This window comes from Thermobia domestica, chromosome 15 (assembly GCF_964235325.1).
Source record: "Thermobia domestica chromosome 15, izTheDome1.hap1.1, whole genome shotgun sequence".
Lineage (NCBI taxonomy): Eukaryota > Metazoa > Arthropoda > Insecta > Zygentoma > Lepismatidae > Thermobia > Thermobia domestica.
This window is the reverse complement of record NC_137468.1, coordinates 135,744,897-135,816,985: the sequence shown is the minus strand read 5'-3', so window position 1 is coordinate 135,816,985 and position 72,089 is coordinate 135,744,897.

The following is a 72,089-nucleotide window of genomic DNA, read 5'->3' as shown; positions in this document are numbered from 1 at the left end:
TATAACAAAGAGTATGTCAAGATGTTCAGCATTACGAAGAGTTCTATATCTTTGTTAAGAACTATTTAATCATATACGAGTAATAGTCAAACTGAATTCATTTAGAACTAGTACGTAAATTATGTAGATTTGTTTATTGAAAACTGGCAACTCGTTTCCTTTTAGATTTTTATATTCATAAATGTGATACAATATTTTAATTCTTGGGCTTCTATTGAAATTTTGATGGAGACAAAAAATGGGTTGTAATTCTAGCCACGGATATTTGGATGGTTTTTAAGGAGGAATGCGTATCTATATATGACAAAAAATAAATAAATAAAAGAGAAATTTGAGAGATTATCTTGCTAAAGAGAAGCAAAAGGTTTTTTTTTTTTTTTTTTTTTTTTTTTTTTTTTTTTTTTTTTTTTACATTTCTTTGAAAAGTGAACGAAATTCATCACATTAGAAAAGAAAGGAACTAGTTCCTCAATTTTATTTCTGTAAAGTGAAAAAATTCTAAGGAACATATACTTGGTGACGATTGTTTCAGAAACCTTTTTGTGAAATGTCTATTTAGTCTTTGCTATCCTAGTTTACATTCTTCTATGTGACACTATTGTAGAAAACTCTTTCCTTCTAATAAAATAAACTAAAATTACAGAGCAAACTATTCAAGAAAAGAGAAATCAAAATCACGGTAAGCAAATTTATTAAATTATCCATGGCATGTACAACTTTTTGTAGTTCTTTCTCTCTCTCTCTCTCTCTCTCTCTCTCTTTTTTTTTTTTTTAATAAATACACATGAGATTAGCTAGATGCTGAGAATATTGAATTTTCAAGGCTAATTCTCATCTTAGTAGGCAATTAGAGGCAATTATGTCTAGTTTTACGCTTCGAAAAGATCACCGAATGTTAATTTCAGGCATCGTTTAATGTTTAAGCCAACACATTACATGAATTACTGTTCCACGGGAGCGAACTGCCTCCAGGTATTCCAAAACTTGACAGAAACATTCGAAAGATGCCACCAAGGATATGAGAAAGGATATTATTTGGACCCACTCAAAATCAGATAAAACTGATTCTCGTAGAAACAAGTAAACCAGTTCTAATGGAACAGAGTGTTATCATGTGACCGACAGTTCTCCGTCGTGAAGCACTCCATTCCTACCCATACAGGAAACAGATGACGATCGTGCGTTATTCGGTGCTCCGTGACTACTAACCACAAAGACAACAGATGAAAATCGTGTAACGTTCAGTGCTGCCAACTTACTAGAACAAAAATGGTGAGCATTTCAAAAGTTGTTTTCTTTATGGGACACCTTTTATTAGTGAAATTAAACTTAGCTGTCCAATTTTGAATTAAGATCATCAAAAGTAAAGAAACTTACCTAATAAGCTTTCCTTCTAAATTTTGATTTCATCAGGGTTTTTCTTTTTCTTTCTTTTTCTTGTGCAAGGAGGGGGATAAAGAAAGAATATAGAATGAAGTTAAAATAATACAAAGCGTACTACTCCATATGTCTGCCATCATTCTCTAACACATTTGTGAGACGTTCTACCGCGTATGTTTGAATTATTTTCAACGCGAGAATCCAGTGCAACCGCTGTAGTAGCAGCTACCTTTAGGAAATGATCCAGAGCACGAATTTTTATAGCATGCACCACAGATTTCAAAATTTCCCATATGACCAGGTCCATGAGGTTAAAGAATTCCCCATATGAACAAGTCCATAAGACTGAAGAATGCCTCATATGACCAAGTCCATGAGGCTCAGTGCAGATAAATATGGTATCCCCGTTTTTACCAAACCCCCTCTTCCATTTCTTATCCTCCATCTGAGAAACATGTCATTCAGCCAGGGGCATACCGCCAGTGGTGACAGACTTTAGTCATATAAACCAGTAGAAAATAGACGTATAGTAACCTGACAAATAACTACTATTTGGAGTTCAACTTTAAACAAATATTTAGTAAAGTCTCACGATCATGCCAAAGGAGACAGATGATAAATGCATGTGAAATATGACGGAAGAATTGATTGAACGGAGACATTGGGATATCATTACTTACTGAGCATACGCAGAACATTGTAATACTTCAAATTATAGTAATTTTCGACAATTCTTTCTCTGATATTTCAACTGAGCTCGGTCAGTCTTCTTTAGGGTGCACAATATTATTTTTCACAACAGATCTTTGCGTTGTTTCTGTGCCTCAACAGTAGCTATTTATGAATACTGCGTAAAATCTTATCTATACTTATGGTTACCACCTTTCCCAATACTTGTAAGTTGCTCTTATTATTTTTCTATACAATAATACCTACGTATTGTTATTACATTTCTATATGTATGTAACCCTAATGTTGATGCACTAACTAAATTGACTAATAACCTTTCCTATTGATGTTTCTGTTTTTTTTTTTTTTTTTTTCGATGGATTCTTCGTAATCACGATATCGTCGTGCACCCAACTAGCAATTAATTTAAATCTATATGTAAACATTGTAGCCGGGTCAAACTATTTTTTCATTGTTTTATAATCATATATAAACCTCAATATCGATGAGTGAATAATGTAGTTAGGTGAAATTATTGGATCAAAAGATCCAACATATTTCAATCAAAAATGTTCTTGTAGGCCTTATATCTGGAGAACTACATGTAGTGTAGCGAAACCCCCAAACTATTATTTAACTTAGTTTGATGTGCTTATTCCGTAGAAAATACGAAAACTCGATTAAGGACCGTTCAAAAATTTTGTAGTCCCTGATCCAAAAACTAATTATTGGCCAAGATTGCAATCATTTCATCCAGTGTTTTGAATCATTCCTAATATTCTTGTTTTTCTATTTTTCTAACCATACGCAAACCTCAAATTTCTATTTCAAGTAATGCATGTATTTTATTTCATTTATAATGGGAATAAATGAAAGAACTCTCGAGAAAATCCTTGATACACCATAATCTTAAGTGACTAGAATTAAACTTACGATCTTGTGCAATAGGATTAAGCGCTCTACTATCGAGTAGTCTAGAAACATTCAGAACATGGATCGTGCCACTGGCATTCCAATTGAGAGACCAATTAGGCAACCAGAAGATTATGTTTGTAGTCCCTTCTAGTTCACAAATCTAATTTTTGTGTTATTACAACCTATTGATATGTTATACATACTACTATTAAGTGCAAAGAAACATTTATTAAATATAGTTAAAACATTTATTTATTTATTTATTTATTTTTAACTTAACAATATGTATTATCAGGTAGACGGATCCGAAGTCCCGGACTATCGTTTCTTCGCTAGCTGTCTCTGTATTCTGAGAATATTTTCTAAAGTATCTAAATGTTCCGGCTTATAGAAATGAACACTTTGTTCGGAAAATTCAACTATTACAAAAATGCTAGGTCTCAACATCATTGTTGTCAACATCTGCAAAATCATGGACTTTGTTTTATGTGTTCCCGGAACAGATACTTACGTGGAGCATTCTTCAGTCTAATGAACACGTATTGGACTGAAGAGAAAAGCGTCCTTAATGTGGAACAACTAAAAGCAATGCTCATAGTGAAAATGTACTTTCACAACTCCTGCTTAAAATTTTATGATTACTTCATGCAAAACAAGGAGCTCTTACGGAAAATGCATTCTTCTAAGAAATATATTTAAATTGTAAGGTAAAATCTATACCCTTCATTTGACATTTATATTTCATTAAATTTATATTTTAAATAATGTTAGATGTTGTATTTTAATTCGTTTGTATGTTACACTAATTAAATTTCTCGATTCCTAGATGTACTGTTTTAAATAGATTATTTCCATACATATAACTATTGCTATAGTAATGTTTACAGGACATAACAAATAACACGTTACAATTGAAATCTGGCCACATGATATAAGTTGTTCCACCTTTATAGTTCGAGAATCTGGTCAAAGTATTATTAATATTTATTTATTTATTAAAAAATTAGTTTACAATTGAGTTGATAAATAAGTTCACAAACCAAAACGTCTCAAAAGTTTTGAATCAGTAAATTCCAGATTAGATCAATGATTATGCTTAAATCGAGGTCAATCTCACACCCGTTATTCATTAAATCAATTCTTTTAGCATAAACTGACACTATCGACTGCATTTACTTTTATTAAGAGCCATTTATAACATTTCTATCAATTCTAATTTTTTCTAAATTCTAAATTCTAAATGGTATAGAAATGCTAAAATGCCACAATATTTTAATTTGTGATTTTTTCCTTATTCACAGGTACTGTACTACAGTATTGATTTATGTAACCAAACTCACTGTAACTATTAAGCAAATAAAAAGATGCGGGATTGGGGTCTTCATATCTTAATTCTAAATAAAGAATTGATAAACGTGTAGCCTCACTTATTTCAATAGTTTTAAGGATGCTAACAAGAGGATCATGATATGCTGAGGTAAGTGAACAACATTATTCAATATCTTTCATTTATTATAAACCTTTATTGTATTGAATATCTTTTAATTGTTGAATTAGTAAGTTATTTTAGCATATTTTGAATTATTAATGTAAAACTGCAAGATTTAAGTAGTAGGTATCACTATTAATTTTTATACATTGTACATAGTTTGGCGATAAAATAATGAGGGCAGACATAATTGAATTAAATAGCTACAAACCAATTGGATATTACTTGTATTTTATCCAGATTGCATCCTTTCTGAATCAATATCATTTGTAGCAAGATGTAGTAATGGCTGGAATGACAATGTAAAATTGTTTTTGGTTTTACTTTAAGATTTTATTCCATTTTATTTGATATCTTCAACATCGACTAAATAGAAGTCCTCTCGACGGTAACTTTAATTTTAGAAAAATAATCAACAAGTGAGAAATCTGGAGAATAGGATGTTTCATTGACTACATATGCTTATGTCTAGCCGAAACATTGTCCAATGATTTGTGAAAAATGAACTATCTGATGCTAAGTGTTCGGACCAGATATGCTGAACTCTTTTTCCATGAACAATCCAGAACATTCAAATAATAATCTCCATTAACAGTAACAGTCGCATAACTACGATTTTTCCCCGTTCTCTTATCACAGCAACTACTTCCATTTTACGAACGAACACTTTTTCTAATTCTTGTGCTTTCTGATACATCAGATCATACCTGCCGCACCGTTGAAGTTACATCATTTCTTCACATATCTGTTCCATGTGCATTTCTTTGGCTTTGTCCGTCTCTCTTCTCTATTCATTATTCAGCCTTTTGTATTCATTGATGTTCATGTTTTTGCCCTTCTGCGTTCCTCCACCTCCTTAAGCATAGCTTCAGTTATCCATGTTTTTCTCGGTACTCTTTCCATCCTGCCAATGTTATTGTGGAGTGTGTCAAGTAGGATTTGTTTAACTTTTCCCCAACTATTTTCTATATTGCCAACCATATTGCCAATTGCACAGAAGTTTTCTTCAATCTCTTCTTTCACATGACTGCCAACATTTCTTAGTTGCTCTAAGTTTCATTTTCGATTTCTCCTTCCATTTTTCTTGATCGACTTTAACTAGGTTTGCACTTTCGCCACTAGGAGATTGTAATCCGAATCAATGTCCGCTCCCGGTAGTGTCTTCACGTCTCACACACTATTCCTGGAACGTTGCTTCACAAGAATGTAATCTATTTGGTAGCTTTTCTTATCTCCTGAACTTTTCCACGTGTAAGACTTGTTTTTTCTTTTCTTAAACCACGTGTTCATCACCACCAGATCATGATACCTGCAGAAATCGATAAACATATGACCCCGTTCGTTTCTGCTATCTAGTCCAAATGGTCCCACTGTTTTATTTGCAGCTCCTCCTTCTACTACGTTGTTGAAGTCTCCCATTACTATGGTGTTGACCTTACCTCTTCCTTCCTGATGCAAAATTTCACTAATGTCATCCTACATTATTTTTACTTCATTGTCATCATGGTCGGTTGTTGACATATACACTTGTATTATGATAGTATCCACTGGTTTTGCACTTAATTTCACAAACATCAATCGTTCACTGTAACATTCCACTTTGATTGAACTTCTCGCTACTTCGTTCTTCATTGCTATCGTGACACCATTTTCGGCCTTAACGCCACCCGAATAGAATATTTTGTAATTTCCCGATATTGTTTCACTTTTTCCTGGCCATCTCACTTCACTCAAGCCCACTATGTCCATTACCATTTTTAAATTTTCAAGCTGTCACAGTATACCATTTTAAAGATTACAAGTAACAATAACAATAAAATGAGATGAAGCTAAGATATGTTTTCTTACTCTAAAATCAATGAGAGCCTACAAGGACCAGCAAGATCAGTATTTGTGCTCTTATTATTAATTTGTGTTAGGGATTTCTTCGAATATGAAAATCTCCACCATTTAAGTCACAATCTGCTGATAAGAAATGGAAAGAAGATGGTAATTGCAATTAAGGTCGGGCATGGCGAAAGAGAACCATACAAGAGGGATCAAACCCGGGCCAATTCGGCAACTGTAACCTTAAATTAAAGATTAATATAATATGTCAATATTGACAACAAAGAAAAGCTGTAATCAGCGTTATTTGATACAGTCTGCATTATTTAATATAAAATAATGATCATAAAAGACATCAATTTTATCTACAGAGGTAAATACTGCATTTTACGGATGGTGATCGATTTAGTTTATCTTTATATAGTAAGGACTCTTTAGCAAAATCACACCAGTTAAAATTTTAACGCTACACCGTAAAGGAAGAATACTTATCTACTCTTTTAATTTTTGTGTGAATGCTTTATTATGTAAGTTTTCTTGTTATAGCTTTTAGTGATTAAATATTAATTTTAAAAGGTGTTCCTTCCCCCAAAACCCACCACTATTACTAGGGTAGTTGGTTCTCTTACCTTGATCTACTACTGCATCTTATTTAAGTTACAAGTTATGAGGAAAGAATGCTAACCATTTACCTATCCTTCTTAACCCCTGATGGAAGCACAGAGGTTGTTTCCGATCTATTGTGACGACTTTGCTCACCTGTGGTAGCACTACCAAGCAGGAAGAGAAAGAACCTGCCAGTCGTTTGGGTATCCCGCAACGTTTACTGTCCACGACAGGTATGATAATTGTGTATTATAAAAAAAATGCCACCGAAACTGAGAGCGTATTAGGAAGGTTACATAACAGCACTTTCTGACGTAAATTATAATTATAGTGCCATTAAAAAAGAAATATGCAAGAAGCATGGATTCACTGTATCACAAACTGTATCTCATGAATATTGAAAGAGCCAGGTAAGGCGCGGCGTCGAATGATTCCTATGGGGCAGAAACAAGCCAATCCCCGGTCTGCCTTGAGTCGCACACGAGCTACGATTTGGTAAGTAGGGACTCTTGTCACTGGCTAGAAGCCACCCACACAGAGGAGTATCGTGATCCAGCTATAAATATTACTGAAGACAGTGCATACTATATAATTCACTGTGATTTAGATCTGGAGAAGCAACGCAAAAGACATGTCCACAAGTTCTTAAAAAACATATTCAGGAACATTGAACTACCCATCAAGAATTTATGAGCGGCACGTGTCGGGTGAAATATGGAAGTTCACTATGAACGAGCCATGTGTTTATCTTGATGACTGTGCCACGAGCCACGAGCAATTTGTTATCTACCAAAAGGGGCGAGTGAGTTTCAAAGATGGTTTACCTAATGTAAGCAAAGTTTTGGCACAAGTTTCATTATCATTGCTAGATACTTGTATAGTGGTAAACTAACCATATATCTTGTTGCCAAAAGTACGAAAATTCATTCAAAAATATTATCATTCTAATGTCCTGACATCCGTTAATTACCATGACATTTACCATCTCTAAGAGGATGATAATTGTATTGAGTGCATGCAGACAAGACATCATGTCACACGTCTTGCTCAAAGCGCCTCTTCTTCCAACATATGACAGAAGAAATTGGCACTCGTTCCATTTAATTCACAGATATTCCAGTGAAGCCAACTGATGCGTTATCGTTGGATTATCGTACCGTCGGCCTGCTGAAACGAGCCTTGTCTCACAGGAGGCCTGCATCATTGGAGAGCTCTAGAAAGTCTCCCAAGAGTAGTTGTTACGAATACACTTATCTACCCTTAGTGCCAATCTCCTACAGTGGGAATTTCTCTGTCGGGCAACTACCAAGATGCAGGATTACCCAATAGAGCACCATCGATGGTTGTGACATCGCTTCCTGGTAGGTAGGATAGGTGCTGTTTGAAATCGTCACCATAGGTCGGAAACAACCTCCGTATAACTCTCAAGTTAGCTGTAACTGAAAATCAATGATTTTACTTGAATACGTACTGAATGTTTTCGAAGCGAAACTCTAGACTGGTATTATTATTATTATTATTATTATTATTATTATTATTATTATTATTATTATTATTATTATTATTATTATTATTATTATTATTATTATTTACTTGATAATGTCATAATGTCTTTGTCGAGATTTATAGTCTAGACACGGAAGTAGTTTTCTCTTCTTGTCTTGCGTCAATACATCGAACTGAGTCTGCTGCTGAACCTCCATAATAATAATAATAATAATAATAATAATAATAATAATAATAATAATAATAATAATAATAAAAGTAATAATGTCATTAATTAATGTACTTAAAAATGCCATTTCTCTTACAGAACGACGTCTTCGAGGATCGCCGATGGATTGCTAAAGGACGCCGGATGAGACCGGTGATCCTAATTGCGTGAGTACTTTAGATTAAGTCTTCTTTTTCAGATCCTCAACAGGTAAGTAGTATCTCTTTCAGGTGATGTCGCTGGATCAAGATACGAGGTTCCCAAACTGTAAGTACGTATTTTTTTTACATTTTGTCACTTTTGTTTATAAATTTATTTATGATAGTGTAGTTTTTTTTTTTATTTCTTGTTCAATTGTTTAATACTTGCCCTGGTGCAAGTACTAACCAACTGAACTCGGTACCATCCCAGCAGCGCGTTAAGTGTAGGTGTAGTTAGGGGTCAGATGTGTGGTGAATGTCATACGACGTACACTATGCATCTGCACCATCGTCGAACCAGTTTTCGTACTTTTTTTTCTTACATTGTTTTAATCAGGAGTACGCTATTTCGCTGTTGTGTGTATGTTTGTGTGTGTGTGTGTGTGTGTGTGTAAGAGTCCGTGTGTGCTTTCTCTTTCAGGCACTCATGCTACCACCTAAAGATTGAAATACAACATTCATGAAATAAAAACATAGTAATCATCTGCTAGAGTGATAAAGAAAAGGATTTATCTCATACCTGGATATGATTAAAACTCGAAACTAAATGCTGGAGGAATTCTTAAGGTAAATACATATAACTTATCTACTTCAACGTTGATAATTATATAAGATATTCATATAAAACTACAGAGTGGAGCAAATAAAAATGACCCGGACGAGTGGATACGATTGGACGTGAATGTATGCATGGAACCACACCATAGTGACGCGCACACCACCGGTTCAGATCTTAGTGCGGGCTGTGTCAGTGTGAGTTGAGTAGTGAACAGGTGAAGATGGTACTCACAGTAAAGGGTATTCGTTGAGGAAAGTTACGTGAAAACAAATTCGTGGAAAGAGTGTGATCAGTTGTTAGCTCACAAATTTCATGATGTCAAATAGCCAGCAAAGAGTGCAATGCATGATTAGTCAGAAAATGGTGTTAGACAATATGAGCCTTATGCAGAGTCGTTCTGACGCGTGATTAGTGCGATACTAAAGAGTTCGACTAACATACGTTTCCTGCAGTAATCAGGTCTTTAGTATGACGTTAATCATACTTCAAAACGACTCTGCATAAGGCCTTATATGTTTTGAACAAGGCAAAAAACATTCCGAAACATGTCCGAACATCTGAAATTGTGGTCATTTTCATTCATGTGGTCATTCAAGAGATGAATGGTGGTCATTTTCGACATCTGCTACAAGCTAGTTAGCGAAATATTTCCTTTCCTTTGCTGTGTTTCTTTGTACTCTGGAACTCTGTTCTCCGGGTCACTTTTACTTGCCCTACCCTGTATATTTTGCTAAAAATTACTTTTTTATATATTAATATGTATAAAAACTGGTTCGACTTCGACAAATTTTTATATCTTACTTTATGGATAGTTTTTAAGAAATAATATTTTTACACAAGTAGTGCAGCTGGGATTTAGTTTTGTGTATATTTCTTACAAGATAAAAATTATTACTGATTCAGTGTTTCAAAAAATGTATCTTCACCCCAGATTCATATGTTGTCGATAATTCCTTTGTTTTTCTTTGCTAGGGACAAAGGCAAAAGTAATCGAAATTAATTCTAATGTATTTCTGAGATGAAGATACCATACCAAACACAGTTCTTGCGCTGAGTTGAAGTGACCATTTTATCTTGTAGTAAGTCTATGTAGTTAGAAATAAAATTAACAAATTAACAACTTCTTTGTATTCTAAGGCTAACAACGAAAGTTATGCTGGAGGAAAGGAGATGAAAAAAAAACAAAAAAAAAAAAACTATTGAACGGTATTGAAATGGATATTGTTGACTAACTAACTAACTAACTAACTAACTCTATGGCCTATGGAACCCGGAGGTTCAATGCCGCGTTCACAAAAGCTCTCCACTGACTTCTATCCTTAGCTAATTGCATCCAGTTTCTACTTTGTATTCCTATCTCTGCGAGACCCATCTTAATATTGTCATCCCATCTGCGCCTAGGTCTTCCTAATGGTCGTTTTCCTATGGGTCTACTAGTCAGGACTTTGAAAGCTTTTCTACTTTCTTCCATTCTAGCTACATGACCTGCCCACCTAAGCCTCCTACACTTGACGACCCTAACAATGTTGGGTAAACCGTATAAACTATGTAGTTCCTCGTTATGAAGCTTCCGCCATTCCCCATTCTCGTTCCTCTTGGGTCCGAATATTCTTCTCAGGATCCTGTTCTCAAATACTTTCAGTCTATGTTCTTCCCTCAGAGTAAGCGACCATGTTTCACAACCATACAGAACAACAGGCATGATTATCGTTTTATATATTTTAAGCTTCAAATTCCTCGACAGAATTCGCGACGACAAGAGATTTTGAACCGAACAGTAACACGAATTCCCTGCTTTTAGTCGACATTTAATTTCTTCGTGAATATGATTTTCGTCTGTTAATATTGATCCTAAATATTTGAAAGTATCCACTTTATCAAAAGCATTCTTTAATATTTTAACGCCTCCACAATTTGCCGTATTACGGTCCCGACGCACTTCCATGTATTTAGTTTTCTCTGCATTTACTTCTAAACCCATGTCACTGCAAGCGTTTAATAAGATCTCTGCATTTATTTCTACTGTTCTCCTATCATCCCCTATTAAATTTACATCATCAGCATATGCCATAACCTGGTGAATGCCGTTCAACTCTAGGCCCTGGTTGCTATCTTGGATTTTCCTTATAGCGTATTCCAGCACAAAGTTAAATAATAATAGCGACAACGCATCTCCTTGTTTCAGGCCATTTTCGACGTGGAAGCTCGTGGACAAAAATTTTCCTACCCGGACTTTACTTTGGGATTCACTTAAACATATCTTAATTAATCTAATTAGCTTTCTCGGTATTCCAAGTTCTGTAAGAACGTTGTATAATGTTTCTCTCCTAACCGAGTCGTAAGCCTTTCTAAAATCAATAAATAGTTGATGTACCGGGGTATTGTATTCCCACTTCTTTTCGAGTATTTGGCGAATGGTAAATATTTGGTCGATAGTTGATCGATTTCGTCTAAATCCGCACTGATAATCTCCAATAATTTCATCTGCGTATGGGGTCAATCTTGCTAACAGAATATTTGAAAGTATTTTATAGGATGTTGATAGAAGAGAAATGCCTCGATAATTATTACAGTCAGTTTTGTCGCCTTTCTTGTGAATTGGAACAATGATTGATTCTTTCCACTCTTGTGGCAATTCTTCCTTGTTCCAGATAAGGAGAATGAGTTTGTGTATCTTGTTCCACAATTTTTCGCCTCCAGCTAAAATTAACTCAGCCGGAATTTCGTCTACACCCGGAGATTTATGTTTCTTCAATTTCTTTATAGCGGCTTCCACTTCTATTCGATTCGGTTCTGGAATATACGGTTCTGCGGTGTGTATCTCCTTTTCTCCACGCACATTAGTTTTTGGCTGCGTGTTCAGCAAATCGTCAAAGAAATCTTTCCATCTATTTAAGAGGCTATCCGTATCGGTGAGAACTGTTCCGTCAGATTTTTTTAATATATAAGCACGAGGTTGATAGCCTTTCTTAAATTCGCTGATCCCCTTATACATGTCCCGAATATTTTTATTTTTACTATTATCTTCAAGTTCCTTAATTTTAGCTTTCAAAAAATCCCGTTTCTTTGTTCTAAAAGTTTTGGAAGTGTCCCGCCTGATATCTGCGAAATTTTGTGTAGTTGTTTCATTCGGATTTTGTAGCCACCGTAATTTTGCCTGTTTTCTCTTCTCTGCTAGTTTAATGCATTCTTGGTCGAACCATGGTTTGTTCCTACGTATTTCCGCGTGTCCCAATTTTTCTATTGCTGAACTTTTAATGCTATCTCTAATTTCAATCCAAGTATCCTCAACACTAGCGCACTCCGAGTCTTCTAAAACCGCGAATCTATTCGAAACTTCAATCTGGTATTTCTCTCTTATCTGGCTCTCTTCTAATTTCTTTAAATTAAATCTCTCCGTTTTCGGACATTGAATATTACCTTTATTCAACGATAATCTCTGCCGTATTATCGCTACTACCAGGTAGTGATCAGTGTCACAATCAGCCCCTCTAAACGACCGGACGTCAATTATGCTAGATTGTCTTCTTCTATCTACTAAAACGTGATCAATTTGATTATGTGTTTTTCCGTCTGATGATGTCCAAGTGTATTTATGAACGTCGCGATGTGGGAATTTTGTACTCTTCACGATTAGGTTTTTGGATGTTGCAAAGTTCACGAGTCTAACACCGTTGTCATTACTTTCCTTATGCAAACTTTCGTTCCCTATAATCGGTTTGAAAATATCCTCTCGTCCTACCTTCGCATTGAAATCCCCTAATAGAATCTTCATATGGTATCGCGGGAGTTGGTCAAATATCCGTTCCACTTCTTCGTAAAAACTATCTTTTTTATCGTCACCCTTATCTTCAGTTGGAGCATGTACATTTAAAACAATAATATCACACCACCGTCCCTTAAGAGTAATAAAAGAAAGTCTGTCAGTAACAAATTCAACCCGTTTAATTGCTGGTAATATTCGTTTGTGAACGAAAAACCCTGTTCCTAACTGGTGATTTTTATTTCCTTCCCCGTAAAAGAACGTAAAATTTCCGGAATTCTCAGATCCATTTCCTTCCCACCTAACTTCCTGAACTCCTACTAAGTCCATCCTGTATTTCTCTAACTCACTCGTTACAGATTTTAACGCGCCTGCCCTATAAAGACTTCTAATATTCCATGTTCCAAATCTCATGTCCATTTTCTTTTGCTGATGTCGTGCCAAGTTATCAGTCCTTGTCCGAGGCTTTTGTGAATGTTTCTGAACAAGTACCTTTTTTACAGGATGAGGGTGTTAGCCTTACCCAAACCCCCAAGCTGGAGGACCACTCCTAGTCGTCTGTCCGCGACTGCTTATTCAGTATATTCGCAGCTAACCTCTATATCTAGAGGCCTTCTCCTCGATCCGCAACCTGAGGACGCGCCATGCCGTGGTGACAGGAACCCACGTTATACGGTATTGAAATGGATATTCTTGACACCAAAATAAACGTTTATTGGAAATCATTGTACATAAAAACTCTAAATTTATAGTAAGTGATCGCACAATACTTATTGGATTGAATTGGACAAATTTTTCCAGCCTCTCACTGAGAATCGAACCTGGGACCCCATATAGCAAAGGTGCGCGTGCTAGCCACTAGACCAGCGGAGAGGCTGCATAATACCAGAATACTTATGATGATGATGCTTTATAGAGATACAGAACCTTAGTAATGGAGGGCCTAACTGTTGCGTATGGGATAGCTTATTCGACCATACAACCTGCTGGCTCTGTTGATTTATTATAAAGCCGATAAAACTCGTTTTACTGGAAACAACAACAATGAAAAAAGAAGGCGATGTGTAACAAAGTCGGCCAGTGCATCTAAAAGCACTATGCAATATTTACTATGTAAAATTAAGAGGGTTCTGGTTTAAATAGGAATGGCCATTCGAGTACCATTCTAGTACCAATAACGAGGCAGAACGTTACCATTCACTCGGTAAATATATATGCGATAAACACCGTGTCCTTGATTTTCTTTAAGCAATTTCGTTTACTCTCATTTTGTTACCATTTTAATAATCTTTTGGTATTAATTTTCATTGATCACCATCTCCCTTACTGTAAAGGGCACAGCTTCAGAATGTTAAAGATTTCCGACACTTGTATCAATGAAACATTCCAGAATTTCAAGCTACCTTTATGGTCCACTTGGATGCCAATTCGCCTAAGTCCAAAATTGAAATTTTCCAGAGGAGAAATTTGAAATTAAACAATTCCTAAAAAAATGCATGTTTCTGTTACGTTTTCAACCAAAACCATAATTATGTAGATTATGTTGTAATAATTTACTGTTTACAAAAGTCTTTTAAAGAAGATACTCATCATAGAAGAGAATAATCTAATTATTTTTCCGTTTGCTAGATATAGGTTACTTAGCATCCAGGCGTTCCATGTACGGATTAACTGGTTTCAACTTTTGTTTGATTTCTTTCAACTAACAATATTATGAATGCTTAACATACAAATTAATATGTTATTTGTATGTTAATTTATGTAATGTATATGTTAATGAGTATTTTATATGATAGAAAATAACTTCTTATGTCTAACTATACATTTACTCCATTTTTTTAAAAATACACAAGTGTCCAAAACAGTATAATGACCGTTCGAGTAGATGGGATTCTCGGGCACGAAGAACGTAAAGAAGTCACAGAAAATGGAATCACCATACCAACATATCACACGTAAAGGCCATACTAACACGTAACAGGCTAAATTTGAAAGAAAACATGGTACTAGGGGTCACACAACACAAAATCAAAACTTGGTACCAAAATACTACACATACCACAAAAACACTGTGAGGGCATTGGCAGCATTGAAAACAGATTAATAGGGGATATGGTTGCCCCGAACAGCCATATGTTTAGGATTTAGGATTTAGATTTCTGGGCTTTCGGCATCTAAGGCCATTTAGCCCGTCACGTTTGAGGGATGACGTCCCTCGGCGAGCACACTATCCAGGGGGAGGGAAGGAAGAAAGGATTGGAGAAAGAAGGAAGCAGCCTGGGACCTATAACTTAGGTACCACCCGGCATTTGCCTGATGTGAATGAGGAAAATCCAGGAAAACATCATTGAGGGTAGCTGGCCTGAAAAAGAGCTTGACACTTTTTCGACCGAGTGCCTCCACCGTGAATCGAACCCGGCACCGCTCGCAGAAGAGTCATACATGTCTGGCAACGATGTTATATGCTCGTTGTTGATGAGCTCTTGGGGTAGCTGATTTCACTCCTCCTGAAGAGCAGTACAGAGCTCCTGATGTGTCCTGGGTGGCGGTTCGCGTGTTCCAACACGTATTCCTAATGCGTCCCAAGAATGTTCAATCGGGTTTAGGTCAGAAGATCGCGCTGGCCACTCGATACGTCGGATGCCTTCCGTCTCTAGGTATTCTTTCACAAGTTTGGCTTGATGGGGACGGGCATTCTTATACATGAGCAGAAACTGTAGGCCAACTGTGCCCCTGAAAAGCTGCACATGGGCATGCAGAACTTCATCTCTGTACCTCCGTCCATTGATGGACCCAGCATCGAAGATGTGCAGGTCAGTACGACCATTCATCGTAATGCCTGTTCAGACCAGTAGGTCACTCCTACCATACCGATTCATTTCCACAATGTAAGCGAGTTCCCTGTTGGCGCCAGATCAGAGCGCGATGGAATCGCTCTGGGAACTGCATCGGGACTCATCCGTAAACAGTACGCGGTCCCATTCGTTGGTGGTCCACTGGAGATGTTCTCGACACCACTGTAAACGGGCCCTTTTGTGTGCCTGAGTCAGTGGAACGCATGTTGTTGGTCGTCAGGCATACTGACCACTGGCTCTCAGTCTCCGGTATACAGTCTAGCGTGACACTCTTACTCCTGAGGCGGCAGCAAGCTCCGCTGACGATTGTTTTGCAGGCATGGTCCGGTTCCGAAGCGCAGTTACGGGTAAATTTCGGTCCTGTTGTGGAGTTATCACTCGTGTACGTCCTCCATCGGGCCTACGGTTGATGTCCCTGGTGTCAATAAATTGTTTCCACAACCTAGACACAACACTTTTTGGCACATTGATGGCTCGTGCTACTGCTGTCTGTGTGTCACCTTTATTCAAGCGCCCGATGATCCGACCTTTGGTAAACGCATTCAAATGACATCTTTGTGCCAAATTCTATTAATCTCTTGCCACATTCAACTTAACAGTACCTTCCGCTCACTACAACACCCACTCATTGCACACACGGAATGCGCTTTATTTCGAATCGAAGTACTATGTACTATGCACATTCGGCTTTTTCTTTCTTATTCACAGATTTAAAAAAAAGTTAAGGTTAATGTACCACTTTGTTCCCTGTGAAGTGAGTGATAGTGGAAGAATGTTAGTGAAATGAGTTGTGGGACGAAACGGGAAAAACCTGGAAAGAAAAAAAATATATATTCTGACGATTGTGTCTGTAAGAAAATTACATGGTTTGGGATCAAACCATGACACTTCGTAGTTGATGGAAACGCTTTATCATTGTGGCCACAGGGCTCCCATTGCCAGATTTGAGTACAAAGCTTTTAGGAAATCAACAAAATGAAACCTGGGGGAAGGAGAAGGGGTAGGGGCATAAAAATACACGAGAGTTCCCCAAAAGTAAAGTGTCTTACCTTTTGAAATCCAAAGAAAGGTTTATTCTCAATAATGTCCACATCATTTTAAAGCTTGTACATTTATCTATTCTACTACATAATCATCATTTCGGTCGATGCATTTTTGTAGGCGTTGTGCTAGTTTTTGTATGTCCATGTCATACCAATTCGCAGCCATGTGTTTGAGGAAGCGTTGAACCTCATCTTTCACCTTGTCGTCTTTCCTGAAACGCGTTCCAGCTAAATTTTTTTTTTTTTTCAACTTAGAAGACAGGTGCTTGTGACTGGTTTGCTCAACCTTCTCGACTATCTCTCGAAAATTGACGGTCTGTCGCTTTTTTTTTTTTTGGGAAGGGGGGGGGGGGCGTGAATTTCATACATCACTTGCAAACAATGCCTTTTTTTGACGGTCTATTTCTTTCCATTCTTTCTACGTGTCCGACCCATCTTAGCCTCTCCGATTTAACTAGTTTTACAATCTTGTCTCTCTAGTATGTTGCCTATTCCAACACTACTCTTCTCATCCATTGATTTCCTCTTCTTACTGGACCATATATTTTTCCTTTTATATTTCATTAGTACGTTCTCATCTTCCTTACCCACTTTTCTCTTCCATAAGTGACAGTTAGTCTAATAAGTGTTTTGTATACTGTTACACTAATCTTCGTTCTTTTATCTATCCATTTGCTTTTTAGTGACTATAAATTTGCATATTATACTTTATTTCCTGCTGGCATTCGTTTTTCAATTGTAATTTTCGTGTTATTTTGATCATTTGTCACACTACACAAATATTTAAAATGAAATTAAATCTTTGAGTTTTACGTCCCACAATTATGTCGGCTCTGTTAAAAGGGACGGGGATGATGAGAAACGAATGAAATGGTGAAATGAAGAAAGTGGGATGAAACGGGAGAACTCCAAGAAAACCCACGCACACGGTGTTTGTCCACCACAAAGTTCACTTCGCATGAGCGAGGATCGAACCAGAGACCTCACGCACCAGAGGTGAACGCTCTACCAGTGAGCCACCGCGGCCTTCAATTATTTGAAGTCTAACTGCTTCAAATTCTTTTCCTTTAATTATGAATTGTTTTAATTGTTTCTCTTTTCTTTTAATTAACATATATTTAGTTTTATGTATAATTAGTTACTAGTTCCATCTTATTTACTTAATTTTCTATTCTGCTGGAAACTTTCTCAAATTCTCTAATAGTTCTAACAATTATGATCCCGTCACCAGCATATGTAAGTATCTGATTCAATTTATGAAATATGGTTCTTCTTTTATCAATCTTCTTGGTGACCTTATATAGTGCAATATTAAAAAGCAAGTCTTACTACTTTATTATACACATATAAAATCTTCAATTATGTGGTAGATGAACGAAAACTTTTAGTCTAAAAAACATATATGACTTTTACTTCGAAATCCGTCATATTGAAATAAACTTCATTTTTAAAATTAGAAACTCTACACAATTTGTCATAATAATTGCATTTTCTTCGGTCAAATTTTACTTCAAATATGAACATTTCCACTAATTGTGAATCTTGCTCTTGGTGTTTAGGCTTATGAATAATGTTGAGTACATACTTCATCATTATTTTTCAGCCCATTGATTTATATGAGGAAGTATTTTTCTATTTCAAATGATTCACCTATAATGTTCCTCAGTCAATTTTTCTTCCAATATTTCCAGTGACACACATCCCCAGGGACACACAACGGCTTAAGACCTTTCACAACAAGATCTCCACATTGATTTTTCTGAGTTTCAGCAGTCAGAGTTTAATAATGCTACGTAAATGTTTTCGATACTTATGGTTATCTGTCTTTCCCAATATATATTACAAGTTGATATTATTATTTTACTACATACTATATATTGTATGTCCTAGCATAGTGCAATCCCTATTTACGTTACCTTTTTTATTTTTATATGTTATTATTATTTAGGTTTTCCATCCTATAGTTTCTTCTTAATCAGAACGTCTGATTAAGAGGAAACTATTAGATAAAAACCTTTAAAAAAAAAAAAAAAAAAAAAAAAAAAAAAAAAAAAAAAAAAAAAAACTAAAGACCTATTGATTACCCGATCACATAATAAATATATTACAAAAGTATACCGAAAACCTAATGCAGGCACCCTCATCCGCCAATGTACAAGGCCAATAAGTGGAAGAACTTCTTTCTTAGAGCATTATTAATTTGTGACCGTCAAAAAGATCTCAATGAAGAAATACAGTTTTTATATAAAATAGGACAAGAAAACGGTTATAAGCTGTGTATTTTACAAAAATGGTTCAATCAAACACGTAGATCGCTGCAAGTCCCCAAAATGGTAACTTCCAAAGAAGCAAAAACTTGGATTGGAATTCCTTATTTTCCTCAACTTTCAACAAAAGTTCAACGTATTCTTGCAAAGCATAACATATCTGCTTCAAGTATTCCCCCCAAAAGTTTACAAAAACATCTCACTGGATTTAAAAGCTATTTTGTCGATCCATTTAATAAGGCAGGTATTTACCGTCCATTGCGAATGTGATTTCTCATACATTGGCCAAACTAAACGTAATATTAACACGCATGTGAAGGAACATGTTAGACAATCAAAAAAGTCACAAGAAGAAGGCATGTCGGTTTTGGCGCTTCATCTAAAACAACATTCATATAATATAAAACAGGTTAGGATAATAGGTTCAGCAAAATAAAAAATAAAAATAAAAAAACAACGGGAAATTAAAGAATCGTTCTTTATTCATAAGTACAAACCTACATTGAACCTTGATACTGGCAACATTGATCGAACATGGGTACCTACCTTTTATGTATACTTTGAATCTGGCAACAGTGACGTAACATAGACATCGCATTCTCTTTGATTCAGTTCATTCCTTTTTCACTCTGCTCTGCTCATTTCAGGATCCATTTATTCCGGATCCGTTATTATATCATTTCAGGATCCGTTATTATATCATTCATTCAAAAATTATTAAATGTCAGAACATTTTGTAAGAGGAATGTTACTGCTGAATATAGCTATACAATCCAAAATATCAATTCTAATCCTCTACTAAATATTTTCACCTGCTAAGTATTTTTTTTTTTTTTTTTTTTTTTTTTAAGTCAAGTTATCAAGTCGGTAGAAAGAAAGGAAAATGAAAGAACACAGATTTCCTCAAATGAGGTACAAGGTCAAAAATCGTGCGTAGAGGAATCAGATGCACAAACTATAGATGCTGTGATCTTGCAACAACAAGATGTGGTGAAATGGAGAGAAATAATGTTAAAAGATCTGTGGAAAGAAGAGAAAGAGAGTGAATAACTACAGGAAATAGAAATGTGTGAGGGATTGCACTTTTCAACAGAGTAGGGGAATGAATCTTCCATGGATACCAAAGAATAAGATTACAAGTCTTCGATAAAGTTGGCTGGAGTCGAAGCATCATTGCTTTTGGAAGATGAAGCAGAGGAAACTTATGAATTACTAAAGGAAGACGAACTGCCTGAATTGCCACAGTTAACGAATTTTGAGGTGAGGACGCCAGATTTGATTGTAGATAATTCGCTGAAGAAGCGGAAGATATATGAAGGATAGAACGCAAAAATTTCACGAAAATGATTAGCAAAAGTAAGGATGAGCAATATTTGCTAAAAGGAATTAACTATTGGGTGAAGAAATTTCAAGAACTAGTGATTGTTTATGGAGAGAGATAGAAAAAGCTATAATTAATAGGTGTAGAAAAATCTTATATCGCTCTTGTTTTCAGGAGGGGTGATTGCAGGGTGTATATGAAAAGTGCTTTATAAGTTAGTACTGAACGGAGTGGAGACAGCCTGTTTGAATTCTATGTTCAGATGTTGTTTAGATAAACAAACAATGTTATCTAACTTTGTAATAAGACTCTAATATTATTTTGATTGAGGTTTAAGAGCCAATATATTGAAATATTGATGTACAGCTCATTTACAAGTATATTAATGAGGAGGTGTTAACTGTACCATCTTTGAAACATACATTAAAAAGAAAAAATGAAATGAAATTTTTAAGCTTTACGTCCCACTATTATGCTGGGTAGGCTAAAGGAGACGGTGATGATGAGAAATGAATGAAATGGTGGAATGAAGGAAGTATGAGGAAACGGGAGAATCCCGAGTAAACCCACGCACACGGTGTTTGTCCACCACAAAGCTAGTTTGGCGCGAGCTCGGATCGAACCGAGAACCCCAGGCACCAGAGATGAATGCTCTACCACTCTAATGGGATTTGCTAATTCTAGCTCATATAGTTAATTACACATAGGTCACAGACATTAGTAAGCTAATCTCAATCTTAATCTCCAACCAATTGCACAATTCTGTTGCCTTCGACGGATAATCAGTGTTTTTTTAAATTATCTTTTATTCAATTTATTCTTTTTTCCAATCAAAACAAATTTAGTTACAGTGCCTAAGAAATGGACGGTAAATTCAAGTGAATGATGATTAAAGAATAGTTAATTAGAGGACATGGTATCTGTGCTAAAGTTGGAATTAGTATATTACTATGAAACATCCTTCTGATACAGGGCCGCCAAACGCAGAAAATTATGCCACTCACTCCTCTGAATGTGTTTATTTACGATGCAATCACGTTCTTCTTCTTTTTCTTTTATTGCTACAATTATTATTTAAGAATTAAAATATTGCCATTGTGAAAAGTACGAGTGTTCTGCAACACATTATTATAAAGCAATTGATCCTATTACCTTTTCGAATGTCACCATAGCATATTTTTATCTTCGTGTCGCTTCTGAATTTCAGGGAAGAAATACAACTAATGCAATTGTCAAAAAATTTTAACTGCCCTCGAAATTTGCGGGTGCATGTACTAAATTCAGTACGGGAGCATTTCTTTTAGCTTCTGTTTCTTGAAGGAGTGCCTAATATAGACATTTCACCAACACTAAAATGTTTCTTTTGTAAAAACACTAATTATACGTCATATTAATTTGAATGTTGCAAGTTGCTGAGGAGCTGTTGCCATTCCTCCTTTTTCAGTGCGAAATAAATTATAAGAATACTTTGAAGAGTCTAGAATTTAAGACTGTTTTAGAGCTTTTAACGTTTTTGATGGTTAATCCTCATACATAAAATTGGCAGAAAAAAAAGTTCAAACGTCTTGTAGTTCCAGTCTCAAAAACTGACATTTATAGCTATCAAAAGTTTCAATGTAATATACAAATTCGTAAATGATCTTAGTTTCTAGGTTCTCTTTTTATTATTGTTATTTTTGAGAGTCATTTCAGTATAGTATAAATACTTACGTAAAGATGACAAAAATTAATCAATAACTAGGTTTTATTTATTTATATTTCTAGGAAATGATTAATCAAATGGATAAATAAATCGTGGATCTGTGGAACATTTTTAAATTAATACCTTGGTCTCTTGTTTATTACATGCAAAAGATGATGTTATCACTACATTGGTAAGCAAAATTGTAATAAATATAATGCTAGATTTGTTTTTTTTACACTGATATTATTCTTTATTTCAAAGAGTTTCAGTTCTCCTTTATTTTCCCTTCTTTTTACTGAGTACTGATATTGTAAGATAGTTCCGACTTTTTGACAATATTAAACTGATTGTGAAATAAATCCAACAATAAAGCCAGGACATCATAAACACAGTTCACATTGACCTTGAAACTCAGGAAAAATCAGAAAAAAAATCAGGTAAATTAAAGCCAGGGAAATGCTTCAATATATGCAGAAAGTCAGGGAAATTTGCAATATTCCACAGAAAATTCAAAAACTTTTTTGACAGCTCCCATAAAAGATATGAGAACATCTCAAATAATTAAGAAAGCTTTAAAAAGATGAAAGGAAAAGGATAACAGAATCTTTACAAATAAAGAAGCTTGAGAGCCGCCGTAAAATTTCAAGTTTTGGAAGGACAAATTGATTTAAAAAATCCAAACGCTACAGAAGGGAAAAAAAGAAAAGAAAGAAATAGGTTTGTTGCTCAAATAGTTAAAAAATAGCTCAAATTAATATGTATGTTCACTTGTTAATGTTTATGAGTTACTCACGATACCAAGATATTAAAGATGTCGTTAGTATATAATTAATGTCTAGTACTAGGGTTTTATTGTTTTTCAAATGCAGGAAATTTGACTCACAATAACCATTTATAGTAAGAAAGTAAGATTATACCGTATTTAAAAAAAATAAAAAGTAAAGCGTTGAACGGCTATGATAGTGACAAAGGTCGATTATTTTTTAAAAAACCTAACCATAAGTGATAGAGTTCGCTGTGTTGCGGGGGAAAATTTTACTTACTCAATCATGGAAGTTACGGGAATTTCAGTGTGAACTCTGTTAAAATAACGTGGCAGTATCTTTTCGATAGATGCTGATATTTTAATTTTTCACCACTTCTTACTGTTGAAAGTTCTAATAAAAGTTGGGTTGGAATTGAAAGATTGAAGATTTATAAGAAACTTATATATAAACCAACAAGTAAGTGTTAGAATAGGGGAGGAAATGATATAGGAGAATGCAATTGGAAGGGAAGTTAGACAGGGATGCTGTCTCTCTTCTATATTATTTAATATCTCTCTAGAAGAGATACTAAAAAAGAGCCCACAAAATGAAGACGACATTTCAGTAGGAGGTAGAATGATTAAGTTTATGCGGTTTGCAGATGATATGGCCATTGTTGCAGAATCTGAAAATAAAATCAATAATATGTTAGAAAACTTGAGGAAGGGCAGTGAAGAATATGAGATGAAAATAAATGTTACAAAGACAAAATCCATGTTGATTGTAACGAAGATGTCGATGTTAAATATAGAAGTAGGAGTGGAGAAAATAAAACAGGTGACTAGTTTTCGATACCTGGGTAGTATTATTAGTAATGATATAAAATGTGAACATAAAATAAAAGCAAGGATAGGAATGGCGAAAGAAGCCTTTAGAAGGGAGAAAACACTATTTTGAGGGACCTTGAATAAAGAGTCGAGAAAAAGACTCATAAAATGCTTCGTGTGGAGTATAGTATTGTATGGATCAGAAACAAGGACATTACGGACTGGAAGCTTTCGAAATGTGAGTATGGAGAAGAATGGAAAGAATTAGGTGGGTCGAGCGGATGAGAGGGTGATAGAAAGGGTAGACGAGAAAATAACAATTTTAGGTGATATTAAGAAGAGGCAGAGAAACTGGTTGCGACATTCGATAAGAAGGAACTGTATCATGAGGGACGTGTTAAATATTATGGTAGTAGGAAAGAGAAGGAGGATGAGAAGGAGATTTCAATTAATGGACAATATCAAAACAGAAAAATCGTACGTGAAGACGAAGAGATTAGCTGAAGAGCGTGGAGCATAGAAGCTTCTCAGTTGAAACAAGTGACCTGCCAATAATGGCAGAATACATATGGTGGTGATGATGATGATCTTACTAAATGGAAAATTTAGCTTACAACACTATTTTCTTGTTTCCGAGATATTCCGATATGTTGTCGTTAAACGACGACAGCTAAGCCAAGTTTTTAACCTATTACAATTTATTGAAATTTCTTCAAACTATTTCCATATATTACTTATATATTATTAGAAAAAATATCTGATGTTTCGAGTATGTATTTTGAACTAATATTTCGGTTCACCACAATACTATCACAAACTACTGACAGTAATAGTCAATCAATATTTTTACATGATGCGTTCAGAGAGTAAGGGAACCAAGTAGGTGCAATCACCAAAGTTGTGAGAAAAAGAGGACGATTGTGCGGAACGCTTAAATACATTAAAAAGTAAACATTGTTATTTTACATTAAAAGAGTTACAATATTTGAACATGAATCTTTTAAGCTCTACAAGGAGTTTTAGATAGAGATCTTAAACATGAAATATTCCAATATGAACAAGAGGGGACTTAAGTCTCTCGTATATTGAATGTGCCATATACAGAAAGTTGAAAAATCAGAGTACCCCTCCTAAAACCATTTTACATATAAAATTATCCCACTGTTGCTAGTAACTATTTACTTCAGTGTTGTGGTAAGTCACAATATTAGTTAAAATACAGCTTCAGATCACCAGTTAACATTCCATATTTATAATAATAATAATAATAATAATAATAATAATAATAATAATAATAATAATAATAATAATAATAATAATAATAATAATAATAATAATAAATGTATTGTAATTAAGCTATACATAGCAATAGACAACGTCAAAATGTGATATAACATTGGTACATAAGCATACATGATTAATAATCTATAACTAAATTAATAATGAAATGACATAAAATGAATGTCATTAATGATATTCATAGATTGAATACTATAGCTCAACACGAGATTAGGAAATACGTCACATTTCTATTGAACATTTAAAATACTCCTGTAAAGAATAAAAGTAAAGAATAAAAGGGCGTTGCAACTAACCAATTGTACAACTTACTTTTAAATCTATCTATATGTTCATTTGTTAGTGTTGCAGGCAACTTGTTATACAGTCTTGTTCCAAATGTCTTATAACTATTTAACGATTTGGACAGTCGTTGATATAGGACATTTATGAGTTTATTGCTTCTAGTATTGTACGAATGGATATCTTGTCTGAGTTGTAAGTAGCAAAAAAAGTTGATTTTATTATCGATTAACATGAATATTGCCGAACGACTGATATTGCGAGTTCAGATATTAGACATGCATGTAAAATATCACTCCCCACTAAGCCTTTCTTTCTCAAAATACTTTCGTATAGATGGTTCATTTTCAACGCTTTCCTTATAAATTAGAGAGGAAGAAACTTAAATATAGCAGAAAATACTGCACTTGATCAAATGAGTCAGAAATTGTAGATGCAACAAACTAACACAAAATATGTACTACTTGAGTCAGCTATCTATAAGTCGTCTTTAATAACAATTAAACATGAGACGCCTACTATCAAAACCCAGCACATCCATTTCGCTTAGTTTCAAGTAATCTCGCAAAACGTGCAGTGAAGTTCCATATACAAGCGTACAAAGTCCCGTATTTGGATTAGTTTTTCAGTATGAAATATTAGGCTTTTAAACATAATTCTCTTTCCATGGAATTACTTTAGATCAAATGTATAACAAGCGATATATAACTCAATTTTGGTATTTAAAAAAAAAGGCGGCTTTTGTTGCTAAGCGCCTCATATAATCTAAACTACCTTGCGCTACAGCTCACAAAGTACTATGATGATATTGCTCACGTATGAGTTCCCAACATCACACTTTCTCCGTCAGAATATGATACCTCTTAATTGAAGTACCGATAATGCTTGGTCAACATAAAAAATTTAGTGTCGTATTAGGAATCGAAGCTGGGACTACTGACGAAGAACAATCTAGTTTATGAAAGCACAAATGATAAATTCGGTTTAAAATAATTATCTATCTAATTCCTACGTAGTTAACGCACAATTCTCACATTTTAAGAAAAAAGTAGCAATTCATGTGTACACTATCTAAAGGAGTTTGGTTGAGACATATGTCTGTAATGTAATATTTGTTTCGCGTGATATTTTCTTAATTTATTGAAATCGGAAGTAGTAGTAGACTGCTATCACTTTCAGGTTTAGTAGAAGAATTAGAGTGGAAATGTATTCTTTTGTATAATTGGGACGCTTAATTGATTGCAGAAAATCGTTTCCCGCTATTACCGATTTTACTCTGTAGCGATCAAGTGTGTGCTAATTTCTGTCACTTTGGGTTTGAATTAAGGTTTAAGAAAGAAGATGGTAGCTATTCTTACAACACTAAATCGATTCCAAAAAACCGCTTCCCGCTATCTCTGATCGTTTTTCCCTATGCAGATCAATACTGAAACCGGAGGTTGCAGCGGATTTCTATTATTTCCGGTTTTAGAGAATTAAGAATGGCGATAAATGCTTAATCTATTGCAGGGAACTGCTTCTCGTTATCTATAATTGGTTTTGCTCTATAGCGATTTCCCTAGAACTGGGAATAATTGATATCTGCTTTGGTGGATGGATCAGCTCTATAAACGAACTCGATTTCTAACTAACTTGGAGCTCCTTCGTGGCTAAGCGGTTAGCGTACGCGCCTTTGGCGTGGGAGACCCGAGTTCGATTCCCGGCAGGAGCTCATGTGGTTCGGATTCCACGTTAATCAGTAGGTCCACGTCTCATATTGCCTCGCTGCTGAACGGGACGTTAAACTCAAAATCAACGCAACTCGAATCCTAACTTTTAACTCTTCATATCCTGTCCAAAATTGGTCCATCGAGTAGTTCTTGAGAATTTTGGTCTTTCAGACCGAAAGACAGCGTAAATAAAGGAATTTTGATAAACCAAATTTATTAAAAAGATCAAAATGAATCGCAAAACTCAAACATAGTACTGTGAAAAAAATAATGCGTTAATATTAGTTTCGTTTTCTTTAGGATAGTTAACTAGTTTCACTTCTTTGTAAGTTCCTAATTTAGGATGTAGTTCAATAATATTAAACCCTATTACGTGATTAGCGTTAACGACAGAGGCAACCAAATATTTATTTACTTGGACAGTACTTTATTATTCTTTCATAGGGAAACTTAAACATAATGGACAAATTGGAAGAATAGCAGATTAAAGGAGGATTGCTACACAATTAACATTTGAATTCATCATTGCACAAAAGAACAGGAGGAAAATGTTTCTACACAGTAAATGCTTGGACCCATCTTGTACAAAAGAACAGGAGAAAACAAATAAATAGTGAGTAATACGTGTGTATACGTGTGCATAGGATCATAAAAGTACACTACTATAAGTATGTTTTATATTAAAAATAAGTCTTTCAAAGTATTTCTATATGAAAAATTGTTTAATTTTGATTAGTAACGAATCGAAGAGCTTCTATTTTAGTATTTCAATTTATTTCAAGCAAAAACCATACAAAAGTATAAATCACGCAAGGGAGAGAGAAAACCACTTAGTTTGTAAGGCCTATTAGATGGCGCTAATATTTATACAATATCAATTTATGATGGACTATAATTGTTCGACTCCCGGGATCCTCAAATAATATCGTTATGTAATCATTACTCTTCAAATATTTAGTCGAGATGGTATCTGATAGTTTAAATATACTTTCCCTTAATTTTATCTATTTACTTTTTTTGTAATATCTAGAAATCTACAAATTAAGAAATTATCGTAGGAATTTTACCTAGGTATTTCCACGAGGAGCATCTTATGTTTCGATCTGTGGTATTGCTTTACAACCTTCTAAAACAAAGAGGTTATGAAATACAGAGAAACTATAAAGCTTGTTGAGTTCGTGTATAACACGCTCTACTCTGTAAGCTTTCAACTTAGAACCATGTGTACCAAAGGATACGCTGTATTAACAAGTCTTTTACGTATTTCGTAAGTTTCTACATGTTTTGGGGCAGAAAATAATATATTTATTTTAATCAAATTAGTACTTTTAAACTGATCTAGAAAATAAACTGAAATTTGTCTTTGAACCACGAATATTTTAACCTTGGAATTACAATAGAACTCATGGTGATTCAACGCATTACAGGATTCCGAAATAATTTAAACGTCCACTTAATAAATATTTTACATTCTATATCTATTAAAGAAAACACTAGGATGCTTGTACTGAGTGTACTATGTTATATTTGACATAGTCTTAGTTATAAAATTAGTTTTTAATAGCAACAGCTAGCAGCTTTCCTGTCATTTTCCCCTCTTCCCTTCTCAAACACCATTCCAACGAATTATATGAACTAGCTACAAGCCAAACTTATTTACTTCCTTTATCAATGAATATTTGTTAGTACAGACTCAAAAGTTTTTTTTTTTTTCTAATAATGAGGACCATTTTCTGAACTCTTGAAATACTCGGTGAGTCATCTCACTATGTTTGCTAACACCTTTGAAATGGAACTACTGCGTTAATATTGATCGTAATTATTTTAGAAAATTTTATTCACTTTCGTGGTTAGGTCCTTCAGCTAATCATTATTAAAAACTAAATACAATAATTATTAATTAATTGGTGCATTATTCAGTAAAAATTAAAGATAATTGAAGTATCTCAAAAAGATCCTATGCACAGTATTTCATCAATACAAATCCCGGATGGAGACTTTTTTGTTAAATGTTCTTCAGTTACGGTGTCAAAGAGATAGATATTAAATTCAAGTTAATGATGGTTGATGATTGACAGAATGGAGTTTAACTTCCCTTTTTAGCATTGATACTATAAGAGATATGGATCTATTGTTTTAACATCCAAACGACATTTTTTCATCATTAGGAATCGAGTCCCGTAGTCAAAGAGAGAAAAGTGAGGAAATATTTGGGAAAGATTTTTTCCTATTAAAGAAAAAGATAGAGAATAGAGGAACAGGAATGGATGGTCCTTAATAGGATACTGTGAGCAAACTTTTCATTGTATGTTTTTCTATGCATTGCCAATTATTTCTCTAATTCAGGAATTGGCTCTTATTATTTAACAGATTAAAAACAAGTACTGGCCCTGTATCCAGAAATATTATTTCTTATTATTACATAATTTCGATCTCCTGGAGCCTTCTTGGTAACTTCTCTATTGTAACTATTCCTTTTCTAAACTATTCATCCATGCAAAGAACCTTCTTGAAAAAACAAAACACAGAATCTACCGGAAACCAATATTTTGTTGAGCTTCCTTCACACACATCTTCACTTACGGACATCTGTACTTGAAAGTTGAATTTTAAGCACTTCTATGGTATAGGAAATAATATACACAGAAGTATGCCGCTAATAAAGATAAAAAGCCATTTACATAAGTTAGAACAACTATATTTATCCAACACAACGGCGCTTAATGACTTTTATTTACGCACGCAGACACACACACACACATACACACACAAAAGTCTTCTCCATCCACACTCAACATCTTGAAAAAAACATAAAAATATCTTCTTCTTTAAGAAATTTTGTTGTTATTATAATCTGTATGTGAGGGTCCACAAGCTACATAAAAAATGTATGGGTTTTCAGCAGATTCTGTGTGCTGATGTTTACGTGGACAAATAATTAAAAAAAAGTAATAACAGCAAGACAGAAGTTACCTAGGAAGGCTCCAGAAAGTGTCGAAATTTTATAAGAAGAAGAAATAATCTTTCTGGATATAAAGTCAGTACTTATTTTTAATGTATAAACATGTATTCTATAGTGCCCGTTAGCAAATATCTATCTACTACTCGCCTCTTAAAAATAATTCACTTCATGTGTCTCCTCCCTGTCCTAGTAATTAACGCACGTACTTTCTGTGATCGTGAAACTGGGTTTTGTTCCCTCTAGAAATTTTATCCCGAATATAAACCCAAGTATGGTTACCATCTCACTTTAAATAGCAGGTCCCATCTCATAAAGCCTAACGATGCTGAAAATAGATATTAAACTTCAAACTACGGATATTTGAATAATGAATTCTTTGAATATTTGAATAATAAATTCTTCGAATGTTTGAATAATGAATTCTTCGAATATTTGAATTGAATTCTTCGAATATTTAGATAATGAATTATTCGAATATTTAGATAATGAATTCTTCGAATATTTAAATAATGAATTCTTTGAGTGTTTGAATAATGAATTCTTCGAATGTTCGTTATTTGAAAATTCGAACAAAATTCCTTATTCGAACAATTGTTTGAATAACAACTAAGTATTCGAATAATTGTGCGAATATTGAAAACAAATATTTGGATATTCGAATGACAAAAGAAAAGTAGTTCAAATAATTTTAATAGCATTACTCCAAACCATCAATCTAATCAATCAATTTAGATTATTTGAGATCTAGGTTTTGCATCTTCAATACCTAGTACCTTGATAATCCATTGAAAAGAAAATAGACACTTTGTACAGGTGATACTAATGCGAAGATCGCAATGCCCAGCCACACAAAAATGAGGAGGCGATAAACTCATTCATTCATTCATTCATTTCAGCCACTTAGGTTGAACCTTTTCCATGAGAAACAGATCCTACATACTTGTTGCCTTTATCCTGGAATTGAAACTTTTTTTCTTTCTTTCTTTATGATTAACTTGTTTGCTTTATTGTATTATATTTAGTAGTTTATATATTTGCTTATTTCTATTTAATATTTAGTTAAATATCTTGTTGTGTGTGTATGTGTTTGCTTATTGATCCATCAGCCAAGGATGAAAATAATGTTTTCTATAAATACAAATTAGATTGCTCCTTGTTAGTAGTTGTTATCAGTCATAATTTATAATTATTTTCTTGCATAAATTGTAGTTAATCCTTTTATAAGGTCCTGTTTTCTTGATATTAATACGAGATTCGCTCAGATCAGAGTACTATTCGTGATTCTTACGATATTTTTCATGAGTTCAGACCTTTTATTGATGAGGATCTTGCATTGAAAAATTATGTGATTCAAAGGTCCGATTTTCTTTTTCACGTCAACAGATGTTCATTTCATTTTTACGTATGAAATTTAATTTTACGAACGTGAGAGGCAGTATTTAACATCAAATGGAAGAGTAGGGTTAATTTAGATCTTCACCACTTTTGGATGCTATTTTATATGATCGTATCATTAGTTTTAGTCATTTCCCAGAAATATTTGCCTAGACTGACTGTTTTTCTGTGCTTGGAAAAAAAGTGAGGAAGCATCGAGCTACCCCTCGATTACATTCATGTTCCCAAATCAGAGCCAAGAACATTACTCTCCTCGCCTCAAAGCATCTCTGTGGAATAAGAAAGAGGAAGGAAATTATATATATATATATATATATATATATATATATATATATATAAAAGAAAAACTACCGTAACCTAGCAAAAGCTGTAATTGAACCTTCGGAACAAGGTGTGATGGTTCAAACGCTCATTCAAGTTGCATCCGGATACAAGCGTTCCTGTGAAATCCACCTGTAAGTGATCTTGTTCAAATTGTTGTCCGTAGATGAAGAGAAATCTCTAATCTAGTATAATTTGGTAGCAAAATTTAGCAAATAGGGGAAAGGGGGATTTTTAAGGCAAAATGCTGAAACCCAGGGAAACACTTGAGTTGCATTACAGGCTGAATTTTATCCTTTTATTTTTCTTCTATCCTATTGAGAAGAATCGATAAACCTCAATTCTCCTCAGTTTCCTTATTAACTACTCAAATAACCCAGCCCTCCTATCGTTTACGAGTTCCCAACGTAATTCCTTTCTTGCTTACTGCACATAGTCTATGTAGAAGCCTTCAACAAAAGGAAACTTATCTAAGTAACCTTATTTTCGTTTTCTGGCATTGCTATATGCATGAAATAATATTTCCAAGTATGACATCATTAATATCATCACTATTATTGTTATTATTGCTATCCATTGTATTTGACATATTTTATTATACATATAGCGAAATATTATTTCTTTTCATGGCTACATGTAAACTATTGCAGTGGCGTGCTGCGATTTTGAAATCTACTGCAACAGTCGAATTTTTGGTATAGATAATATTATCTATACAAGCATTACAAATACAAATGTATAAAAATATTACATATTTGGATTTGTAACTTGATCATTATGTTGCACAATTCTCTGTTAAATGCACATATTACTAAGTTAAAATATTGTAATTGTAAAATATTTAGTTTTAACGAAACAGGAAATCTATTAGCGAAACAGGAAATCCATTTCTTGGGATGCAAGCACTGAAATAACGTTGTCCCCAGCTACAGAGAAAGATAGAAATACTGAAAGAAATTGGAACACTGAAAATCACTACGAAGGCTATTCTTCTTCATATACATTGTTTTTATTCCATTTCTTTACTGCCCATTTACACAATAAAGAGGTTTGTGCGTAGCAAAAAAAAAATTACTTTATCTGAATGTTTTAGGGAGAAAAGAAATTGGAACACACAAATAGACTGTCTGGAAATCAAATTGCCTACTGAAGCAGTGTTCCACTTGCATCGGTTGAATAGGTGTACTGAACTATTATCATAAACGAGGAAAGGCCATTTGCAAACTAAAGCAACATCTCACTTTAAAAAATTGAAATGTTGGAGTACTTGGTGGGAAATTTATCTAAGAAAATCTACTAACACTGGTTAAAATAATGGTTTTTGATCGATGATGGTCGGATATGAAACGCGTTTTTTTTGAAAGCTAAAATTAAGGAACTTGAAGATAATAGTAAAAATAAAAACATTCGGGACATATATAAGGGGGATGAACGAACTTAAGAAAGGCTATCAACCTCGTGCTTATAAATTAAAGAAAGCTGACGGAACAGTTCTCACTGACACGGATAGCATCTTAAATAGATGGAAAGATTTCTTTGACGATTTGCTTAACACGCAACCAAAAACTAGTGTGCGTGGAGAAAAGGAGACACACACCGCAGAACCGTATATTCCAGAACCTAACCGAATAGAAATAGAAACCGCTTTAAAGAAATTAAAGAAACAAATCTCCGGGTGTAGACGAAATTCCGGCTGAGTTAATTCTAGCTGGAGGTGAAAAATTGTGGAACAAGATACACAAACTTATTCTCCTTATCTGGAACAAGGAAGAATTGCCACAAGAGTGGAAAGAATCAATCATTGTTCCAATTCACAAGAAAGGCGACAAAACTGACTGTAATAATTATCGAGGCATTTCTCTTCTGTCAAAATCCTCTAAAATCCTTTCAAATATTGTATTAGCAAGACTGACCCCATACACAGATGAAATTATTGGAGATTATCAGGGCGGATTTAGACGAAATCGATCAACTACCGACCAAATATTTACCATTCGCCAAATACTCGAAAAGAAGTGGGAATACAATACCCCGGTACATCAACTATTTATTGATTTTAGAAAGTCTTACGATTTGGTTAGGAGAGAAACATTATACAACGTTCTTACAGAACTTAAAATACCGAGAAAGCTATTTGGATTAACTAAGATATGCTTAAATGAATCCCAAAGTAAAGTTCGGGTAGGAAAATTTTTGTCCACAAGCTTTCATGTCGAAAATGGTCTGAAACAAGGAGATACGTTGTCACCATTATTATTCAACTTTGTCCTGGAATACGCTATAAGGAAAATCAAAGATAGCAACCAGGGCCTAGAGTTGAACGGTATTCACCAGGTTATGGCATATGCTTATGATGTAAATTTAATAGTGGATGACAGGAGAACAATAGAAAGAAATGCAGAGATCTTATTAAACGCTTGCAGGGACATGGGTTTAGAAGTAAATGCAGAGAAAACTATATACATGGAAGTGTGTCGGGACCGTAATACAGCAAATTATAGATGCGTTAAAATATTAAATAATTCTTTTGATAAAGTGGACACTTTCAAATATCTAGGATCAATATTAACAGACGAAAATCATATTCACGAAGAAATTAAATGTCGACTGAAAACAGGAAATTCATGTTATTATTCAGTTCAAAATCTCTTGTTGTCGCGAATTCTGTCGAGGAATTTGAAGTTTAAAATATATTAAACGATAATCATGCCTGTTGTTCTATATGGTTGCGAAACATGGTCGCTTACTTTGAGGGAAGAACATAGACTGAAAGTATTTGAGAACAAGATCCTAATACGAATATTCGGACCCAAGAGGAACGGGAATGGGAAATGGCGGAAACTTCATAACGAGGAACTACATAATTTATACGGTTTACCAAACATTGTTAGGGTCATCAAGTCTAGGAGGCTTAGGTGGGCAGGTCATGTAGCTAGAATGGAAGAAAATAGAAACGCTTTCAAAGTCTTGACTTGAATACCAATCGGAAAATGACCATTAGGAAGACCTAGGCGCAGATGGGAGGACAATATTAAGATGTATCTCGCAGAGATAGGAATACAAAGTAGAAACTGGATCCAGTTGGCTAAGGATAGAAGTCAGTGGAGAGCTTTTGTTAGTTAGTTTAGAGTTAGTTAGTTTTTTTTAGTTAGATGGTGAGAGATTCAGGTTTGTGTTGCATTTAAGATACAATTTTTAACTATAGATTAAGCTTTAAAAAAAGTGAAGCATTTTTCCATATTCATTATTATTATTATTATTATTATTATTATTATTATTATTATTATTATTATTATTATTATTATTATTATTATTATTATTATTATTATTATTATTTATTTCTTATTTAAAATGGCGGAGTTAAGGCATAACCTTTTCTGCCACTCAACCATTTACATTTTTCTTTTACAATCGGATCTTATAATAGAGTTTTTTTTTTTTTTTTTTTCAACGAGAATAAAAAGGATATACACTTAGGCACGTTAAAGAGCTACAGACATACAGAACAATACAGAAAAAAGAACATGAAAAGTGAAAATGAAACTTATTACATATAAATTAAACACTAAAATAAACAAGCGACAATGCTGAAGACATGCTAAACTATACAAGGAGAGAGAAACAAAGAAATCAATCTTGATTATATATAACATATAAAAAACATTCCTTTGATTGATTATGTTCAGATAAAATGATGCAGATACTTAAGTGATTGTGTATAATATATACGTTCATATACATGTATCAGAAGGGAATAGAAAATAAAATAAAAAGAAATAGAAAGAGGAAAAAAAACGAACGACTGCATGGTAACGCAAGGAATAATTTCATGTGTAACAACTTTTTTTTATTTTTTTATTTTTATTTTTATTTTATTTTATTTATTTTTTTTTTTTTTTATTTACTGAAGACCTTCATTAGAAAGATATTGTTTAAGCCAACGTTTAAAAGTCATCACTGAACCAGAGTTTCTGATGCTTTCAAGGGTGTCATTCCAAGCTTTGGTGGCAAATAGTGTGAAAGATTTGGAAAAGAAATTAGATTTGTGCATTTGAACGGCGGGTGTTGTATTTCCTTTAGAACGAGTATTTAGTGGGTGAGTATCACCGAGAAATTTAAATTTAGAGGATAGATAAGTAGGATTTTTACAATTAATTATTTTATATAAAAGTGTTAGAGAATGAATGCGGCGGCGGGTGCTTAGATTGCACCATCCTAGTTGCTGATAACAATGGGAGATGTGGTCGATGCGCTTTTTATTAAATATAAAGCGAACGCAGGCATTCTGAATGCGCTGTAAACGTTTTGCCAGATCTTCGGTTAAATCAACATATGCTGCATCACAATAATCTAAATGAGAGATTACCAATGATTGAACCAGGGACGCTTTAATGGATTCTGGAAGAAGGTTTATGCCAGGAAATAGCGCTTTATATATTAATATGTCTAGGACGCGTAGTTACCGGAAAGAACATGAAACATGAATATGAGTAGCACACTTTCGTAGAAGGAAATGGCATCATACATGAAAAATTGTAACAGTTTCTTTGTATATGTAACAGTGTTTCTGTAATATTGTTACACAAGTATTACATTTAAGACGATTAGCTGTATCATGTAAACTGTTTTATTTTACGAGATACATTTACGTTCTAAAGCGTTATTTTTTTTTCTAGTACCGAGAGCAGATGAAAGGTTATGGTGATTTGGAGTTTAACATCCCGTTCAGCAGCGAGGATATATGAGACGTGGATCTACTGATTAAAGTGGAATCTGAACTATATGAGCTCCCACCGGGAATCGAACCCGGTAGCAGATGAAAAGATAAAGCGTAATTTCTAGAACCATCGCCATACCGATGAAGCACTCTCTCTACGAAGGAAGAAGATTTCAGTCAGTGTACAGCAGCTTTATATGGTTCTAATAGTGTTCTAATTTACACCTGGGATTAAAAAAAAAAAAAAAAAAAACGAAAAAAGAAAAGAAAAAAAGAAAGAAAAGAAAAGAAAAGATTCCGAGGTATGGCGTCTCCAGACGTAGTTGCCATCTAGAGAGACTCCCCAAAAATAAACATAAGTGGATAACTATCCAAACTTGAGATAATCAATGACGAGAGCCGACAGCCTTTAACACACTAAATTCTTACAGTATGAAAGCACACAATTTCCTAGATTATGTAAAAGGTCACATAAGTTTCAAAACTTTGTTACAATTACAAATTGTAGATCAAATATCTTGAATTATAAACTAAATTGACATTAACTGTTCTGAGATACATTATTTATTTATGTATGATTTGAACAAAAACACCAGAGGTGCAAAAAGTGCAGCCAAGTTCGTCAGCCTCAAAAAGTGTTGAGATGAGGATGAATGAGCCAAGTTCCTTGGCCACTGCATCTGATACGAACACTGAAACTTGGCGCGACATGAGCGACAACAGAAATAATGATGCTCATGTCACGGAAGCGTTTCTATTGCAATGGGTCTTTCACTGTGAAAAACAAATCGCAGATCTAAGAATTCATGTTTGGTGCTAGAAGAGAGGGTGTCCTGATACTTCCAATAAATTCTGCACACCAAGTGATGTATGGTATCTGGTATCGTTATGGAGGACAATTCCCAATTACCTTCATTGCAGGAGATATGGCCTCTTTCGTCTAATTAGCAAGGCGCAGATGATGATCATAAACACAACAAGTAGCATTAATTATTTGTTGTCTTTTGAGGGACAGCTTGTACAAGGCCAATCATTTGACATTTATACGCCACTATAATCATCACCATATTTGCGGGCTCTTATTTCAGAGTTTCTTTGATGATGAAGAAGAATGACGTCATTCATTTGATTTTCAGTTCAATGCAAGTTTCTGGAATCTAATTCCACTTCGTCAATTGCAATAAGATGACAAATGAATGCTTCATATTCCTTTCTTTAGCTTTCCTGATGAATGCATGCACATTCCAATCTGTGCCATTTCTGCACGTTAGTAAGTTGATGTGGCGCCCATTTCGCTGGTAGTTTGCTCATGTTAATATCTGGTATATAGTTTATGGTGAAATGATCAGTGTAATTCCTAATTTTTAAATGTACCTCGGGGGCGATTTTCCAGTAAAATGTAAGCAGGTAATATGAGTATACTTTGGTAAGAGGATGCCATCCGCGAAGGGTTGTTTGGCAGGTAATCGATGGTCACTTTAGGACGCTCTTGTCGTCCTAGTATGGTGCGATGAATCTGGGTCACCGCAAGCCTCCAGCAATTCCTCGTGAATTGCAATGGGCAACTTGTTACTTTAGGAATATCGCTGTCTCTGGTACGGAAACATTATTTAGGGCAATCACATTCATACATCATGCTTTAATGTCTTCTAATTCATTAATACAAAGTAATAACCTGCAATCAATATATAAACACTATCATGGAACTTGTTCGTAACTTGTGCCTGAAATACTGCGCAAATGTATTCCAACAGTTTCGAAAAAAAAAAAAAAAACCCTCATAATTATAGAAAGAAACCGAAGAGAGAGAGAGGGAACAAATAGCTTGTGATCACACAATCAAGCGGACGCAGGTATTGTTGCCTTGTATTAGAAAAATTCAGACTTCGAATTCCGTAGTTAACCATCCTACTGTTTTTTTTTTTTTTTTTTCGTAATACAGGGCGAATGACGCCTTCAAATATAAGTCCTGCCTGATTTTCTTCCGAAAATATCTTCCCCTTTCCATTGTTAAATTTTCTATCACATAATGACCTAATATCAATTCTGTCTAAACTTTTTTTAATAAACAATTTTAATTAAAATTGCAAATTAGTTTGTCGCAAGTCAATAGTGAGTTGAAACTAAAAGTATTTTTACATATTTAATGATAAATCAGACAAGCATAAAGCATTTGATGATAATTTTATTCTCCAATATTTTATGTTTAATTATTATAAAATTTTAATTTTGGTAGAAAGGAATAACTGAAGAAAAATTTAACAGTATTTCATATAATGAAAAGTACCTACAGTGTGATTCGCAAGGCACAGGTTAAAATTTAAAGAAAAAAAATTAAAATCACATTTAGTATAAGACTTCAACGGGGATCATCTTGAATTTTACGTATTCGTAGAAAGGTAAATTCTGACTTCTAGAAATCGTTTCTTTCGACAGATAAATGAAAAATAAATAAATAAATAAAATAAAGTACATTGTGTTATAACTGTGATTTGATAAAGTATTAGGAGAAAAGATAAAAAAGAGAAATACCGTTTGAGTTTCTAAGCTCAGTTTGAAAGAAAGGAACATATTTCTTTAAAGAAATGTTTTAAGGGGAAGCAGTTTCAAATATTGAAAGAAACTGTGCGCCCCGAGATAAAACCATAAATGTATATATTATATATTGTCATTTTCTACATCTAGATTTTAACATCCCTTTTCAGCAGCAAGGGCATATATGACATGAATCTATAGTTTAACTGGAAATCCAAACTACATTTGTTGAGTACCAGAATCATACAAAATAACTTGCACAAAAAGCACTAAGCTAAAGGTGACTTAGAATGAGCAGAGAGTGTTTCATCAATATGTAATATGTAATTATATGATTAGTATTTGTTTGTAATTGTAGTAGTCAGGATTATTGAAAATTGAAATGAAAATATGTCCGCAGTTATTATCCTGTGTTGTTGTGTAAGTTGTACGTAGTGTTGTGTGATATAATTTAACCTTATGTATATTATTATTATTATTATTATTATTATTATTATTATTATTATTATTATTATTATTATTATTATTATTATTATTATTATTATTATTTATTTATTTATTTATTTATTTATTTTTGCTGTAATTGTATACTTTGTATTTGAAAAGGAAAACAGTCAAGATCGTTTCTTAGAAAGCCAGAAAAACAGAAAGTATAGACAAGAGTGAAAGTATCGAAATAATATACTTTCGAATTTTTTTTTTTTTCGTTTCACACCAATTTATTGTTAATAAGAATTCATGTTGGACACTCTATACTTATAGTACAATTCAATATACAGTTGGGCTGTAAGTATCTTGACAGAAATGCATTTCAAATTAACTACGTATCAATGACGAAACAATAACATTATTACAAGTTACATTATGCTAGGTGTTACTTTATCAGGGTTCGATCCTTGTACGTCCCTGTTCGGGAAAACATATATTACTTTATCAGGGTTCGATCCTTGTACGTCCCTGTTCGGGAAAGACATATATTACTGTATGTGGTTCGTGTCCTGCAGTTCCCTAGGAGGTCTTAGACATTTATAACAGTCCGGGATTCGATCCTCTGTTTTGGACGTCTCCTTTAGACTTCAATAGCAGTTCGGACTTTCTACCAAAGACGACCATATAACCACTGGACAGTACGGTTCAGATTAGAACATTCTGGAAACTGACATAAAGACTGATTCTAATTGTATTCACAATGCCGATACAATTTAATGCAAAAATCATTATGTTGTATAGACATTAGTTATTTATGCTGGGAAGAAAAAGTAGATTAAAATCTCTTAAACTAGCAAATATAAATTTATATCATGATAATTATTTTGATAAAGGATATGCGAAATTTCACTTTTCACTTTAATAAACAACACTGAAACTGCACAAGCACACACTACATTACATTTTGGCACTTCGATTTAAATAATGGATTTGATAATGCGATTTAACACTTGGTCCAATTGTTCTTATTACATACGCGGAAGACGCGGAAGTCGCGGGTTACCGGTTGAACTTGGTAGAAAGTCCGAACTGTTCAACCAAAACATCGTACGTTTTTATTATTTTGCACATTCACTTTTCATTCACTTTGATGCTGAAGAAAGATAATCTTTGGCGGTCCCAGGGGGATCTCCTAAAGGTTGGGGGGAAGAATTCCCTTACTTTTCATTTTATCTTCTTTCGGGTGGTCTTGAAGTTTCTCCATTACACAGCTGGCTCCTTGTCGTCAAGACGACTTTACAAGCAACAATTACGAACAAATATTTTAAGATTTCAATTTTTCTTTTTGGGGCAACATTTTCATTATTATCAACGCACCATATATTTAGTATTGGTTCATCGTTGCACCACAACTTTTAATACGCTAAACACAATAATTAACTACATAACAAATGTACCATAGTACGAGCAGTGTTGTTCATCTGCTCATCCGAAGCTGACTAGCTGTATTTTTTTTCATCTCCGTGCTTCTACAAAGCAGAGGGACTCGCAATGCAAACTGTTGATGTCAGAGCTAAAAAAATAACTATGACAACCTATAGGCAGGAATTTTGGAAACGAAGTTTGCTCCCTGTGTTGAATTTTAGCACCTTATTTGGAGAGACGAGAGGATCCACCAAGACTTCCGTCGCAGACGCGACGCACACACATATATGTATATTCGTCTGTTTGCTGAGAGAAAATTTTTTAAGAGTGCTTTTATACGAGGTTCAGTTAAAAAGTTAAAATTTTCTTCATTAATATTCGATCAGCTGGACCATATGTTTACATAGGCGCTCGACAAGACGTTTGTTTTGAGGGAACTGAAAAACAAACAGAACCCTGCAACACTGATCACTTCACTATTGTCACCAAGTTTCTTCCAGTAGTCTTCAAAGGGTTAACATCGATTAAGTTTTCTGGTGATGATATACCGAAAAGTTTTTAAAGTCCATTCGGAAGTACGGTAACGAATACGTGGGTCATACAAGACGAATTTCGAATTACGGTTGGACAATAATTTTAATAAAGTTTATTAATGTTTTTATATTAATGTTTTTATATTAATATTTATTTTTTTAAAATACTTAAGTACCAAAATTTCAAACACATCTAAATATAAACAAAGTTATTATTATTTTCTTCCAAAATAGTATATTTGATAATTTGAATAACTAATTACTGTCATTGTTTACCATTAAACACAAAGATATTATGCTTATAAATATACTGAATAGTTATTGTAACATATAATATTTACTACTGTAGTGCCTTGTACTTTTAAGTTTTACATGAATTAATTTTATTACTGTTATAAGAAAGCATTCATATTCAATATTTACTTTCATTAAAAACAACTTCGAACACATTGGAAAAGCAACACAATAAATATGTGTTTGTTTTCATTTAGTTCTTATTAGTAGTAGTATTATTTTAACCATTATTGCTACTATAAAAGAAAGATATGACACAGAAATTAAATTCAAGTGAGAATGCACGTAAATGTTTCCATAACATTTGGTTGCACTATCAAAATTTTGTTTAAATCTACAATAACATTGATTAATCATGATACTTTACATTTATTACATTCCGATTAGAAATTAACCAGGAATGGCCCGAGCAGTTGATGGTTCGTCAGACCATTACATTTTTTAAAGGGTCTGCCCTCCGAAATTTAGAAGATACCGCCAACTTTATTATAGTTATTTGTTTCCCAACCCCAATATGAGGGTTAAAGATAGAATAAAAGGTTAAAATTTAAAAGAATGAAAAAGGGAATAATACGAAAATAACCTGCGCCGGGCTTTATATAAATATAATGTTACCCAAAAGTGGGAGGGAACCTCATCTCATGACTTGGCAAGCCACTTGGCATATATTTCCATCTTTGATAAAAGGCTTCGGCCGTCCGGAAGTTACATAGTGGCTCACGGATGCCTACTAACGCCGGTACTTGCTACGCACGTACTACAAATCGTAACAGGGTAATTATGTTGTTACACAACCTTTTTTGTTGAATTTCTAAAATCATTGCAAGTGTCAATTTCATAAATACTAGCAATCCGGCTCAACGAGGTTTTTGTTTACCCTACACCTACTTTAGGTTTTTTCAACACAAAAACAATTTCGAAAAGCTTTATTTGCCAATAAAGGATTAATGTGAATTTATAAGCTACTAAGTGGTTTCCACCAATTCTTTTTGTTTTAGGAAGCAGTAGCTTAGCACATAAAATTGGTTTCTTAATATTTATGATTAACTACATTACACAAAAAATTGACTAACTTTTTACAACTTAACTTGCAATTTCTTTTCTCTCGCGATATTTTTCTATGCCACCAATTTCACTGTATTCAGATTGAACACTAGATTGCCTTTTTCGTTTCACTAGGTTTTTCTGTTTGCCTGTGTGCTTGACCTTTGCTATGGCGTCACACTCAGCTGATGGCACATCACTGATAGTAATTGGTGATTGACATTTAATTTTATTGTTACATTTGTCTTCAAAGGCTTATACGTAGGGAGTTTTTCACCCAATTACCACATTCTTCCTGAAAAGGTTTGTAACTTTTATTAACTACAGGTGATGCGTGATCAGCACCTGACGCATTACTAAATCATTAACTGCTAAGTTGGTAGTATTACTCGATTTGAAATTTTCATCACCTCTTTCAAAAATACATACGGAGTATTGGTTATCGTGGTGCGACAAAACAACTTTACATTTACGACTACTTGTTAGTGCATTGCACTATGACATTTATTTCTCAAAGAAAATTTACGAACAAACTTTGAAAATTTACGAAAACAAACAATACGTTTGACTTTTTAATTTTCGTCTGACTTTATGCTTTTTCTTTTTATGTTGCCGGTGCTTTTTGCTATAACGAACTTGTCAATTATATTTCCTTATAATGTGACTACAACGATAAAAATCACTCTAGTTCCTTTGTATTATAATAAATTCGAGCCATTAAATAATACATATTTCATCCCGTAGTTTTATTCCATTTATTTTTTTTCTGGTTGCCCTGACAACGACGTTCCAAAACCTTATTATTTTTAAACATTTGAATATTTTTATACATTGACAATATATTATTTAAAACATTTCTTTCTCTTCTTCTGATAGTAAAGATCAGCCAGCCTAGTACATATTTGGAATAATTTATGACCCAAAATTACAAATATACAATGTACTGTTGTATATTACGGCGTCCGACGGACTTTTCTTTTTATTCATTAACTTCATAAAAAGAAAAAGAATTCTGGACCGTTTACATATACAGGTTAATCAATCGAGTTTTCGAATGCACCTCGTATACTTAGAAATTACAATTCATATACTCATACATATATATTATACTAAATTTTATCACAATATTATTATCATATTTGTTATCATATTTATTTTAAAATTTATCATCATTTTCATTTATTTATACATTTCAACGACGATAAGGCACATTCGAAATTTGATTTGGAAGTTATTTGATTTTAAGTCCTTTTTCGGGTCCATTAAATGCTGGTTACAAGCTATTAATTATTTACTTAGGCTTCATGAAGAATATTTCGAGAAAGATGTATGTGTGTATGTTTATATAGTTATTTTTTGAACACATGATCGAATATAAGATATACGAAACAAAATATAGGTTAAGATTGAAATATCGATAATAATCAGAACATAGCATAAAAATTAATGTCTTATTAACATCATAGTACTCAAATAATGCACGAATAACAAACGAAATCATAATGAAAGCAAAATCAATTGAATACGATCTTCTCAGACATCGAAAATCCATCCTAAGTTACATGGCTAACAAATTCCTCATAGAAAACAAAACTTATTAACTTCAATATATATCCTCGCATTACAAAGATGCTTTTACTTCTATAACATGGAACACGAATAATGTGATTGATAATACAAATGTCAAAGAAAAGATATAACATTAAGACATATGTAGACATAATTTGAGTAACTGTGATGATATACATGAATTCAAGGTATGAACAACACACGAAATCATAAAGATACTTAAAGCAAAATCAATTGAATACGGTCCGCTCAGACACCACTCCAATCTAAGTTACATGTCCAACAAGTTCATTCAAATCACATTGAAAGTCACAAATAGAAACACAATATTGCGCATTATTTACGTCTTCAGTTCTTCGTTTCTTATGTTGAGAATTTTCATCATCTATGAGATTTTTACGAAGTCTACATCGAACGAAATTAGATCTAATGCTTACATACTTCTTAGGCGTGCGTGATTGTACTACACTAGGATTAGGTTGAGTTACACAATCACTACCACTGTTACTATCAGGATTAGGTTCATTTACATCACCGGTAAAATTAAGTTGTTCTCATTCGTTTTACTGATGTCGAGATATCGTGTCTCTTAATATATCTGTACCTATTCTTTCCACAATGCTCACGGTACTTTGTCCTACTACGGGTTTTGTTTCTTCTGTGATTAGGTTCAGTTGTATCAGCGGTACACATGAATTTAACATCTTCCTGGACATTGGGATCACACTTCAATCGCACATGAATACATCGAAGTTGGTCTCGATTAATGTTAGTTTGATTCAAGCTAGCAATGTATTGCATCAATGATGGATTTTCAAAACTTTGCAACATCACACCTGGATGACTGAAATTAGCGCACTGCATTACGTTCTGCGAAGACAACATCAGACCGTTCGCCAACATCATTCTGGTCTTTTCGTTGAATACACAGTTCAACACCTCCAATTCAGTTGAACAATCACTACAAGCATTGGTGGGAACGCACGCTTTCCTTCTGAATTTCACAAATATTGGAATCAATTTTCTTCCTGCTACATGAACCATAGGATTAATATCGTGTGGGATATACGGGTAACGCAGACAGTTAATAGCGTTCTAAAGATGAGGATGGTCATAACTTTTCGCATACTGATACACACCAAAATCTTCATTATACACAACATCAGTAGGACAATTAAAAACATTTGAACGAAGAGAAAAGTTAGGATAATCTGATCCAATCAGTACGGCAGTATGCTTATACAAACATTCAGCTAATTGCATTCAAACATTCAAATCAATAATGTCATATTTCTTCGTCGATGCGAATTTTAGATCCGTCCTGCTGATTGACGTTGAGGTTTCTTCGGCAATTGTTTGTTTCAATTCTTGCCTCCGTATTGTTCGTTGATCTGTACATTGGTTTAGTTTTTCCAGTTGTTGATACACTTTAGCAAACTGTTCAGCTCGGTCCTGAGCTTGGTTTTTAATCTGTCGAGATAGTTCCTCGCTACTTCGAGCTTGGTCTTTGAGTTGCCGTGATATTCCTTTTAAAATTTGCAACATGCTGTCGGATGAATTTATTACTTGGTTGGCTCAATCTTGATCGTTTTCTACTATACTTCGAAAACAATTACTTTTCCTTTTCACTCTCGGGTTTTCGGCACCATATACAACGATAAAAATTAAACTTTTCCTTCCTTCTCTTCCCGGGTTTTCCCTTCCTTTTCTTCCCGGGTTTCGGCACCATATACAACGATACAAATCACTCTGGTTCCTTTTTATTATAATAAATTCGAGCCATTAATAATACATATTCCATTCCGTAGTTTTATTCCATTTATTTATTTCTGGTTGTCCTGACAACGACGTTCCAAAACCTTATTTTTTAAACATTTGAATATCTTTATACATTGACAATCATATTATTTAAAACATTTCTTTCTCTTCTTCTGATAATAAAAATCAGCCAGCCTAGTACATATTTGGAATAATTTATGACCAAAAATTACAAATATACAATGTACTGTTGTATGACGAACAACATTTCGTAACCTACTAAAACTTTCTTGACAGGTTTTTAATTTCTTTTCCCACGTTACTGAGTTATTGTTACTATCATAAGGCCTACAAGGCCTGAGTTATTGTTACTGTCATAAAGCCATTTTTACTATCTTCTAAATTGATACCTATTAACCCCCCTATTCAATTCAATTCTAAATTGATAATTTGAGTGCAAATGCCTACGCAGAAAGTAGCACATCCCATTTCTTTTACCTGTATTTGTTTTACTTTCAACTCAAAGCTTAAAGAACTACTTTGCTCATGCCATACCGCAACAACCGTAACAGACCCAAAAATAAACAAGTTTTGTGAAAGGGAACACATTCTAATTTACTGGCTAGCAAGGTGCCGCGGAAGCAATTCTGTTTTCACAAACATAATACACTACAGGGATGTGTGAGTGGCTTACTCTTACCTTCTTTTTCAACGCAATTTATTTCTACTTTAGTAACCCTTTTTGTAGTGATGCACACGTTGTATCCAAGAATGTTTTTCGTTCCTTTACAAAACAAACAATCAGCTGGTCGTTGACAGACAGAGGTTTCTGCGATGGGTGTGGCTAACTCTGTGCTTGTGCATAGCGGTCGAGAAACATTTTTTTCAACAGCTGGGCATCTTTCGTTAGTTTTTTCTTTTTCTGCTTTACTTCTAACTACAATAGTACTATTTAAAGAAGACACAACAAATTCCTTGGCCTTGTCTAACTCAACTTTAACGTGACTAAGAACACTAATTATTTCTTTTCCTACATTTAATTCACAGCCGGATATTTTTTCAACTTGTTCAAATTTATTGTCAAGAAATTTAATGCTGACTTAATTTACATTAACAGCTCGTTGCTGAAGACTAACACATGGTAAAATAGTACAACTTTCAACACACTCATTTTCCACTGTTTGTACGTATTTTTTTGGGCTACGGGGGCAATGTCCCACAAAATACCTTCAAACTCAGGTCTAACCCATTCTAAGTAATTTTTAGCAAATTTTATTTCCAATGGTACTGTTTTAATTTTACAACCTTCATACTTTTGAGTACTTTCCAAATTACTAGTTTTTGCAAAAGCGTGCGCAAAAATTTAATAATCTCAGGAAAATCTGCAAATCTAACCTGTTTTGGTGGTACGGTTTGAGAATTTACCTTCCGATCATCACTGGAACCTTTGTTACCACTAACATTGTGATACTTTAAATGCTTTTTGTATATCCTTTCAACTAACCTTTCTTTTGCAATATGTACAATGTCTGAATTCTCGTAATGGACTTTCAACTTATATTCAATGTCTGACAAAGAAACAAATTCTGTTTGAAAAACATACTCATCTTTGATTTTTTGATAAAGATCAGATTTACGTAATTCACGCATTTTTGCAAAAATTTTATCTTCGATTTTAGCCCTGTATTCGATATTCCTTTCTAAAATGGATTTTCCAATTTCTTGCTTAGCTCTTTTTCGAGCTTTACATGCTTCCTGATCTATTTTTAAAGCATTCTTGATTTCAGACAACGTAAATGGTTCTTTTCGATATCTAAATTGGCTTTCTACTATTAAGTATTCTGTTTCTTTCCATATTTTCCGCATTTCATGCAACACAGGTATTATTTCTCTATTTACGGATATGATGATTACTTTGCTAATGCTAAAACAACAAAATTAAATAACACTAGAAAGGCACTACAATTCATCACAATAAAAAATAAAATTAGCGTCGCCTTTACACAATTCTACCAAATGTCCCCGTTCGGGCGCCATATATTACTTTATCAGGGTTTGATCCTTGTATGTCTCTGTTCGGGCGCCATATATTAATGTATCAGGGTTCGATCCTTGTACGTCCCTGTTCGGGGACCATATATTCATGTATTTGGTTCGATGACCGTGTGTCCCTGTTCGGGATAAGCGATATATTACTGTATGTGTTTCGTGTCTTGCAGTTCCCTAGCAGCGCTTAGGCATTCATGACAGTCCGGGATTAGATCCTCTATGTTTCGGACGTCTCCTTTAGACTTCAATAGCAGTTCGGACTTTCTACCAATGCCGACCATATAACCAGTGGACAACACGGTTCAAAGTTCGGGTCAGAACATTCTGAGAAACTGACATAAAAGCTGATTCTAATCGTATTATCAATGCTGATACAATTTAATAATGCGAAAATTATTATGTTGCATAGACATTAGTTATTTATGCTGGAAGGATAAGTAAGTTTAGGTTATCTTAAACTCTAACATACAAATTTAAATCATGGTGATTATTTACATAAATTATGATGAAAGGATACGTGTAATTATATTCTCTTGATTTTAATCGATAACACTGAAACTTCACTAATACAAAATAAATTACACTTTGGCATTTGTTTTAAATAATGGATATGATAATGAAATTTAACTCTTGGCCCAATTATTCTTATTACATTCGCGGAAGACGTGGTAGTCGCGAGTCACCGGTTGAAGTTCACTACATCGTTAGTTTCCATAATTTCGCACTGTCACTTTCACTCACTTTGATGCTGAAGAAAGATAACCTTTGGCGGTCCCAGAGAGATGTCCTTAAGGTTGGGGGATGAATTCCCTTACTTTCCATTTTATCTTCTTTCAGGTGGTCTTGAAGGTTTTCCATTGCGCAGTTGGCTCCTTTAGATTTAACTTTTGAGAGTTGTCCGAAGGCTTTGGACTGCGTTGCTTTACCTGCTATCACACCAGAAGCAATTGTCAGACTGGCTTGACTTTTCTCCCCACCCCTCCGTGCTTAGCAACCTGTTGATATCAGAGCTAAAAATAACTATGACAACCTATAGGCAGGAAGTTTTGGAGACGAAGTTTGGTCTCTGTGTTGAATTTTAGCACCTTATTTTCAGAGACGAGAGGGTCCACCAAGACTTTCGTCGCAGACGCGATGCAAACATACGTATGCATATTCGTCTGTTTGTTGAGAGAAAAATTTTTAAGAATGCTTTTATACGAGATTCAGTTAAAAGTTAAAATTTTCTTCATTACTATTCGATGAGCTGGACCATATGGTTACATAGATTAGAAAGTGAGAACCTAAATCAATGTTCAAAATATCCTTCATTGTTTTCAATTATATATATATATATATATATATATATATATATATATATATATATATATAGGTATTTGGTTCATTTTGAAATGTAAAATTCCAACAATTAAAATTATATTACCATAATTTTTTGACAGCAAATATTTGAAGAATACATATATACAAGTACATACATATACATATACATTTTTTTACAAATGATAGCTATATATTATTTAATTTACATTTTGGTATATGAATTAACTGTCTTTCAGATCAACTTCCATCCGATAGAACTATTCTGTACAATACTGTCCGTTATCAGTACATCGTTTCATACTTTAAATATATGTAATCTCCCGATATACAAAAGCATATGGTAATAGTGAAATACATGAAAGAAAAAGAAAGAAGGTAAAAAGGAAAAAAGAAAAAATATAAAACGATGGTGGTAGAAAAGAAAGAGCGAAAAATGATATGAGAAAGCAGCAAATTATGCATAGTTATAAAAGGAAAACTTCTAATAATTTGCCAGGAGGTAATGTACCTAAAATGGAAGCCACATTGCCTCGCTGAACTGCTATGCTGATACGTTGTATCAGAAAATTTGTAGCCCGTTTGTCCTCAGTAACGTGGGCAATACGTTGGCCTACTTCTTTGATAAAATTTAGACCTCCGAGGCCCCAAGTGCCGCTCGATTCAATGGCCACAGTCACGAACATATACTTATCTACAAGTTCTTTATATTTTCTTTTCTTACATTCTCTTCGGGCTGCAATAGCTCCTTCTCGTGATGACGAAAGAGTAAGGTAGGATGACGCGCAAGTGTCACAGCAGGTGAAATCCCAGAGATGAATCTTTCCCCTCTTTCATGGCACTAGCGTCATGCCATCTCGTCTTTTGCCGCCAGATCTGTTACATTCCGGAGGTTCATGAACAGACGGAACTTCCGCCGATGTGAGTGCTCTCCAGATAATGTCATTCACGTTTGAATGTCTCACATGTCTTCCGGAACTACTTATGCAAGAGAGACCGTGTAACCCTTTCTGGTTGACTGATGTACCAAATTTAAAGCAGTTTTGTGATTCACATATGTCTACCTCTAGGCGAAGTGCAACTGCAATACGAAAACATTCGTTTGAAAGGTGTAATCCTAGATTGTGTAAAGGTAAAGCCTGTAGCCAAGCACCTGAAATTGGAGATGAGGAGGCGAGAAGTATGGCCTTGTCCTCTTGGCTATCGTCATGCTCCTTGTAGTATCGCTGAGTGATGAAATTTGATGATCAGGTTGTCCCAAACTGATTGTGAACTTCTGCCAGTTATTTCAGGAGGACTTAAACCAACTAGGTTCGACCAGCCAGATATGCAGTCTTGGACATCCAATTTTATAGGAGGCTCATTTTCTTGATTGAGGAGTATCTCAATGGTATGCCGGGATGCGTAGAACGACTCTATATATGCAGTATACGCCAAATCGACAGCTTGACGAATACCAAGACCTCCAGAATCAACTGGAAGGGAGGCTTGTGTCCATGCGTTATTATTTAGGTTACAGTTGATTAACGATTCTAGTCCACTTTTCGAAACAATGTCAAACTTCTCTAGCAAATCGACTTCCCGCCAAGAAGAACAGCGTAAAAATAGATTAATTTTGGCCTGGAGAACGACGCACGAAGAAGGTAAAAAGCTGAATGTGCTGAGACTAAGGCCAGACGTGACAAGAAAAAATCTAACTTTTTAGTTTTCTCCACTAGGCTGCACCAAGAAAAAAGGCTGAAGAGTTGTAATAAGTTGTATTCCTGGTGCTGAATTTTTAAATTGTGAATATAACACTTCCATTTGATCTTGCGAAATTCCTAAAAATCCTACTTCACACTTCATGAAATTTAAGTGTAGTCCAATGCCTGTTGTCATAGTTCGAATATTGTGTAGCTCACTCATAACTGTGCCAGGGTCTCCTGCTATAGTACCATCATCTAAGTACCAGATATTTAATTCTGTGTTGATCCTAGACACTATGGACTGAATTGTAATGGCGAACAAAGCAGAACCTAAAGGATCGCCTTGTACTCTGCGTTGAGAAAGTGTGATGTTATCACCTAGGAATAGGTTAATTGGGTGTGCATAACATTGATAGATATAGTGATAAATTGATGGAAAATTAGTTTTAATTGTGAGTAGCATTGCGTCTCAGTTCAGTTCATTGAAAGCATTACGAAAGTCTAATTTCAAAAATAGTCTTCTCTTGTGTATGAGGAGTAGAAAAGTAAATGCGAGCTGCATGTGTTGCGGCTTCGGCTCCATGGGGGACGCATACTCCCAATTGATGAGGATAAAGGTAAGTTAGGATGGATTCTTTAATTCTGGAACATATAACTTTTGCTGATATTCTTCTCCAAATGTTGCCCACAGCGATTGGTATAATTCCACCACTCTTCTTATTGAGTGCAATAAGCGATGCTCCAAAAAAGGTTGGTCTTATTTCGTGAGGTACCTTACCTGAAAGGATTAAATGAAGTAATTCTAGAATCACGGTTAATCTTTCCTTTGAATCTGATTCGTGTTGTAAGAGTAAATCCTTAAGAATCGAAGGACGGAGACCGTCAATACCTCCAGCTGATCCGGATGGGAAAGATTTTATTGCGTATTGTAATTCAGAAGCTGTAACTCTTGATATATTAGGCTGATCTTTAGGAGGATCTGGTAATGCAAAAGTGTCTGAATGTGAAAGATGCTTCTCCTTAAGTGCTTCTAAAACAGAGGCATTAGGTGTGGCGATAATATCTTCAGAAATTAATAATCTGACTGCACCTTTTATGTCTCCATCGTTGAGTTTGTTTTCGACTCTTTTGGCGTGAAAGGATGTTGAGTCAGAAGAATGTTGAGGTTTGCGTTGGTATTTTTTTGTATAATGATGGGGTAATGAATCTCGATGAGAATTATTCCATTCGCAGACTCTTTGCTTGGCCCAGGTAGTTAAGTTATTTATTTGATCTCATTGTGAAGGAACATTGAGGACTGCATATGAGAATAACAACAGATCCATTCATGCGTCTAGTTCATTTGTGTTTACAATACGACGGATAACATCATAGAGAGAGGTAGCTACAGATGACCGGGCACCTCTTGGGATTCTTCTTAAGAAAAATACAGAGGATTTTAATTTGACTATTAGATTGCAAAAGTAGGAAATCTGTTGTTCTTTGTTCTGATTGTCATATTCAATTCTATTTGATTTGAAAGCATTGTAATTCAGAGATGGCTTCTGTCTTGGTATGGAAGATTATTTTTCTTGTGGACAGTTTGGTGACTTCTGCTAATGTGGGTGGCAAGTCCTCGGTGATTAGCCAGACGTTTTTCACAATGAGGGCAGGATACGTTTTCTATCGTAAGAAAAATTAGCTGATTCTTCGTCGTTAATAATTGACACGTTTCCGATGTCAGAAATGGTTCCATCAAGATTGTGTCCCTCTTGGCAGGAAACATCATTGGAAATTAAAAGATTTACGTCATCATAACTGGAGTCAAGCCTCTGCCGATCAGTCGCCACGCTGCACAAAGGCAGTTCTGGATTGTTATTTTCGCGTAATGATGACTCCATCCACCATTATTGATAAAAAAATAATTCTAATCAAACAATAGACATTTTTAAGTTGGTGTTTAAGTAAGAATTTAACGGATTTTCCAACGAATTGAGAGAAAATGTATCATTGAATCAAATTTAAATCATAAAATTAGCTTAATATCGAGCGATATCGTTTGTGAAGAAGCACTCCTCCGGAAGCATCACTCGTTCTGCACACACATATACACAGATGCAACTCACAAACGCGATATATATAGCCTAATCAAACAAAAATTGGGGAGCAAACATTATATGCACACTCACTCTTTTCAACAATTTCAACAATATCGAAATTATATTATATAATATCGAAATTAGAAAACAAACAGCGAAATTATATAACATAGAAATTAGAAAACCAAATACCAAGGTGTATACAGTTGCCAACATGAACAAAGGGTCTTTCCCTCTTCGATCAGTCGGACATTTAGTCTTTTTCCTTCAATATTATCTGGCGATAGTCTGTAGTGCGTCAGTAGGACCTTAAGGCTTGGAACGAGCAAGATAGCATTCAGTTACCTGGGATCAACATCCTTAACTCTGTAAGTTATACCTTTGCTTGATATTGTTATGTTAAAACTTAAAACAAGAAGTTCTGAAAATGCGGAAGTCTTCCACCGATAGGATAATACTCTGATTTAATCTCAGTTTTCATAAATTTCATGTTAAAATTTACGTATCACACTTACAATTGTAATATGTCATTAAACCATTTGTGTAGGTTATATTTTATTCTTTTGTATTTGCTTTATAAGAATTCATAAAAGACACATCAAAATTCTAATATTTCACTATGCTACCTTTAGTAACAGTATGTACTTAAATCAACCATTAGGTAAATTAAACAGACATGAAAACATCTCCATTATCTATCATTTATCTCCATTTATCTTAACGTTTAAAATTTACCGAAACAGTTGAATATGATCACAAATAAAATTGATATCTCTTTAGTTTATATTAATATACATAGTATAATCATTACTCCTACTCAGAATAAAGGTATACATTCGGTTCAAGTTACTTCAACTGCTTTATACGAGGGCTAGTCAAGAAAGACTTGGACTGATTTTTTTTTCTAGGCTATTTATTATTACTCAGCAACAGGCACATGATCCTTTTCAAAGTAGTCCCCGCCCATTTGAATGTACTTTTTCATTCGAGTCTTCCAGTCCTCAAACACGTGTCGCAGGCCATTCTTTGAGAGGTCCTTCAAAACCGCCTCCGATGCCTTCAGAACCTCGGAATTATCGGAGAAGCGGCGTCCACGCAGTCTGGATTTTAGGGCAGGGAATAGAAAAAAGTCGCACGGTGCGGTAGGCGTCTCCACCATCCTCAAACCTTTGCAACAGCTCCCTGCAAGTCTCCACTCGAACGGCCTTCTGCTCTGGTGTCAGGAGTCGCGGAATCCATCGCGCACACACTCGGCTCATGTGGAGGTGGTCATGCAAAATTTTGAAGGCACTGCCATGAGATATGCGTAGTGCGGCTGCCAGATCGTCGATACTGATGCGGCGATCTTCTCTAACAATGACAGCTGCCGTGTTAATGTTCACCTCAGTAACAGCTGACGCTGATACTCCTGGTCCACCAGCTTTCGTGATTGTCATTCGGCCCTCTTTAAACTCTTTGAACCACCAGAACACGGTACTTCGTGGCAGAGCGTCATCTTTGTAAACTGCTCTCAACATTCCTAGAGTTTCTGTTGCACTTTTCCCCAGGCGATAGCAGAACCGGATAGCTGCAAATTGTTCATCTCGTTATGACTCTATTTCTTCTACAGGCGACTTCTAGAGGCGGCGCAGAACATCGCCTGCAATAAAAAGTCGTGGTTAACAAACATGCAATGATTCCTTAACAACATTTTATATATATGCACAGCAAGACCCACCCTACTTGTATGCCAAACTATGAAGCTCCAGCGTTAACAGAACTGCCGGGAAAAAAATCAGTCCAAGTCTTTCTTGACTTGCCCTCGTATTTTACACTTAGAACAATTTTTGAATCAACGTGCTTATAAAACATTCATCTCTGTGAAATGGTGAAGATGAATAGTAAGTGAATGTAAAATGAAAACAACAAGTAATCAAATTAAAAGTTACTTAATAATACAATTTTGCATCATGAATGACCAGGATTGAGAGCTATCAGAAATTCAGCACGAAATTTATTAACCAAACTCTAATATCATATGATAAGACTGGCTGTATTAAATACAAACAGTCGTATGGTCGACATTCAGTGATCTAAACTACAACAATTAGCAACAATTAGAAGAGGAAAACGATACAAAACTCAGTCTTGTTAACTCGACGAGCCACTCTTCGAATGAAAATCAATCCATCTGATAGAACCAGGTTGAAACGAAAAACTAGAATTGTGCCAAAAATAAGGATTGTGGTTCCATGATATAAATTGAAAGAATATAGAAGGCTAGAAGCTGATGTGTAAATCGTTACTAAAAATTTTTGAAGAGGAAAATTTGTAAGTATAGATAACGGAGATCCTAGTTCATCTTCTAAGATGTTCTCTGTGACTCTAGCTATGTTATATGAGACAGTTCTGAGCTGATCTCACAGTTCTGACATCACTTGCCATTATTTATTTATTTATTTATTTATTTATTTATTTATTTGACAAACGATTTATCACGCATTAGTAAATAACTTGAAGGGCAGTCTAGTTTGAAGGGAAAACATACTGAAATGACATCTAAATAATAACTTGTTGCTATGTAAAACACATGATGTATGAAACTCTCTCTCCTTCTATTCTGTAGAATTAAAGTGATGGGCTAAATTTGAACTTTAATTGTAAGATTTCCTTCTCTTCTTAATTGAGAGATAATGAAAAGTCTTTGGTACGTACTTCTACTTAAGATCACAAATAACAAAAACTGAATTGACGATCTTGAACTAACATTCAATTAACAATGTTGAACTGCGAATCATTTTGGAAATTAATGATGTAGTATACATTAACAGATTTTTTTGAATTTAAAACTTTTACACACACACTCTAGAAGTACTTGCTGTGTTTTAAGGTTTGTGATTTAAAAAAAAAGTACAAAGTTTCTTTAGATGCGCTAAGAAAAAGGTAAGGTGTGCTTCGCAGATTTTGCCTTTGGATGTTCTAACATATGAGAATTTTTTATTTACTGTTAAAAGTCCTGAGTTTAAAATAGCAGAAGAAACAAACTATTTTGTCCTGATTTACAATTTAGCTTTCTAGTAACAGGCCATTGCAGAAAACCAATACACTTATTTCTGCTAAAGAATAACATTACTTTCAACCTAAGAAAAGACAAACTACCATGTACCTAAGTGAAGATATTCAACAAATGTTTGGTCATTCATATGATGAAATATTAAAATAAGCAAAAATCTTATGGATGTATCCGCATTCAAGCACCCATGAACTTGTATCTAAGATAGTCGTTCATAAACATGATATGATCAAAGTTTGTTTATGTATTCTTGAGAAATTTTTGGGCTAGTTGGTAATCATGGTGTCAATGAGCTAAATGTAAATATTATAATGGATTCTATGTATTTTTTAAAAAATATTAGTAAATCATTCTGGATGAGAAAACTAAGTTTTGTATTTTATTGCATCTTAGGTATATTTTATGATACATCAAAATACTAAAAATGAATGATTTAATGTGTAATATACGTAGCATAGATGGAGGAAGTCATCTTGTCCCAATTATTAATAACTTAATATAAATTTGATTCCTTTAACTATTCCATAAAGCGATATTTTAAATTATTGTATTGATTAATTTGCAGCACAATTATTCGTTTCCATTTTGTTTCTTCTTCACCTTCAAAATTTAGAAAATAAATTCTTGCTCATATTTTATTCAAACTTTCATATCATTTGATAACAAGATTAAATTCTTAAGTTAAGAAAAAGTTTCTCTTTATCTTCACGAAATAAATAGTTAGCACAGGATTGTCATGTGATCTAACATTGTCTGTGTAGGAATTCCCAAAGAAATTTATTCAAACATGTGAAGTGGGATTTTCATCATATGTTTATGTTTAAGGGAAGAAATTAGTATTATGAAGACAACTGGAAAGAGAATATAAGCGATAAAAATGGGTTAGAATAGTAACTCGAAACCAGAATGGGCAAGGAACTACCTTGAAATAAAATACCATAACTGAAGCCACAGTGTTCTACTAGTAAGGTACGAAATCTATATATATCTATATCTATACCTATCTATCTATCTAACTATATATATAATCACACTTGAAATCATGATTATATATATATAATCACACTTGAAATAAGTACAAAATGTAAAAATTTTCCAATGCTCAAATGAGGGGTAATATGTGACAATACGTTTACGGAGAATAATAGAATGGAATAAGTAGCTTTGTAGTATCATTTTACGGAACAAAGTTATTAATAAAAATCTCACCGTCAGTAGAATCACACATTAGAAAGAAATACTGACGACAGAAAAGGACTGAAATATTATTACATTTATTCTCACAAGATTTTAAAAGAAAAATAAAAGTATAACCTTACCTAAACTTAAAACTGGACAAAATGATCAGCGTTACTATTTAAAATAATTCAATTCAATTTATTTCGTCTTCATTTCGTATTTTCAATAATCATACATATAGCATAAATTCATACTTGTCAATGACTTATCCAATGATAAGGAGAAAGATACAATATTATATATAGTTATAACGATATACATACGTACAGACATACAGAATTCCAAATACATTTTTCAGTACTATTAATGATTATAGTAATTCACTCACATATTAAAATCAGTATTGTAATAAATAGCTTTCAGTTCACCTATTGAATGACCATATCTGTTCTCCCGATATTTTGAGGGAACTTACAGGATGATTAAGAACTAAACTGAACGAAATTCGAACCTATTAGATCCCCAAATGTCAGAATAGAAACTTTCTCTAGTTACTATAGACTAATAGAAGGAAATAACTTCAGTACTAATAACTACTACAACTTATCTCAATAACCACAAATGTATTACAAGCAAAATGTGTGCACATATGCTATCCGTAAACCTTGAATATTTGAATTTTAACACTAAAAGTTTGATAAATCAAAACAGACAGATAGGCAATTTAAATACTGAGAGAGAAGCCAATTCAAAGGTTAATCACGTTAGAACGAGTGTAATTTTATTCAGAAACTAAGTCATCGCTCCAAGTTGACACAGAAATGTTGCGATTCGATGTAATAAATTGAACAATTTAAGCATTTTAAATAATAGGGGATGATGAGCTTTCTTGAACGAATAATCTCTGTGTCAGCTCTGCTTGCTTATATTCAGTTTCTTACGTCGATATCTTTTTCACGTTAAAAGTGGCATACTGTTGCAGAATGTGAAGTCGAATTTCGTAAGTTACTATTGCAAAACTATTACTTAGTTTTACTTACTTAAGAGGTAGGAGAAGAGCATATTCCCGAACCTACAATGTAATACTTAATTCAAAAGGATTTAACATGCTGCTTATAAAGAGGAACAGTCGGCAATTGATTCTTCTCCACTTTTAACTGACTTTCAAAAAGACATGATAAAAATACATGCATCTAGTCTTCCCATTATTTATGGCCTTCCGAAGGTGCACAAGCCCGACATTCCCCTTCGCCCGATTATATCAGGTTTCAATCGTCCAGCTTATTTCCTATCCAAATGATTACATAAAAAACTTAATGGTTACAAATGTAAAACAGTGGTTAAACTGGTTTCAAATGAAAAACAGTCTTGACGTTAAACAACAATCATCATCATTTGTAAATGCCAATGACATTTTACTTGCATCCATAGACGTTGTTGATATGTATCTGTCTATACTGGTACTTATTATCAATAGTACACATTCCTGGCTATTACAAAATGGCACATCTGTCTATGAAACTCATTTTTTATTACAGTTACTTGAGGTCTGTTTAACAACCAATGTATTCCAATTTGAAAATCATTACTTCCCTCAGAATGATGTCTTAACCATGCGCAACATTATCCCCGATATTGTCCAATATTCTTTTAAATTAGGTTGAAACTTGGATTTTACAGCAGGATATATTTAAGTACATTAGATATTACTGTTATGCTGATGACATTTTACTACTTGTACGTGACGAAAATCAACACCACCTAGGTGATGTTGCGAAAATACACATGTACAAATATTTGAACAATTCAATAATCAGCATCTTAGGCTGAAGTTCACCCTCGAACATGAATCTGATAACTGTCTTCCATTTTTGAACTTACTGATTACCCGAACACACAAATTTATAACAAAAGTATATCGAAAACCTAACGCAGGTACTTACAAACCTCAACAGTCAGCTCATCCGCCACTGTACAAGGCCAATATTTGGAAGAATTTCTTTCGCAGGGTATTATTAATTTGTGATCGTCCAAAAGATCTTAATGACGAAGTACAGTTTTTTTTATACAAAATAGGACAAAAAAAAAGTTGTGAAGTTGTGTACTTTACAGAAGTGGTTTAATCAAATACGTAGATCGGTGCAAGCCCTCCAAAATATTATTTCCAAAGAAGAAAACACTTGGATGGGAATTCCTTACTTTCCACAATTATCGATAAAAATTCAACATATTCTTGCAAAGCATAACATATCTGCTTCAAGTATCTCCCGAAATAATCTACGAACGCATCTCACCGGATTTAAAATTTATTTTGTTTATCCACTAAATAAGTCAGGCATTTACCACGTTCAATGCGAATGTGACTCATATATGCGCCAAACGAAACGAAATATTAACGCTCGAATTAAGGAACATATTAGACAATCAAAAAAGTCACAAGAAGAGTGCATGTCGGAATTGGCGCTTCACTTAAAACAACATACACATAATATTAAACAGGTTAATGTAATAGGTTCAGCAAAAACAAAGAAACAACGGGAGATTAAAGAACCATTCTTTATTTATAAATATAAACCTGCTTAGAATCTAGATCTGGCAACATTGATAGAATTTGGTTACCTACCTTTGATGCATATTTTGAATCTGGCAATAGTGACGTAACATAGAAACCACGCTTTCTTTGATTAAGTTCACTCCTTTTGCACTTCGCTTTGCTCGTGACAATTCAGAATCCATTTTTTAAGATACATTTATTTACTTAGTGGTATATATATTCCTTGTTTTCCTTGTTTCGGAACTATCTCCTAACCGTTTTAATCTTATTCACTTTGCCACTGAGGACGGAACCAGCTTTGAGTTCCGAAACGTTTGAAAAATGTTTAGGCTTTCCAAGGCAGAATTCATTGGTAAGTAGCCAATTTTTGTTAGTATAATAAAATATGTTTTAACTAAAATATACTGAATATTTTTTAAAAAAGCAGGAGACTTGACAGCAAAATGCTCAGATATTCTCTTCATGTAGCATTAATTTAAAACTAACAAATCAAATCACAAAGACAATATGTTAACACTCATAGTAATTTTAACAATCATTTCACTTATTCTTAATTTTGGTTCCTAAAAATCCTTTGCACTTTAATGCTTTCGGGTATTTCATGAACCCTTCTTCACAAAGAATAAAAATGGAAATAGAAAAATAAAAACAGCAAGGAAATATAAAGAACTTTATCGAGCTAGAGCAGTGCAGAAACACTGTTGAATGTCCATTTATCGTGTGGCCAGAAGCAATCGACAAAGAGTTTCTGCACCACTCTACATCTGTAAGTCCATTTCTGGATATTTCCTTAATGCTTTTATTATATTTTTCTCCTATTTTTATTCTACATGAAGAATGTTTCACCTCGAAAGTGCAAGGAATTTTCAGAAATCGTAATCTGAAGTAAATGAAACAAAGCAATAAGATTTTGCAACTTAAATTTTAATATGATAGAAATAAAAATTACTTCAAAATTGTTACATTATTAAATTAAAATATTTAAATAATAATTTTAGAAATGATCCCAAAAAATGGATCAAAAGATTACGATTTTGGCCAAGAATTTTAGGAATGTTCCAAAAAATGCATTAAAAGATTGCGATCTTGGGCAATAATTAGTTTTTGGATCAAGGGCCACAAAATTTTTGAACGGCGCCTAAATCGCATTTTCGAATTTTTTTTATGGAATAAGCACATCATACTGAGTTAAGTGATAGTTTCAGCATAGCTACACTATATGTAGTTCTTCAGATGTAAGGCGTACAAGAAAAATTTTGATTGAAATATATTGAATCTTTTGATGAATTTTGGATCAGGAGCCACAAAATTTTTGAACTATCTCTAAATCGAGTTTTCGTATATTTTACGGAATAAGCACATCATATTGAGTTAAGCGACAGTTTGACCTTGGTTACACTGTATGTAGTTCTCCAGATATAAGACCTACAAGAAAATTTTTGACTGAAATGTATTGGATCTTTTGGTCCAAAAAATACAATAATTATTGTTATTATATTTAGAACAATACAATAGAATATATATATATATATATATATATATATATATATATATATATATATATATATATATATATATATATATATGTGTGTGTGTGTGTATTATGTTTATTTATACAAGATAGTTACAAGATCAAGACTAGAGTTTGGTGTAGTTATTTGGAATAGTATATGTGAAATTTTGGCAATCAAAATCGAATCAGTTCAAAAATGTTTTATTAGACTACTTTGTTATAAAATGAATACTGTTGTAGTTATGAATACTAGAATCAATTTTGTGGATTACAGGCATTAAGTGACAGGAGAGGAAACTTATTGAAAATGATTGTATTTAGGAAATATTTGTCAATAGATACCATAGTGAACACTGTTTGCATAATATACGTATAATTGTCCCAATGTATAATATGAGAAACGGATCAATATTGGTTCCCTTGAATTCAAAATCTGTAATTTTAAGAAGAATGGACAATTCTTTTAATTTGAAACAACCATTTTTATCAGTACGAAAACATATACCGGGTGTTTCAAAACGACACCGACAACGTTTGGGAGGTGATTCCTGACACCAAGATAAGACAAAAAGTATAGACGAACCTGGGTGTACAAATACTCCCTTTTGAAGTTATAGGCTGCCGAAAACATGAAAAAATGACCTTTAAAGGTCCATTGCTCCAAGACTAGGAGACTTATAGTAGTCGGGTCAAGACTTCACTTAGGAACTAGTATGTGTCCAATTAAAATATCCAAGTTTCAAAAGCCTGCAATACTTCCGAAACAATTTTTATAGAGATACTTGGTGAGTACTTCAAATTATATGCCCGTAGGCAAACTCCATCTATAAAAATTTTTGCGTGAGTACCTTAGGATTCTGAAACATGTATATTTGGATAGTGCACATATTAGTTCCTAAGTAAAGTCTTGACCCGACTACGGTAGGTACCATAGTTTTGGAGCTATGGAACTTTAAATTTATTTTTTCATGTTTTCGATAACCTATAACTCCGAAAGGAAGCATTTGTGCACCTAGGTTGGTCTATACTTTTTGTCTTATCTTGGTGTCAGGAATCACCTCCCAAACGTTGTCGGTGTTGTTTTGAAACACCCTGTATTTTAAAAGTTCGACAAATATTATTTCTAGTATTTTGTATGTATCTACGTTGAGACTAAAAGTATTTGGTATTAATTTGACAAGCGATTATTGTTTAATCCTATACTATTTCATTTTATCATTTTTTTTATTGTTTTAGTAGGTAGGTTACATTTTATTCAATAGTGTTTATTTTTATCTGATAAAGTACTCTATTTTTGCTGTTAAGCTGTTCACGCTACAGAAATAAATATTATTATTATTAAAAGATAAAATGAAACTAAACCTGCTATCTTGTTAGGTAAACTTAACAAATTTTACGTAAAATAATTAAATCAAGTGTTTAAAGAAAAAGTTATAACTGATCGGAGAAATATACTAGGTTTAGGCGTATGCAAAACTTCCGAGTGATTAATATTGCTTTTTGTCATAAGTAAAGTACTAATAATTCAACTTGCTAGCACACAGCAGTTTGAAGTTCGCCGATAATAAAATCTCTGATGCTATTGAAAGATACATTAAATCAGGGATGCAAATAAGCAACAAAATTTTACTATCCCAAGAAAGAAAGGTACTAGCCCACATCTCAACAACAGAAATAATTTACTTGCCTTCAGTATGATATTAAATATACGCCTGCACCGATGAACCACTCGACCCGGGCGAGTGGGCGATTGGTTATTTGCATCTCTGCATATAAGCCATAATTTACTTTAATAGCTAAGACTATACTTGCCAGAAACATCCATATTTCATTGTGAACATTTCAAACAATGGTTATTTCCTTCCTCAGTACAGATCCTTTACAGGTAACTAGTGCTGCTAGATGAACTACATTACTGTTGATTAATCTTTATTGTATATAGTATTTGTTATAATTTATCCTAAGTACTATTACGCATAGCATAGTATATGGATTTTCTTATGAGAGTCAAATAGCCTCGCTGCTGACTGAAGTTTCCATTGAATACCCCAATCAATTAAAACACTACTCCAGCTGATCATTTATAAACTTTTCGTAATAATACATTCAATAAACAAAGATAAATGCATTCCGAATGGAATAATTTTGCTTTAAAACCATCCACTCTATCGCCACTATAAACATGTAAAGTTTGGCCAGTGTAGGTCTAACCTTCTGGAAAATTAAAAAATCTGGAGAGAGACTATAAAATGCATACTGGCGCAATGACTTCCTTTTAGGGAAAATAGGAGCCTGCCAATACATCTGAAGACTCCTCCAATAGACAGAAAATATCTTAAATAAGAATATTATTTATTTAAGTCACGTACACACTAAATTGAAAAATGAGTGTTGTCATTAAATTCTAAGTGTGATTTTGAAACTGTTAAAATGTTATAAGAATAAATAATTTTGCTGTACAAACAGTTTCTGAATTGAGACTTAAGAAATTTGTAACTTCTCAACATTTTGTCCCCAAATAAACATTTAACGGACCATTATTATAATCAAATATTGATCTTGAACTCACTTAAGCACCCGTATTTTTAACTAATCCATATACATTTCAACGACTGCTTGTCATCCTCAGCATTTAACCATTAAGGAATTTTTACGATGCTTTGTGGACTCACATTACCTGTAATATATCTGTACTCTAAACAATATGTTATTATACTTTCTGGACATCAAATACAACACTGAATTTACTTAAAAATTTAATAAAGAAAAAAGCATTTGAAGGGTGAATGTGCTTCATTATCGCCAAAATATTAGGCTTCCAGTTATATCTTTGCTGGTTCAAACTCGCGAATGATGAACTAGCATTTCGAGCTCATAAATCCAAAGGCATACCAGAACTAGAATTTTGAAAAAAAAAAAAAAAAAAAAAAAAAGAAAAGAAAAAAAAAGAAAAAAACCTACTCACTGTTGTATATTTCTAATTTTCAGCATCTATTTACAGATGATACACCATAGATCCTGAAAACAAGTTTGCACCCACACCACCTTCAATAGTAATTGTTAAATGTTCCTTTGAAAGACTATTCTTTTTAAAGAAACATTACTTAACACTTAAATAAGACGACAAGTTTATTATTAAACCTTTCTCGGTATTAATACTTATGATTATTAATAGTTATTACTATTATGTTTTAAATAGAATTCATAATGACATATATAAAGCTTAAAAGATAATCTTAGGCTTAAAGTTTTAATTGTTGAATTTCTAATGTAAATTCCTCAAAACAACATTATTGAAGATGTACTAACACTGATAATACCACAGAATGCTAATATAATGCATAGGTTAATTTTATAGACCAAGCACGGTGATTTACCAAAAAGAATTTATGAGAGTTTTGGGAATGAATAACGCAATGAAAGCACCGAAAGCTTTCTTTCTTTAAAGACCTCTCGAGCTAGAACACAATATAATGGTTGAAGACGTAAAAGATTTACAACTAGATTCCGATAAGATTTAACTTTTCCAGTGTCTTCCTACAAGTATTCTATAGTTTATACCTGAATCTGAACTTACATAAAAGACCTTACTATTAACTTATTCCTATATTTTCAAGGATTTCTTGTCATCATCCTCGGTACGTGTCTATTAAAGATTTTTTTTTTTTTTTTTTTTTTTTTTTTAACGTTGATTAGTGGATTCATATTAACGGTAAAATTTCTGTCCATTGAAGTCCATATTATATACTTCGTTGGTACCAAATACCACTATTAATTTACTTCTAAAACTACTCGAAGAGTTTGATGTACTTCACTATCACTCAAAGTTTGCCTCCTGTTACGTCTTTGGATGCAAAATTCGGAGATAAAGAACCAATTTATTTTAAATTTGCATTCATAATCTAAATGATTACCTGTGCTAGATTATTTTATTAATAAATATGCATTTCATTTGCTTATTGAGTAATATTTTATGATTGTTTACTTAATGAAAATAATTATCTTACTTTTAGTCTAACTGCTAAGAAGATAAGCGAAACGCTTACTTTATAATTGTGCCTATAAAAGTTTTCCTGTACTGTTTTAGCTTATTTTGAGGCTTTGTACACCATGTTAAGTTATTCACGTACAAGCTTGTATATCGAATCGCTCTAAAAATTCATTTTGCATTTTAAATGCAAGATCTTTAAAGTTAAAATAAAAGCTCTTTTAAAACTCATTGTTTATACATTTTTTCGAAGATTTCTTTATGAAAAACTGCAAATATAACTTTCTTTTGTATACTAATAACGTGAAAATCTCTCTGAGGCACTGTTTCTTTCTTAATGTAACTTCTATACTTTACTTTAGACATTTAGTGGATAGTAAGAATTTACATTAAATTTTGTCTCAAATTATATACATTGTGAATCAAAATAATATTACCAATTAAATGGTGAAAATTTAACATTCATCAAATGTGTTAAATAGTGTTGTAAATAGAAAAAAAACCTTTCGTATTTTTTCAGAAATGTACTTTTTTTTTAGAAAAAAAATTGCCTCTCGTTTTTTTCTAAATTTCGTTTTTTTTTCAAATAGTTATTTATAATGCATCTTACGTCTATTTAAGTATGAAATATTTTTATGTACGCGTGATCACCGTAAAATGCAACATAAATTAAACGGTAGATACTGATACGCTACAAATATTTTACAATTTATATGAATAGTATACCTACTAACAATTCGGGTTTCAGCAGTTTCCATCAATATCAACTAAGAAATAAAAGTAGAAATGAAATTTTGTTTTTTCGTGAAAGCAGGCCTTTAGTAAGTACGAAAATAATGCCACGAACAGTATAAAATTCAAATAACTTGTCTAAAGGTAAAAACTAATACTAATTTGCCTAATAGTGTTTTTCTAAATATCATATATAAATAATTTGTCGACTGAATATATATGATATGCAGAGCCGGCTCTACCATATGTGTAATACGTGCATTTGCATGGTGCGGCAAGTTTGGAGGGTCCGGCAAAATCTGTCATCATTTAAATTAAACATTTCTTGTTAGAAAGACTTCATGATGATGTAGTTACATTTACTAAGCTGAGCTTTTATTTGAATACTACATTCATAAATTATGTTTAGGTCGCCTTAGTTTAAGGTTACATGGACAATGCTAAAGCAAAAGGCCAAATAAATGCGAGCACAAATTGCTTGATTGTTGTCATATGCAAAAATTCTCGAATAGTAGGGAATATCTGTTCCATTTAGTTAGTTATCACAGTTTAGATTTGAAAACTAGTCTTGTTTTTATCACAAACAAGTTCCTTATCATTGAAGATAGAAACAAGTTTTTTTTTTTTTTTTTTTTTGAAGAAAAATCAAGAAATAAAGATAAAATAGCTAGTTGCACTGGAATTGCAAACTGATACATTGAGATTGAAGCTCGATATTGAATTCTATATAAATGATTACCATCTTTCCTCTGCAGGTGTGTTTGCTTTATCTTTCGTTAACATAATTGATTAATATTTAAAGAAAGAAAAAAAAACAGACACAACGTGATTGTATTTTTAGTAAGTATTTAAGCTTTTCTGAGTGCAACTGCACTTCCCTCCCCTTCGTTGTTCATGCTGGAGTAGCATACTTAAAATCATGACTTTTAAGATATGTTCTTTCTGAAGAAAGGGAGAGGCGGCTAATTGTGCCATTGCACAGGGCGACAAATTGCCTAGCGCCGGCCCTGATGATATGTATATACAAGACATGAATATAGGATGACACAATTTGAAGTAATACAGGGTGTTTCAAAATTAACATTAGGGTTTTGAACTTTGTAGTATCTATTATAATTAACTTACAATTATAAATATGATATCAAATGAAAGAGCAACTCAAACAGTTTTTACGCACGCATGCACGTGCATTGTTTCTTCTGTCTGCCGTTGGAAAGAGCAAGTAGTAAAGATGGAGACAAGAGAGCAGAAAGCTTTTTGTGTTTTAATAAAGACTGAATCTGTAATTACAGTGCAACCGTCTGTGTGAAGAATATTAAGAAGACGCTTGCAACTACGTCCTTATCGTTTGCAGTTGCTACAAGTCTAAAGCCTACAGACAACGGTTTACGTGCCAATTTCGCAAATAAAATATTGCTGAATAACAATGAAGATTTTCTGGATCGTGTCGTCTTCAGTGATAATTTGATATTTCACCTAATGTGAACACTCATAATGTTCGCATCTGGCGGTCAGCAAATCCTCAGGAGATGGTACAGTTGAAACGAGACTCCCCTGAATGTGTTTTGCGCCATAGGGCGGAAAGTTTATAGGCCTTTCTCGCCTATCGACTAGATATGTGCCGTGTGACGAATGAATCTCACATCGAACACTTGCAGCAAAGACTGTTTGAGGTGTCTTTTACTTGATGTATTGTTTATAATTGTACGTAAAATGTAATAAGTAGACCTACTACAAAGATTTAAAACCCCAAAATTCATTTTGAAACCCTGCATTTCTCACCAACAGTGTTAGAACTAAGATGTAAAAAGGAGAGGAAATTTTTCCTTATAAAGTTATTGTTTACAACAACGAAAAATTACGGGGAACCCGTCTACTGGTTCGAAATGGGTCAGCGAACCCAGGACTTTACTAAATGGCGTTTAGCCGCTGATTAAGTCATTGGGCGGCTACTTGACGTATGCCCCTTTACTTAATTCTATTGCGAATTAAACGAACATGTTGGTTGTATCTACACACGTAGAACACTCCTAGAATTGAGGTGCTCCAGGTACAAGCTGGATTGACTAATTGGTCAATGTTGGCAGTTCATTTTAAAATGTAATCATTTTAAGCCAACTGTATGGATATTCAAACTAAATGTTGAAAGAATCTGCGTAAATTCACATTTTCCTGGCCACAATGTAGAAGAAAACGACGGTAACTCGATCGTGAGAACTTCTAGATAAAAATTGGCTCTCAATATTACTGGGCGACAGTCTGGCAAGGTCACAGCTGTCATGCTAATTATTACCATAAGTAATTGAAGACAACACTTAATTTAGTTCCAAACGCTCACATAACGTAGTCTTTGCATGCTAATGAGTAAGGAAGAAACACCGAAGTATCCAAATAATAGAAATATAATTTTCATACATATACAATGGTTCAGAAAATGAATGTAGTCTTCGTTACTCACTAAAATCTTCTCACCGCAAACCAACGTTTCACATATATGTATTGGTGAACGATGAAAGGCTCTATTGTTCTGATTCGTGGGGAAAAAATCGGTTACTAGCAGCTCCCATTGTAGAAAAAAAATTATTTGCGTCCCAAAAGTAAAGTATAAATCGAAGAATGGTTTCGGCCTTTTCAAAATATACACAGCATCCACAAAAAATACTTATATAACTTGGTGACGGTTATATGGTCACTGTATGGAAACATGGCAACCATCTTTTTGGATCGTAAAGGTGTTCTTTTGGTGGATTTCAGGCCAAATGACACTACGATAAAAGCAAATCCTTATTGTGAGTATCTTAAGAGACCTACGGCGAGCCATACAAAATATGAGGCGAGGAATGCTTTCTGGAGGAATTGTGCTTCTTCACGACAATATCCGCCCTCAAACTGCTGCTGCAACTCAAGAACTGCTGGATCAATCCGGATGGGATATTTTGGATCATCCACCCTATAGTCCGGATCTTGCTCCTAGCGATTTCCACGTTTTTCCTAAGCTGAAAAAAATTCTTAGCAGTAAACGTTCTGGAAGTGCTGAAGAGTTGGAAAATGTAGTAACCATCTGGCTTACTGAACTGGTGGCAGTAGAGTATGGGAATTTTGAAGCTCGTGAAGAAATACGACAAATATTTAAATGTAGGAGATGATTATGAAGAGAAGTGAGGGACGCTTCAGGAATGGAACAGAGTCGTTTTTCAAATAAATATTGTTTTTTTTATCTTGTATAACTAAATGGTCTTTATTGTTTGGATGACCGTCGTATTAATGCTCAAAATCTAAATATGTTTATAGCTCTTGCCTTATTTTGAAATAAATAAATTGAAACTACAACTTTTAAGTGGAAATCAAACAGTTAGAATAGTTGTAAATGGCAAATTGCCTGGACGCTAGCGGCACTTATAAGCGTGATTGTTTATCGTTACGAATAAGCGTGTTATAGTGAGATGTTTAACGTTTATTAACAGGGTAACTCCGTGAGTAGAAAATTAAAGAAAATGTGATCGTAAGTTACAGGTTGTTTCAGTTTGTGATTACAGAACAGTTGAAATCGTAAGATGCCTTTTGCTACAGCAGCACACTTCGTCCATCAGTCACTACTTATTGTCAGAAACAGGCCATAGCGAGGTTGGTGTACAGAGAAAGCAGTGCATATCCGAAGGCTTATCTTTGTACTTTGGTCGATCGTAGATTTTAAATGCCAGGTGATCGTCCCGGCACAACCTCCAACCTGGAGGACCAGCGGCTGATTTCAGTTACGAAGAACTGGGCGATGGGGGAGATACATCCCGACGCCGGAGATCATTTCGAGGAATGGCCCTCACTTTCAAATTTCGATTGAAAACTCAAATCAATATATTTTTTTCTAAATTTATTTATATTTTTCAAACAAGAGATAGTTTTGGACTTTGAATCGCAATTTGAAAGTGAAAACCTCAACATCTCAACTAAACAAGCAAAAGGACACGATTGGTTTGAGTTTTGAATTGCAATTTGAAAGTAGGGGCAGAATAAAGTTGGCCTAAGTTTTAGGTATATTATATAAATTTGATCACTATAAAGCATATACGGTAATATATAGCGAAAACTGATTTCTTACAATGGATTTAGCATCTCAAAATATTCTTTCACTTAGCCTTCTATTCAAACCAGAAATCAAGCACTTCCGGTTTTAATGTTGGTCCCTATAGAATAAAACAGTAATAGAGAACGAGAAGCGGTTTTCTGTAATCAATTAAGTATCATATTCTGGCCATCCCTACTACATAGATGAAAAACGATGAGGGATAGCGAGAAACCGTTCTACGGATCTCCCCATACCTTTTATTCACACCGGAAGTAGCAAGAATTACCACATCCGGTTTTAACGTTGATCTCTACATAGAGTAAAAAGGATAACAGATAGCGAGAAGTGGTTTCCTGGAATCAATTAAGCGTCTCTCAATAATACATTCCATCCCCACTCTAATCTCTCTGCTAAAAATGAAAATGGTAGAAATCTACTACCACTTCCGGTTTCAGAAAGTATATCACGTTATACAAACCAAATTCCTTCACGTGGTGAACCCGAAACTGCTACTTGCTTTTTATTATTATTTTTCTATCCAATTAACTATTATGTAACAGGAAAAAATATGGTACGTTTGCTCACAGAGCGTCAAAAAGTTACATTTAATTACTTTAAATTTCAAAAATCGGAAAACGACGACATTATATTTAGTGAGGTTTGATTATTTATTAGAATTTCAACAATTACAAGCAAACAATACAAGACTATTACTTTGATTTGTTAAAATTTCCAAATCAACGGGTACTGTTAGAGAAGCATCACTATATGAAGATATATGGTAAGCTTAGGCTCACGTTTCTTATAAATTATTTTAGTTTCTACCAATTTATTTTCAGACATGTAATTGTATACTAGAACCATTACATGGATAATTAGGAACAAGCATCCCCATGCCCTAAACGTCGCCAACACCTAGTGGTCCACTTGCCGGTAAATGACGATCGTCGCTATAGCGACGCGTCGAAGGATTGCCGCTAGTGTGCCACTGGTTGCAGGGTTTCGTCGAGTCGAAAGAGATATCTCTGGGTATTGAAGTTACTACCGCGTAGCAGCGAGGACTTCGTTTTGGTCCGCGCTCCTTCGATTCGTCGCAGAGAATCGTGAATGGACCAACACGAACTATCGCCGCTCATGTGCATGCGGTTATTGTTATATATTATTTTTTCTTGAAGAATTGTTCCTAAAGTGAGCTCCGGGGGTCAAGAGCAACCCCTGCCTCTACATCATGAAATGAAAAATCTTGAGATGAGTGGGTATACTTGTATGAATTTAGATGGCAACTGTCGCCGATCATTAGAAAGTGAATATGGGAGAACTATGAAATGAAGTAAATAAACAAGTGTGTTATAAAATTACATGCCGAATGCATTTTATCTTATCCCAAACGGTTATCGTCAAATATACACGGTTTCAGGATCACTCTGATTGACCAAATTAAAAAGACCTCAACGATTTATCCCTTTACAAACGACATCTCTTTCATCGTCTCCGTGGGAAGTCGGAAGAACACCCGCCCAGTAATCATAAGTTTGGTAGTTCGAGCCTCCCGGGTACTTTTTTGGTACTTTTTTAATGTTTTTTAGACTAATCTTAATATAATCAAGTTACACATATAGGCGAGTTAACATATTTTGAGGGAGTAATTTTGTGGTTCATTGGCGTTTTGTCGCGTCAGAAGATGCTGTCTACAATGCGGTGAGCAGAGACGTCGGTGGGTCAGAGTGCGGCACGAAATGCAT